The following is a 72,089-nucleotide window of genomic DNA, read 5'->3' on the forward strand; positions in this document are numbered from 1 at the left end:
TTGATTTGGGGTTGATGTCAATTCCCTTCTACTTCGCAAAGTGGCCGCTTTTAGGGACTCCCGGGGGTTGACTTTTGTATTGCTTGACAATGAGCCTGGAGGACGCTTAGCAAGAGTCTTGGTAATCTGTGCCACATGATGTTCCAAGTTTTGCAAGGATGCTTGTTGGTTCGTTAGTAATTCTTCATGTCCTGTGAAACGGGCATGATTTGCTTGGATGTACTTTGCCAAAAAGTTTCAATAGTTGGCTGGGGTGTAGGTTGGGGTTGTGGCTGCTTGAACTATCTTGGTGGGCCTTGCCCCAGTTGGCTCCAAGAGAAATTTGGGTGATTCCTCCAACCCTGATTGTAGGTGCCATTGTAGGGATTGTTTTGAAACTTGTTGTTCTGACCCACATAATCAACCTGCTCAGTGCTAGGAGGCCTTTAATGAGATGGAACAATCCATCCTGCTTGGCCTCTCCACGCTTCACAACTCATGACTGGTGCTTGTTGTTAAAATTGCATAGTATCTAACCTCTTAGTAATAGCTTCCCCTGTGCTACTAAGGTAGTCAATGCATCAACCTCATAGATTCTAGCAGCCTTTACTGGCTTGTTCCTTTCTAAGCTCCATTGATAGACATTCGATGCCATGTCATTAATAAAAGTATAGGCTTAAGCTAGTTGTTTACTGCAAAGAGAACCCCCAGCTTCTACATCTAACATTTACTTGGTAGCCAAGTTCAAACCATTGTAAAAAATCTGAATTTGTATCCACTTGACAATCCCATGTTGAGGATGCATCCTCAATAATTCCATATATTGTTCCTATGTTTTGTACAAGGTTTCGGACTCCATCTGTCGAAAATAAGATATATCATTTTTGAGCTTTGTAATCTTCGCAGGAGGAAAGTATCAAGTAAGAAACTTCTCGGCCAACTATGCCCACGTAGTGATCGACAGTTGTGGTAAGGAACATAGCAATTGCTTGGCCCTTTCTTGCACTGAGAATGGAAAGAGTCGAAGGCGAACTGCATCCTCAAACATGTTGTTCACCTTGGATGTGTCACAGATTTCCAAAAAGTTCCTAAAGTATTCATACTGGTCTTTATCCTGAAATCCATCAAACTGGCATATCCGTTGTACCATTTGTATGAAATTCGGTTTCATCTCAAAGTTATTCACCATTACAGGAGGATGAACAATGCTGGACCCTGCTCACTCCAAATTTGGCCTAGCATAATCTGAAATGCTGCTTCGCTGATTTTTGGCCATTTTTTCTTTCTAGTCAACCTTAATACCGATTTTTACTGAACCTGTATCTTTGAGATTGACTTGACTTAACCTTTTGTGCTATGTTCTCTCTAACTTCGGATCAGGACTCACAAGTAGAGAAGAGGAACATCCTCTGGTCATGAAAGAACTCCTGCAAACCAGTTCAGTGACCCACAAATCAAAAATAAAATAAAAATAAAAGAAAGCCAGATAAACTGAAATAAAGAAAAATGGATAAATTACTAGATAGTAAAACTTTCTCTAGAGTTTCCAGTCCCCGAAAATAGAGCCAAAAGCTTGATACGCACCTTGCATATCTGCAAGTGCACGGGTCGTACAAGTCATAAAGTGTACACAATAGGATTGGGTAGTCGAATCCATAGGGATTGGAATAGCTCTCGATACTCGCTCGTTTCCAATATCTAGCCAGTTTAAAGATTGGATTAAAATAATCAACATTACTAAAGAATAAAAGAATAGGAAAAGAAGAAGAAATAGGGTTTTTGGTTAAAGAGATAGTAGTGGAAAGAATAGTGCCCCAGATTTATCCCTTCAACAAATGCAATGATTAGGCAATGACTTAAGAGTTCTTCTTGGGCCGTGGAGAACACCTATAGAGGGTTTGATAATGTATGTCCTTGCCGAAGGCTTGGAGTGGATTCAACCCCTTTCCTAATGTGTGCCCTAGCTAAACGGGTAGAAATTACCCTCTAGACAATAAATCGATCTAAGGTTAAATAGCAACTTAAAATGCAATGGCAACCAACAAGGTAAATAGCAATGAAAAATCAACGCTAATGTGTCTAATCAACAAGTCCCTCATTAAGCTAGCAACATACAAGCATCAAGGCAAGAAGCACATAGAACGATAAGCTATATAAACAAAAGGAAGACCACAAGGAAGTCAAGAATCAATATCATTAAAATCAAAGCATTAGAGTCAAGGTTCATAATCCGAGGCATTGAAAGACAGTTAGCCCCTCATTGTCTTACAAAAAATCATAGGAAAACAATAAGAGAAATAGAACTTGTCCATTAAACTCCCTTCTTGCTTCACAATCTTGTCGGAGAAGGCTTGACAATGTTTGTCACCGACAATCCTCCTTTTCAACACTTGTCTCCACTCCAGATTCGGCCTTTAATAGTGCTGATGACCATAACCCATGCTGAAATCTAATTTTAGGGCTTAAATAACCTTTTCCCGATGTAAGCATGCCCGTGCTGACGTGCGTGCAAGTGACCGTGCTTGGCTCCAGATCCTATGGATTGATTTTGGTAAAAAATCATAAAATCGCATAGGGGTAAGAACACCCATGCTTACTGCCCATGCTTGGAGAGCACGCTCGTGCTAGGAGCACAATGACCATGCTAATATTTTCGTGAGATTTCCAGTAAAATGCACGGGGGTAAGCACGCCCGTGCTTACCGACTGTGCTCCCTCAGCTTGATGATGCTAGGGGTAGCGAAACCTTGCTTCTCATTTCTGTGCAGAATCTAGTAAAATGCATGGGGGTTCAACATGCCCGTGTTTCTGACAGTGATTCCAAGCATGGGTGCTCTTTGGACCCTACTTGTCCTGAAACTTGTATTCCAATGCTGTTTTGCATGAGAATTGGTCTCTTTTCAATACTTTTGGTCCGAACCCCAATTATCTGTAACTCTTGACAAACATACCTCAAGTAACATTGGTTTATCATAAAAATGTGCTAAAACGACAAGTAAACTACACAATAGGGTATATAAAATATCTATTAAAATGCACTCTTCAACCTTCAAGTCTTGATTGATCAAATAATGTCCAAATCTCAACATAATGCCATGTTTGCTGCTCCATTAGGTAAAAAGATGGTTATTTGATACTGCATGTGGAAATCATATAACTTTTGGTCCTTTGTTATTTAAGAACACATTGCCCATACCAAATATTTCCAATATTACAACTACTAATGGTTCCACCTTGACAGCCACCCATATTGGTAATATAGATACTTCTACTCTTTGTCTACCTAACGCTCATATTGTTCCTAACCTCACTTCAATTTGATTTCTATTTTCCAACTTTGTGATCTTGGTCTTGATTTACATTTTTCTAACCGTTATGGATGTATTGTACATGATCCTCTGAGGGGTCATAAAGTTGTGACAAGGCGTAAGATTGGAACATTGTTTGAACTTGAAAGTCTAAAAATTCCACACCGCTTCATTACTGCTGCTACACCTAACTCCAATTCCTATTCCACTTCCTTAGATCTATGGCATTCTAGATTAGGTCATGCATCTTTTTCTCATGTTAAATTGTTAGCTTCTACTGGTGTTTTAGGACACATCACAAATAACACTATTGAATGTTTGTCTTGTCAACTTGGGATACAACATGCATTACCATTCAATAATAGTGAATCCTCTTCTACTGCACCATTTGATTTAGTTCATTCTGTTATTTGGGGTCATGCTCCAATATCTACTATGGGAGGATCATGGAATTTTGTCATTTTTATTGATGATGTTTTGTGATATACTTGGTTATATTTGTTTAAACAATGATATGAACTCTTGTCAATTTTTCATGAATTTACTAATATGATCAAGACTCAGTTTTCTAGCACAATCAAAATTTTTTGATCTAATAATGCTGCTGAATATACTTCAGCTGAATTTTGTAATATATTAAAGAATCATGGCACTATCTCTCATAGGTCATGTCCTCATACTTCCAAATAAAATGGTCGAGCTGAAAGAAAACATCGGCCCATTCTCGACACTGTTTTACTCTCCTATTTTCTTCTGTACTTCATGAACAATTTTGGGGAGAAGCTACTCTTACTGCAGTATATACCATTAATCGAGTTCCCACACCAGTTTTAGGTGCACGATTCCCTTACGAATGCTTATATAATATAGTTTCTGATTATCATTTTCTTAAGTTTTTTGGGTGTATTTGTTTTGTTCTACTACTAGATTATGACAAAACTAAACTTGATCCTCGTGGTTGATTATGTTGTTTCTTAGGTTATGATATAGAACACAAAGGATATAGGTGTTATGATCCAATCTCTAAGTGCCTTTGTTTTCCCGCCATGTGATTTTTTGTGAGCATAAACAATATGCTAGTATATCGCCTTTTACTTTACAATCTTCGCCTTCACATATTTTCACTGATATATCTTTTGATCTATCACCCAATAATAAAGCCTATGCAGGATCTTCTCATTCAAAAAGTGATCCATTTTCCTCACCTTCTCTAACTTCAAATTCTAATGAGGTTTCTAATGATACATCTGTGACTTCCCCACATACATCTCTTCCTCTTCACTGATCCACTCGAGTCAGGGAACCTAACAAACAACTTCATGATTTTCATTATTACTATGCTCTTGCCACACTACATGAACCACATACTTTCCCAGAGGCCTATTCTAATCCCATTTGGTAGCAGACAATGTCAGAGGAATTATAGGTACATGACAAAACTCATACTTGGGACATTGTTGATTGACCACTAGACTCATCGTTCATTGATTGTAAGTAGATTTACAAGATCAAGACTTGGTCAGATGGCTCAGTGAAGTATTAGTCTTATTGCTTGAGGCTTTACTCAAGAATATGGTATTGATTATGAAGAGACTTTTGCTCCAATCACTCATCTTACATCTATTTGTGTTATTTTGGTTGTTGTTGCTGCTAAGGTATGGCTAACATATCAAATGGATGTTAAGAATGCTTTTCTAAATGGTGACTTCACAAAGGAAGTCTATATGAAGCCATCACTTGGTTCCTCTATGCCATCTAATAAAGTTTGTCATCTTTATTGGGCACTATATTTTCTCAAGCAAGCTCTTCGAGCTTGATTTTCCAAATTCAGCTCCACTATTTCACAATTAGGCTTCACATTGAGTGATCATGATCCTACACTTTTCACTCGCAAAACAAACCTGCCATCACACTTCTTTTCCTTTATGTGGATGGCTTGATTATTACAGGTGATGATGTGGATGGTATCCCAGCCCTAAAGACTTTTCTCCATTCTTAGTTTGAGATGAAAGATCTGGGTTCCTTAAGCTACTTCTTGGGTATTAAAGTTAATAGTGACTCTATAGGTGTATATTTATCCCAAAAAAAGTATGCTTATGATCTTATTGCTAAAGCTGGTCTAACAGATAGTAAGATAGCCCCTTTACCACTCGAGTAGAATGTCCATCTTTCCCTTTCTGCTGGTATACTTTTGGTGGATCCTACACTCTATAAAACCTTATTAAAGAGTCTTGTTTATCTAATAGTTACTTGTTGAGATATTGCTTATACCGTCTATTTAGTTAGTTAGTTTCTCTCTTCTCCTCGATCTATTCATTTTGCTGCATTTTCTTTGTATTCTTAGATATGTAAAGGGTACCAAGTTTCATGGGCTACATTTTTCTTTTGGCTCATCTTTGGATTTGCAATGTTATTATGACGCAGATTAGGCAGGGGGTCATACTGATTATCATTCTACTACTGGTTATTGTTTGCTTCTTGGGTCTCCACTCATCTCTTAGTGAAGTAAGAAGCAAATAATTGTCTCTCGCTCTAGCACTAAGGCTGAATATCGTGCTCTTGCAGATGCAACATCCGAATTAGTACGGTTATGATGGCTTTTTCAGGATATGGGTGTTTCTCATCATTCCAACATTCCTATTCATTGTGATAATCAAAGTGCTATTCAGATAGCTCATAACAATGTATTTTATAAGCGTACTAAGCATATCGAGATTGACTGTCATTTTTTCATCATCATTTGCTTCAACAGACACTTTGTCTTGGTTCTATTACCACTCAAGCTCAGAAAGTTGTTATCTTTATCAAGTCATTTTCTCTTGGTCAATTTCTTACACATGTTTCTAAACTCAAGTTGCCTTCTATGTTACCACCTTCATTTGGAGGGAGAGAGGAAAAGAGAGAGAGGAAAGGGGGTGTTAAGGAAATATTCAATCATTGTGTTGATTATGTTAAGAAGATAATCGAGATCATCAATCACGGTGCTGATTATGTTAAGAAAATAATCAGGGATCATGGTGCTATTTATGGAAATGAGATAATCATGGTATTGATTGAAGATTGTTATAGGATTAATTATGAAGATAATTGGGAGTAACTTGAGGAGAAAGTTATGGTGATTTTTCATTTGTAACCTCTAGATAAAGGTTCAAACCTTCTTGTAATGATACACATCTCTACACATATACAATTCAGTTTTCTTCTCATCAATTCAATTTGCTTTCATGGAGAACAATGCGTCTCTGTATATTCTCATTATTGTAGACTATTGTTACAAAAAAATTTACTAATAAAAACTTTCAATATCATGTAACTCCCTTTCAAGTGTATAAATCAAGGATGAGTTTGTTGGTAAATTGGACAACTAAATGTACAAAATTAGGCTCATCATCATCATCATCATCATCATCATCATCATCATATAAATTCTAACCTTAGAAAGCATTTGGATTATAAGTAGACTTAAGACTCATATAATTTTATCATAACAACATATTTTTCTTATGTTATCCATAATATTTATAGTAAAAAAAATAATTATCATTTAATAAAACTCGATAATTATTAAAGAAATAATTCCATGTCATTTTTAGAAATAGAAAAACATCTTATCCTAAATGCTTTTTAGCCTAATGTGTGTACCTTCTTAAGCAAATCCTGAGAACCCCACGTCCTCACCATCTTGCTATTGTTACTTGCTCGCTTCCCCACTGATCACTGACATGCATATCCTCACTGAGCCACCAACTCCAAACCTGATCCATCACAATTCGATAACTAGTTCAACTGCAACTACAATGTCAGTATTCACCTTGTTGTCATAAGGGAAGGGGGGATTAAGAATCCAGTAAATAACATATGAAAATAAATAAATCATCGAAGACTAAAGTAAAAAAACAAACACACAGATATCACACCTTTGAAATCAATCCCGGAAAAGCAACTAGAGGAAAAGCCACCATAACTGGAGTCGTCCATAGAGCTCTATTCATAAATTCTATTCTACTTCCTCTCTCCTTTGATGCATCTCTTATGTGATATGGTCAATGATTGGTATAACATTGGAAGCCTACTCAATTAAGAGTTAACAAATTACACTCCAAAATGAAAATTCATGAGGAAAGATTTTTAGGAGATAGAATTTAGAGTAATTATATATTTTATAAACTATTCATATGTATGTAATCATTGATAAGCCAAAGGTATTTTGATAAGTGTATACTTGCACATGATTTTATACACTTATTTGGCATGTATTTTGGTGTTTATTCGGAAGATGATATTAAACATGGTGTAATTTGTGATATCAACTAACATGCAGTGCATAATCAGGAGAAAGAGCTAAAAAAGTAATGTAGAGCAAGAATGAAGAAGATAGAGCTCTTTGATGTTAACAATGGAGGAACAGGCCAGACAAAACACCTTATGGTCAGCTTACGGCCAGATTTACAATCGTAAACCTTATCCAAAGAACCTTGCAGGTATGCTTACGCTTGTAAGACTGACTATAAGGGTTTTCCAGAGGAGCTTACAGGGAGCATTATACACCCGTAAGTTGGACCATAACACCAAGACAGAAGACCTTACAGGAAAAGTTACAGCCATAAGTCTGTTCGTAAAGCACGCGACCCATCATCCCAAACTCCTTATAGCCTTGATCTTATGCCTATAAGGAGCCCATAAGTGGCTAGGCATAAAAGATTCTAATATGGGTTTTTGGGCAATCTTTTGATGGCCATGCAAAAAGAGAAAAAGGGAGAATTTTTGGAGATCTTCTATAGCAATCCAGTGAGGAGAAGAAGATCACCTACCATCTAGGACACCCTTGGAGCCTTCCAGGAGCATCTTTGGCGTTGTTTGTGGAAGATAGGAGGAGAGTTCGTCAGTATCCTAAGGGGCAAAGATAGAAAGGGGGATTTTATGTTTTCATTCATTTCTCTTATCTCTTTTGGATTGTATGAGTGTTCTCCTTTAATGGAGAAGTTACTTGTTGGTGTTTGGGCTTAGATGGAACTTAGAGTTTACATTTTGATAAACATTGGTTGTGGATTTTGAATACTTTCATGTTAATTGATTAATTCCAGTCTATTTCCATTGGATTCAATTGCGTGTTCATATTATCTTGAATACTTGAGTGATGAATTGAGAGATCTAACTAGTATAGACAAGACACAATTTAAGGGGATCACTATTTGACCTAGAGATAAGGTGCTTTAGAGTTAAGATTTCTCCTCCCATGATCCTTCTGAAGGAGTTAGCATAGGATTTTATTCATAATGCAATCATAGGATGTAGCTTCAGGAAGAGATTCCGATTCCATTTCGTATGGAAATAGGGATAATTGCTTTGAGAGAAGGGTTGTCTATCTTTTGTTAGTTTATATGAGCGCCGTATAGAATTAGTTGATATTCACCTTGAGAAAGGGTGTACTATGTTTTAGGAATTATTTGTTCAACAAGATTGTAAGACTTTATACAACTATTGTCCAAAACCTAACAAACCCTAGGGGAAGTTTATGCCATGGAACCCCTTGGTCATACTTATTTAGCCATATTTCTCTATTTGTGCTTTGATTCACAATCTTTACTTTTCATTTACATTCCACTATTTTGATTAGGTTAATTTTTAGATTTATAATTAATACTACTATTCTCTAGTTCCCTGTGGACTGATAACTTTGCTTTTTTAGCACTCTATATTACTTGACAGACACCTACACTTGCGTACAGTAGGTGACTACAGTTTACCTATCATATTTGAACAATTGATACTTTGTTAATTTGGCTAATATGTTACAATTATAAACCAAGTGTCAATAAAGATGTTATAATAATCATATAATAGAAAATAATATCTTGATTTTGATTTGGCCATAGATGTATTACCCTTCCATTGACCATCTCATGAATTCATGGACAATGAAACTAAGGTCACTCTATTGTGGAGACCATATACTATAGTTGTGTGTGTCAAAAGGTTTCCATTTAGTCATATTTTATAGAAATAGATGCTTCTGATGTGGGGAACTTAGTCATAATGATATTATCTTTGGGAGATATGCCTCAAGTGCAATTGGTCTACATGGATGGGTCAAGGGTAATGCCACTAAAACAGTGACTAGCATGGAGTTTGGATTCAAAAGTATAAGGGAAAGTAGGGGACAGGAAAAGAGAGAAAGGAAGGATAGGGGAAAGAAAGGAAAGGTAGGGTTATTTGATAAACTTTAACCCTTCTTAACCTTCTCTTTACTTTACTTTCCCTCTTGATTTCTGAATCCAAACACATAAATCTCTCAATATTAAAGGGATCATCATGAATTTTAAAGCTGTAAATTTTTTTAAAACTTCATCGTTAAAACTATAATAATTATATATCATAATAAATTAAGGTGTTAAATTTATTAATTTAGTTCTTAATCAATTTTATATAATCTCAACTAACTATTTTAATATTAAGAATAATAAATTAAGATTTTAAGTATTTTAATTTGATGCTTAATTAATTGTGTATCTTCTTCAACTAATTTTTTAAAACTTCTATTTTCCCCTCTAACTTCTTTGATAGCTTATTTCAAAAGTAGTGTATATTTTCCTTGCTTAATTTATAGTTCATTTTGTTATTATAAATTAAGACCTTTTAATTTATTTTTATTGTTATTATTCTTGACTTCTTAATTTTAGAGTTATGATATACCTATTTATCATAATTGATGATAAGACTTGTTAATCTCTAAAGGGCTCACAAACATTCATATAAAGATATGTCATAACAACTTAAGTAAAATTTAGTTTGTATTAAATAAATTAGAGCCCTAATTTAATATGTGGCATCAGGCCTGTAATTAGCTCAAGTCATCCATGTTGGTTGAGTCATCTTTCCTTCAACTATTAGAGCACTAAAAAAAGTTATCAAGGTTCCTTCTTATGTCACTAACCATTGTTAGTATTGTAAATGTAGTGCCTTTGTGGGCAAGTTTTTGATGTTTGACTTGGCATTTAAGGAAGAGCTAAATGAGTTGTTGGTGGTAGAGCTTATTAACTATGTTGCTTTTATGTTAAATGCTAAAATTGGTTCCTCTAAAATTTTAAATCAACCCTTAGTCCCTTTAATTATTTAAATTTGGAAATGTCAGTCCTGGGCTCAACGGCTGTTAGTTTTGCCGTCAAGTTTTACTGACATTCCTTTTATTGTATGACAATATTATTAAAAAAATATGAAAAAGTAATAAAGAAAACATTCAATTTGAAATCCGAATGTGGATCCAAATTAATGGATATGCATCCACTCGTCACCCCAAAATTAGATCCCTACCTTTCTAATCCCTAATTTACTCCATCCTTACCATAAAATCTCTAGCCTTTATTAATTCCTCTGCTATCTTTCACCTCTCAATGCTAGCGATGCCTTCTAATGGTGAACGAGGAGATCCATCATGCTTAAGGTGCTCATCTTACGAAGTGAAACCTGCTTCAACCTATCTACAACCTTTATCGCCCTGTTAGATGCTCTCCTTTTCCAATTTGTTTCTTTGGAGGAATTATCATCCAAATTATTACCTTGTTCTTCATGTTCTTTATGTTTGATTTGGACTTTATTGAAGTTTTATGTGTTGGGACAATGCTTTGAGTGGTTGAATGCAATGAGGGTTTTGTGATAGTTGTGTTGTACATTAATAATGACAATTTTAGTTTTTTTTTTGTTTTTCTTTATGCTAAGAAAGTTCATTGTACCACTCTAATTATCTAGATTGATATGCTATGGTGCTCAACCTTTATGTATTACAGTTTATGACATTTCTTAAATTGGAACCATAACCTATTATTTCTCTTTTTTGTATTGTTTTGAGCCTTCTCAACCGTCTTATTCTATCATTAGTGGTTTCTTTCTATATATTAATTTTGTCCCTAGACAAAAACATTGGGTTTACGGAGGGAGGACCATTATATATATGATTTGTGTGTCTATTTGGTTTGGAGAGGCAAGAGATTATATATATATATATATATATTGTATAGTTAAGCACTTATAGAGAAAATTAATTCAGTGTCTGATGCCCCCACATACTTTATGGCCTTAGGTAAACTTTTTTACCTTGTCACTACCTTGTCACCTGGGGTGATCTGATGGTCCACTCCATTCCATGGTCCTAGTCGAAGCACATGAAATTCTTTTTTGTTCCTTACCCTCCTAACTTTTGCATTCCTTGTAATGAATTTTTTATATACTATGACTAATTACACTAGATTTCCATGTATTTATTAATTGTTTTGCATTCCTCTGTTGTGGATAAAAGCATCTTAAAGTCCTTTACATGTTTTGCTCATTTTGAATATGTTGCTTATCTTTGCACTTGGACAATTAAGTTGTGTTTGTTTATTGCGGATGATAGCATGACCCTGCTCTGGCTTTTGCATTCATTATGTAAAATTCTTTGTATGCCATGAACAATTACATAAATTTTTGTGCATTTGATTAATTGTTTTGCATTTCTATGTTTGGGTGAAAGCATCTCAAATTCCTTTATTTTCTTGAAGCGTGATATGCTCATTTGGATGTACTTAGATAATTGATTTGCATTTATTTGTGATAGATGATAGTATGGCTAGTTCTGATGAGTGCATTATTAAGTACCATCATGAAGGGAAGATGAAATATGTTGATGGATTAGTTGTTGAGTTTACTATTGATCCAGACAACATTTGTTATTGGGACTTGTTAGGAAACCTCAAGGAGTTAGGATATAATCTTAAAAAGTCTTTGACCCTATTTTTTATGGATGATGGGTAAATATTAGAACTTATTTGTGATGACGATGATATTATAGGTTTAGCTGATTTTGTAAGAAAATATTGGGTAGCAAATATTTATGTAGAATTGAAAAGAGTTGAGTAGGACATGCACATAGCAGATGTCTTATTACTTGATTTATAAATTGATGTGGGTTGGATGTAGGGAAGGACAATGATAGTGGCACTAAATGCTACATTTGATATATATAGCTCAAATGTCGATGAAGAAATGAAAGAGACACTACAACAAATTGTATTTTTAGTGATAACAAAAGTTATCACTAAAAGTAGTAATATTAGTCACAATTAGTAATGGTAGCAAATTTTATAAGTCATCACCTCCCATCACAATTACCTTCGACACTAACAAATTTAATATTTGTGACAAAGCAATGTGGCCACAATACTCTTATTTATTTCTATCGATTTTATTGACACAAAAAAAAATTTAATAGTGACGAATAAAATACTCACAATAAGTTGTTTTATTATGTCAATTTTATTGACAAAAAAAATAACAAGTAGGGGTGAATACGTGATTGCAATTATCCATTTTATTGTAACAACTTTGTTGACACAAGAAAAATGTTAAATAGTGACGAATAAGCCACCACAATTATCAATTTCATTGTGACAATAGTGTTAACAAAAAAAAAATACACAATAGTGATGAATAAGCGGTTATAATAGTTTTTTTTATTGTAATAACATTGTTAACAGTAAAATGAATGAAAATAGTGACAATTTTTTTTGGTCATTAGTAATATTTTTATTGGTGACCAATACTTCGTCCTTAATGTTGTTTAGAGATATTATCATGTGTTTATTAATGTCACAAGTAAAATTATTAATTTAATAATAATGTTGTCACTAAATAAAAATTATATATTACGCTAATTTTGACACTAATATAATAAATTATTTGTAATAAATATAAAGTTATATTTTAGATACTTTGATAACAAAATTCAAATTTTTAGTAGCAAAAATATTATCACATAAACAAATAAAAATATTTAATATTATATAAAAATCAATAAATAAATATCACCAAAATAGGCAAAATTCTAATTTCGAATATATAAAATTGGAAATTTGAATATCCAAAATACAATTATGAAAATATCCTTTAAAAAAAAATATTATAAAATTATCCTAAATTTAGAGATGTACTCTGCTATGCATTTAAATCTTCGTTTTAGCATTTTAGCCTTAACTTCTGATAGAATTTGACTCATTCGTTAGGACTTCAATATTATTCCCTCTTCTTGATACTTATTCTGCATATTTAAAAAAAAATAAGAATATATGAAATGATTTTATAAAATTTAAAAATCTAATTTAATTATGACTTTTATACCATTATTTCTTCTTAATTGAGAAGAGACAAGTTTCATGTCGCATTTGACTTTTGTTGTTTTCAATTGAAGAAAAATCATCAAAAAGAGAAAATCACATAATCAAAATCTATATTGTGAACTTAAGACTAAAATTGTCCAAAAAGAAAACACTAACCAACAACCATCATTGAAAAAAATTCAATAAACCTATTGTGAACTTAGGACTAAAATTGTCCAAAAAGAAAACACTAACCAACAACCATCATTGAAAAAAATTCAATAACCCTAACTTTGAAGATTCAAAAGGATAAAACAAAACAACAATTATCACTTATTGTGGTACCTTGTCCCGATTTTTGACCTCCAGCCTCTTTTTCGATTTTTGTTCATGTATTAGGGGTAAAATGGTCATTTTTCACTAGTGGCATCCTTTGCATAATTGCACAAAAGGTTGTGTGTGAAAACCAGCCGAAAACTAGGGGCAAAATGGTCATTTGGACTTATTTCTTTTTATTTTCTATTATAAGGGCATTTTGGTAATTTTCTTTTTTTAAAAAAAGGAATTTGAAAATCTAAAAATGAGAGGATAAGAAGCTAAAGTGGCTTCCTTATCCTTTCTCTCATTCTTTCTTCTTCTTCTTATTTTCTTTCTTCCATTCCACCGAACACCCAATCTTGTAAAAAAAAATTTCGACAAGCTTTTTCGGCGAATCAACACCTCTACTTTTTCCTCTTATTCTCTTGAGCTTGGTAAGGCTTCTATCTAAGGTTTTCTCTTTGTATTTTCTTCGCATTTAATCGTTTTTGATAATCTTTGAAATTCTAGAAATAAACCTTGGTTTGAGTTGTTTTTTAGTTCAAATCGAAGCCAGTGTTGTTGTTATTTATTTGTGTGTATGTTTGTAAAGAAATTTCGGGATTTGGTGTTGTAAATCTGTGAGAAACCATTGTTTTAAGGGCCGGTTTTACTGTAGCAGTACCGTAGAAAATCGACATTATTGTAGCACCAGAAAACCTTGGCCTTTTCTTATATTTCTTTGGTCCAAATCGAAGCCCTTCTTACTTGGAATTCATTGGAACTAGTTTTACTTCGATTTGAGGTCGTTTGGGTCCAAAATGACATCGTTTTCTCCTAAACCCCTAGAGTTACATGTTCGACATGTAACCTTGCATGCGCATGCATTCTAGTTTCCATTCTTGTGTTCATTGGTTCTTGGATTCCTTGATTGACTCTAGGTGGCGAAGCGTAATCCCAAGGGAAGGAAATTGCCGACCTGTAAGAGCGTCTCAAGGCGAGACGACGGGTTCAGTGAGTGGTTCAATTCATAATGGCATAGATTTAATAAGAGTATTATAGTATTTCTTTATGTGTTTTATAATGTAAATTTGATGATGGATCAGATTTCATTCGATATATATGTATATATAAAGATATTTTGAGCAATGAGGTATTTGGCAAAACGATTCTAGTATATTTATATGTATTTATCTTGGAAGAAGCATGTTTACATGTATATGTATTTACATGCAATTGAAATATGGTTTGATGTGCATTTCTGTATTCAAGAATCGTCTGTTGGATTCTTGAGCTGGAATCAGAAAGAATTGCATTGTCCCATTTGGATTTTGATGGTGACAGCCGACTTTAGTCCGACACTGCAGTGTGGGGTTCCACGGTTTGGCCTAATGGGAGGCGGCGTGGTCAACTCTGAGTTTACTTTGGTCAAGAGGTGCGCAGAACTATTGACAGGGGGGGTTCTTATATGTGAGAAACCCAGGGTCACCATACAGGGATCTCATGTAGCCAACATCATAGTTATGAATACCTTGATGGCTCTCAACCTAGTTGCTACGGTGGCTAATTCCGGGAGTGTTTTTGGGCCAATAATTAAAGATTGGTTTTACCGTTCAGTTGTGCAGAATATGTTATTTTGGATTGTGATGAGGGGGCGAAGCCCAACTGTTATTCTCAGGAGGGCAATCTCTCACAATAATTTATATTTCTTGATAATCTGTTACTTACCTGTACTATTTAGAAATTATTATGTTAATTCTTAATCTGTTGAATACCTGGAGCTACTTTTATATGTTATTATTATTGTGGTAATTACTATTTGGAATGCTTTAGTACTCTGTTATATCTATGCTTTCACCACTCACTAGTTAACATCTATTACTCAGTACTCTCCGTTCTTCTTTCTCAGGCTATGACGTTGGACTGGGTTATGCTTGCCAGGCAGTAGACTGACCTATCTTTTCTTCTTATCTAGGTTAGTTGCATTGTGTATGTAAATTTTATGGACCCACTAGACTTGATTTTTGTGTATTATTCTTATATTTATATTTGTACTTTCTGGTTGTATTTGGAACCCTGGCTGGTTCTGTTGTTGTTATTGGCTTCTTCTTTAGTCAGTTGTGTTATTGGCTTCTACTCTGTTAAGCATGCTTGAAGACATCAAGAAGTATGTGATGAACAGGGTTGTTGTAAAAAGAGAGTATGCAGTGAAGTGGTCCTTAAATATAATTGCCAACCTTGAAAAGTAAAGGAGCAAGTGTATAAAATGGCATGTTGAGTGAAATAGGGCTATAAGATATGGAGTTTCTTAGAATGATCAGTTATTGCAAGTTAGAGAAAGTTATGTTTTTAGGTTGCCAGACAAAAGTTGTTCTTATGGTAAATGGGACAAAAATGATATACCTTGTCAGCATGCATTGCCTGCTATTTTATTCCAAGGGGAAATCCACTTACTTATGTGGCTAGATGGTTCACAAAGGAATACCATTTAAAGGCATATAGACTATCAGTCCCTTGAGAGGTAGAATGTTTTAGGAAACAAGTTGAGAAGTTCCGTTGCTTCCACCAATACCAAAAAGGATGACTAGTTGACTAGTGAAGAAGAGGAAATGGGAACCACTACAAGGCAAACACAAAAGCAAGATAAGGCTCTCCAGATCAGGTAAGGTCTTCAAGTGTGAAATTTGCCATGGGGAAGATCACAATAGAGTTGCTGTATGAGAAGAGCTAGTTATGTAAGTTTTTTAGTGCTCATGATAATATGATTATTTCCTTTATTCATCCATGTTAGTTTGGTTTTCAAAGACAAAGTACCATGTCATATATGTGACATCTGATGCTATTGGATTAAGTGGCTGGGAAACATCACAGGTAAAGAATAGAAAAAGGAAAAAGATTAGAGCTAATAGTGTAAGTTTTTGAGTGCTCATATTAATATGATTTTTATTTATCTAATTCAATGTTAATTTAGTGGTCATAAGCAAATATCCTATCTATGTAGGTCACAATTGATGATGTTAGTTCAAGTGCTCAAGAAACACAATAGGGTAAAAAAGAGAAAGAGGAAAGATAAGAGAACTGATAGTGTAAGTATTTTACTAATCAGATTAATATGATTATTTTGTGGATTTTTTTATTAAAACTATCCTAACTATGTAGGTCATAGCTGCTAATATTAATCCAAGTGGCTAGAAATCATAATATGGCAATAAGAGAAAGAGGAAAGAAAGGGGAACTGACAGTGTAAGTTTGCTACTACTCATAAGATTTTTCTTTTTATTCCTAAATCCAATGTTAATTTAGTGGTTGTAAAGACATTTATTCTCTATATGAAGGCCATAATTGATAACACTACTCCAACTAGCCAGAGAACACAACGAGGAAGGAGAACAAAGGGACAAAACACACAGATGATGCATATGAACTAAAACAAAGAGAGCTTCATTTAGAGTTTTGAAAGTAAGAAATAATTGTGATAATTCTTGCCTATTGGTGAAACAATTATCAATACTGAATGCACTTTGATAACTATCTGTGTATAAGAGTTACCAAGTTGCTGCAAGCATTTTAAAATAGTTACGAACAAATAAAACAACTATGTTGCTTGTTGCAAGGTGCTCACACCGGGGAAGTAATTGTAGGTAGGGAAGTAGCACATCATTCATTATTCTTAACTAAAAGTGAATTACTGGTTAGTATAATATTTTTTACATAGTTCATTGGTGTGCCTTGTAGTTCTTTTGGTTATAATATATACTCTTTGTTGTTTTATGGTCAGAATCTGAGACGCAAAAGGTTTGCAGCAAGGGGAAACAAGAATAAAGAAGCTAATCACCAGATCCTCACAACATTTGAAGTTCTAGACATCTCAGCTACGCAACAAGACGCTATTGACATCTCAACTACACCTAATAGCAGAGAATGTCATTAGTTGAAGTTGTTGTGTTTAGGGATTTTTTGTTAAGAAGTCTTTGTATTTTTGGTTCAAACTCCACAAATGTTAGTCACATGTGAATACTAGTGACTTATAGGATTGTAAACATTTCTAATGATTATATGTCATTTTAGTTTATTGAGTTTGTTAACCAAATGTTATGTTCAAAACATCTACCTTGTATGTAGAAAATATTGTATTCATGACTATGATTGTATTTTATTTTTTCCCATTGAGTTTACATTTGGTTAATATGTTTACTTTGTGACGTATAGGTTGCATGTATCATTGATGTTGATCAAGGGCATTACTTAACATATGCAGTATAAAGCAAGAAGGTACTAAACCCAAAAATCCACTAAAAATTTTTATTATAAGAAAACTTCAAATATATGTAGGCATTCTTCTACAAAATAAAATCAGCACAAGGGATACTCTTTCATCTAAAAGATTAACTACAAAATGACAACACTGCACTTCTTTTGTTTCCAAGACCACGCTGATATTTTTTAAGTGCAACAAAAATGATAATTGATAGCATCTTAATTTAAGGAAAACATGCAAAGTAAAGAAGAAGAAAAGAAGAAAAATCAAGTCATCACCCTCTCATAACCCCTCCCCTCCCCCTTCTCTTTTTCCCCCTTTCTCTCTCTCTCTCTCTCTCTGAGCCCCCCTTTTCCCTCTCTCTCTGAGTCAATGAGTTCAAATGAGATCTCTATTGGGTTTTGTTCTCTAGATGGGGACCTCAAGCATGATGGACAATAGGGACTCAAATGTACTTGCCGATCAAGTAGTAAAGTGTGCGTGAAAACAGGGTATCGATCCACATGGAAGATTGAGATTACTAGTACTAACCCTAATCCTGAAAAATTATCCTAATCTAAGTTATGATGTTGTGCAAAAGAACTAGAAAACAAAATAAGGAAATACAAAATAAAGGAGTAGAGAAATTAGGAGAATAGGCAATGTCCAGGCATAGCACCCTCTAGGGTTTTAAGTGCATGACAAGGTTGTATAAACATGCAATTCTATTTGAACAGAGAGATTTTCTAAATTATACTAAACTCCTCTTGCAAGGGTGAATAGTAACTAAATCGGTGCAGTGTTGATATAGTTACCACACAATCACTTTACACCCTATGAAATCTCAATGTGAATTGACAAGAATTTCTTGAATAGATAATCATTCTTGTAAAGAGATTACCCATAATCTGAATATAGAATAGAGATATGATTTCTCCTAAAATCTATTCCACATGATTGCAAAGAGAACAGAAATAACTTGTCAAACACTCGGGAGGATTAAGGGAGAAGAATTCTCCAAAGTACCCCATTGCTAGGCTTACTCATAATCCTCACTAATCACAGTATGTCTATGCTAGGTGGGTATTTCTATTCATCACAAAGTACATCAAATATAATAACTAGGGCTTTTACCACGATAGAAATCAATCAATACAAACAAGTAATTAGATTCAAATAATATGAATTACAATTAGAAAACAAATAAATCATAATAATCCACAACCAAGGTTAAATGATAAAACCATAGAGTTTAACTATGCCCAAACATCTGCAAAATTAGCACTCCATTAATGGAGGGCAAGCATTCAAATTACAAGACATGAAGAGACTAAAACAAAGCATTGAAAACCCCCTTCTCAGTCGTGCCGAAGGTTGATCAACATTGAACGCCCAAAGACCTTCCGCAAATGCCGCTAAGGTAAGCTTGATGGCAACGATCTTCCTCTGCTCAATGATGGATTCGAATCTCCTTCAAAAATCCCACTTCAAACCCTGGAGATTCACCTCCCTTTTCCCCTAGCCTCACCTCCAAAAATAGAATTAAAGATTGCCCTAAAAATCCTCATCATATCTATTTATACTGCGTTGCTTATGGACATAAGGATGTGGTCGTAAGGAGTTGAAGATGATGGGTTACGAGCTTTATGGATTACTTACGACTGTAAGTCCCATCCGAAAGGTCTTCTGGCTTGTGTTATGGTCCAGCTTATGACCACAAGTGCTGGATCGTAAGCTACTCAGTGTGTCCTTGCGATAATCCTGACGGGTATAAGTTGTGCTTGTAAACTTCTCTTGATGGTCCTTACAGTCACAATTACGGGCATAAGTCCTACCCGTAAGATCCTATAATTTAGCTTTATACTCCTTCTTACGGGCATAAGCATACCCGCAAGGTTCTCTAGAAGAGGCTTACGGTCGTAAGTCAGGGCGTAAGCTGCCCGTAAGTAATCATGTTTTTCTTGTTCTTAAAATCGATGCCGAGAGAGCTCCATCTTCTTCATTTTAAGTCTAGAACACTGCTTTTGGCTTTCTCTCATCTTTAAGTGCTGTCCGAAGCCTGAGATTGAAAAACACACTATGTTTAACTTTGAATTCCACAATATAATTCTAATACATGCTTAATGAGTGTACAAAATGATATAAAATAATGGAACATTGTACACTCATCAATGGATATCTTCGTTTATGGTTGGAGGGCTTTGCTGGTGTCCAGTGGCAGATGATAATAGGGGAGTTAGAAAAGGTTTGAGATTTAAGGATGAGGGCTAAAGTAAATTAGGGACTAGAAAGGCAGGGATATGATTTGGGGTGACGAGTGGATGTGGATTAATTAGTTTATATGCATTTGAATTTCAAGTTTAAGGATTTTTTTTTTTTTACTTCTAATATTTTTTTAATAATATTTTACTATAGTAAAAGCCACGTCAGCAAAACTTGGCAACAAAACTAACCTCTATCAAGGCTGGGAGTAACATTGTCAAATTTAAACAATTAAAGGAACCAAATAAACCGAAATTTGAATAGAGAGACTAAAAAGACAAATCTCAAATTTTAGAGGTACCAATTTGAGTATTTAACTTGTTTATACCTTGTCAATTTTAGATATGAGAGCGTGCTTATAGGAAACATATAAATACTTGGAAATGAGACATGGTTGGAGCCATGCAAGGCATTTTCATGTTATTAAGTCTTACAAGTGCATGGACTGAAGGCAATATTTAAGTTGTTTTTCCATATGATTTTTTAAGTCCAGGGCAAGGTTGTCAGACCCGGCCCGGGCATTGACCCGGTTAAAGCCAGGGGTCAATGGGTTCAACCGGGTCGAACCGGGGTTGAACCGGGATCAATAATAAAATATAAAAAAAATATTATAATAATTAATAATAAACAAATATAATATTAAAACTATAATTATAATATAAAAAATTACTTAAATTTGATATTTAAATTGATAAATGACCTTATATGCACTGGTGTTTTCTAATTATGTCATTTATTTTTAAATTTTTTTAAACATTTACAAATTTAATATATTAATATATAATTATTGAACTTCTCTCGGTGTTTTTTATTTATTTGTTTGTTTATTGGTTGATTTTGTCAGAATAGATAAGAAATTTAATTTACTAATTCTTATCTTTTATATGGATGATGCATTTTATCAATAAATTGTGTAACTTACCCAATTTCAATTGAGATTTTATTTTGTTTTAAATTTTCTTATATTTTTATTTAGTTAGAATATTTTATTTTTATATTTTATAATAAAATTACACTCATTGACATAACATATTTTTATTTAGTTAGAATATTTTATTTTTATATTTTCTTATATTTTTATTTAGTTAGAACATATTAGTTTTATTTTTTTAATAAATTAAATTTTAGAAAGTATTTAGTATTTACATAACATATTAATAAATTTTATTTTTAAATGTTAATCTTTTTGTTGGTATATTTATGATATATATATATATTTTGTAATTCCATTTATTGATTATAAATTAAAAAATAATATTAATAAATATACATGATTTTGTAGTTTCTGATGAGAAAATAATAATAAATTATTAAAATTGTAAAAAAAAACTCTAATATTGTGACCCGATTGACCCGGCCGGGTCAACCGGTTCCCGGTTGAACCGCCCGAGTCACCGGGTTAACACCGGGTTTTTCCATACCCGGTTCAATGGGGTATACTCGGGCCGACCACATGGCCGGTTCCCGGGTTTTCCGGTTGAACCGGCTGGGCCGGTCCGGGTCTGACAACATTGGTCAAGGGTTTTTTTTTTCCACTCTTTAGGCTTTGCAAATCAATCTTTTATAGATGGAAGTAGAAAAGTGCCTATCAACCATCAAATTTGTAAATATACTTCCACTAGTATAATGCAATGATGATGAGTGTATTACACATTTTAATACCAACGAAAGTAACAAAGGATTAACACTTTTATAGCACCAAATGTTTTGAAAATTGTCTATATTGTCTCGAAGAGGGAGATATTAAAGTTGCAATAAGATGGTAGTTGATGGTAAGACTTCTTTTTGAGCGTTGAGGAATTACTAGAAAACATTTCATAGAGTAGAATCTTGAAAACATCAGCCAACATTTAAGGTGCTTCAGGTGGGAAATATGGCACTCAATAGTTGGATGAGCTTCAAGGTGTTTATTAGCTTCACTGATGATTTAATAGATTCTGATTGAATAAGACATTGGTGATACCTCAATAACGACAAGCTTATGAATTACGCCTACAAGCCATGAGATCGTAAGTCGTGTTTGTGTAGAGCCTATAGCTAGTATGCTTAATATAATATGAGTAGTTGATTGCCATCAACTTCATGAATAAAACAATATTAATCAGTTATTATAACCCTCTTTTTTAATCTCTCATTATAGGAATAACATGTTTGATAATTAGTTATCCTAATTCCTTGATGAAACATGAGATTACATAGAAGGATTTTGAAAAATTTTGAGGTGCCGTCTTATTTCATGGTTAATGGGGTGGATATTTATCTTAATCAGGAGAGTATTCAAAAGTATCCTCTGTGAACTTCAAGACATGCATCATTTTATTCTAGAGTTAAACTCGGGCACATACACCATGGTATTATGGATGCTTCATAGTTGAGAGTGATTCATATGTGTAGGGTTAGGGTTGATCCTTGAGACCTCAATTACTAATACTTAAGCATTCCCTATCCATTAGTGGAACCATTTCTCAGTTAGGTGCTTCTAATGAGGATAAAACAATAGTAATTAGGTGATGATGAAGCTTCTAATTGATATACTTTACATGAGTATTATGAGATTTGGCGTCATTTCACATGGTGAGTGCCAAGGAGAGTTTGACATTTATGAAATTGGATTGATGTCTCATTTTCAAGTATTTGGAAAGCTCTTTTCCCTTCATGGGTGGAGATTTTTTTGAAACTAACGGTGCATTTGGTTAGCGGGATAGAAATGAGAATGAAGGGATGAGAATGGTAACCATAACATTGTTTAAATAAAAAAATAATTTATTAGAAATGGGGAAAATGAGTATGTGGTAAAAATACTTATATGCTCTAAATATAAAAAAAAGATCTTAGTTTATACAAAATTAAATATTATTACTCTATTTAATCATTATAGTTATATTTTTAAAATTAAATAAATTATTATAATTAAAGTTTAATTAAATAAATTTATTTATTTATGCCATATTCCAAATGTCATTACTCACTTCAATTAAATATCTCAATTTAATCATTTTCCAATTTAATTATTATAATTAACTATTTAAACTAAATAAATATATATGCATTTATAAAATATTATAAATATCATTATTTCTTTTAATTACTATATTAAAGTGTCATTTAACTTAATTTTTGTAAGCAACTATTTGAATTAATGACTTGTATATGAAGTAAATATCTATTTAATATATTTATTTAATCTTTACTGGGAGTAAAATGGGCATTTCATGCCCATTCCCCCATTTCTCCCCCATTGAATCTTTATTACCATGGTATCTTATAGTCATTTTCCGTTTATTACTTGAGTTTTTTTTTTTTCTTTTCGATGGATCTCACTTGCCTTCTTGGATGACTCCTTAATATCATCTATAGATTAATTAAAATGACGTGTATGTAGTTTGAAGATGACACATCAAGGTGATTCATCACTCTTAAGCTTAGTTGAAGAAGAAAGTGATTTAATTAAGGTCTCCTAAAAACATAGACCAACATAACACCTATTTGTTTTTTTGCATTTGAAATGGTCTTTAAAATAAATTAACTTGTTAGTCCTCGACTTGGGTTTTTTTAACTTTTCAATTCCCATTTGATTGTTTTTTTTTTTCCAAAAAAATCCTCACTAGTGTTTAAAATACAAAATCTCATTCTCATTTTTTTTTTTCTTTTTATCTTAACTAGTTTCAATTCAATAGTGCATCTTCTCACATGAGTTCATGTATTTGTTAGCCAATGCATATGTGCAATGGTATCGTAAGACAATCATGGTAAATTAAAAATTATAAATAAAATCTTGAATTATAATTATTTTGATCATAAAAGTTTTGAAAAACAAAATCGCCTGAAAATTAAAGTTTCAAAAATATACAAATGTTTTGAGTGTTTGAAAATTCACCAAAACAATAAGTCGCTTCTCCCAATTTTTTTTTTTTTTTAAAAAAATAGATAAATCACTTCTACTAAAATAAAAGGGAACACAAAGGGAAACCTTCCCTTAACAGTAAGTAACAAGGGGGGCAACATAACACTAGATGTGGTACAACTACTCAAACAAAAGGAACAAAAAACAAAGATTCATAAGGAACAGGCTTCCTCAAGCCCTCGGCAGAAAGCAGCTACTCAATAGGCGTGAGCTGAGTCTCCTTGGCCGACGTAACGTCCAGCCCACCAACAGACCGAGTACCAAGGAAATCCAGACTACGACTGATACTCTTCATGGGTTCCTCAAGCCTTCCTTTGGTATTATCTGCGTAATTCGAGAACCAAGACAAGAGCATACGATCAACCTTTAGAATAATGGCTTGGATAGGAGCAACATTGGCATTAAAAATAGTATCATTTCTAGCAAGCCAGACATTCCAAACAAGCTTTCACAAGTAAATCACAAAAGTCTCTAACTGTAGGCTGCACAGACATCCTCCAAGAATCCCAAAGGCTGCTCATCAACCCGGGTGGTTCAGGTAGCTGAAAAAGATAGATAAAGTGTTCCCAAACTCGCCTAGTATAATTATAGTTGAGGAACAAGTGGTTAACTGTTTCAATCTCCGAATGACAAAGAACACAAGTTGCAGTTGGAAGCCTGTTACATCTCCTTAGGACAAGATTTTCCAAGGAGAGAACCTTATTCTTCCATGAGAGCAAGTTGAAGAGGTTGAGTTTCCTAGGACACGTACGTCTCCAGAAGAACTTAGCCACAGGGCATCTAAACCCTCCATCAATAAGAAAGCTATAGAAAGATTTTACCGAGAAAATACCATTTCCTAACATCAACCAACGTTTCGAATCCTCCACACCCATGTCAGGTGATCTCAGACGATCCTTAAAATGCACAGATTCCAATTTCACATCAAAAGGGGCACTCTCCGAAAGGAAGGCCAGATCTTGCACCGTTCCGTTGGGCCATGAATTGTTTCTGAATGCCTTTGGCCACAAGTTCATAGGAGCTAAGCCATTGAACCAACGATCCTTCCAAAAAAGGGTCGTCGCTCCTGAGTTGATGCCATTCAAAATGCAACTTCTAAAAGCCGGGAGACTACTAGAAACACCTCTCCAGAAATAGGAGATCCTTCCCGGCAGCCTAGGAGAAAAATTACATTACGTTAATCCATTGTTGAATTGTACAACCTTCGGACCACCCCAATCTGGATGCATCACAAATTTTCACCACCATTTACCAAGTAACACCAGATTAAAACTATTTAGTTAGGTCCAGAATACCCCAACCCCCTGGTCTCTGGGCCGACAAAGACATTTTTACCGGACTAAATGACATTTTGGATTATCAATATCGGGTTCGAACCATAAGAAGCCACGCCGGATGCCATCCAGCTCCTTGATAACCCAGTAAGGCAATCTAAAAATGGACATCTAAAACGTTGGCAGAGCGGACAAAACAGAATTATCCAGAGTTAGACGGTCCCCCTAAAGTTAAGTGTTGCGCTTTCCAAGAAGAAAGCCTCCTTCTCATTTTCTGGATAAACCCATCCCAATCTTGTCATGGGGGCCTTCTTCCCGTGATAGGGACACCGAGGTAAGTAACCAGGAGGAGATCCACTTGACAATTTAACATTGCAGCAACTTCCTCCTGAGGAATCGCCCCCATCTCCGACGAATAAAGACACGTTTTAGCAAAATTAGTTTCTAGACCCGACAAACCCTAAAAAATATAAAGAATAAGCTTAATAATCATGAGGTCCTCAAGCCTGCCCGTAGTCAAGACAAGAAGGTTATCAACATAATGAAGGTTGTATCTACTACTAAACTCTCCCAAGGGCACCCCCACTAAAACCTTGGAACTGAGTGCGTGCGTGAACATCGCACTTAGCGCATTCTAACTAAGACAAACAGTAGGGGTGATAAAGGATCCCCTTGACGCAAACCCCTGTGGTAACGAATGTACCCATTTGGGGATCCATTCACAAGAATATTAGCCTTAGACAAGACTAAAATAGTATGGATCCAGGCCACCCATTTTGGCCCAAAAGCCCTTGGCTCGCAGCAGATCTAGAAGAAAATCCCAATCAACCAAATTGAAAGCTTTTGTAAAGTCAACTTTGTAGATAAAATCCGGAAGCCTACGTTTGTGAATGCTGAAAATTAGTTCTTCCGTTGTAGCAATATTATCCAAGATGCATCTTCCTTTCATAAAAGCTGATTGATCAGAGTCCACCAGCGAATTCAATACCTTACTCAGACAGGTCGCCAGGATTTTTGAAAGAATTTTCAGAGAATAATTAATGAGACTAATGAGACGATAGTCCGACGTAATCTCCGGAGTACCCATCTTAGGTATCAGAGCAATGCTGGCCCAATTAATTCGTTCTAAGTTGGCTCGCCCATTGTAAAAGTCCTCACATAGAAGCTGTAAGTCCGACTTTATCAAATCCTAGAATTGTTTAAAAAATTGGATTGGGAAACCATCCGGCCCTGGGGCCTTATTTCCTCATAAGTCGAAGACCGAGTTCTTGATCTCCTCAAGTGAGAACAATCGCTCCAGGTGAGACAGATCAATATGAACCTTATGATTCAAGAGCTTCTGAAAGTCCACATGTAATCTCGAAACCCGTCTCTGTCCAAATTATTGTTGGAACCTTTCCCGGAAAATGTTCCTGATACCGCACGAGTCCTCGATAAGAATTCTGTTGAGACGGATGTTAGATATAAAGTTCCGATTTTTCCTCACATTCGCAATCGCGTGGAAGAACTTCGTGTTTTCATCACCCTTCTTCAACCATTGTAACCTGGATCTTTGTTTCTAATAGATTTCTTCCTGCTTCCAAATCTTGTTCATCTTATCAAGAAGCTCACATTCCTTACGCACTTCAAACAATGAGAGGCGCCTAGATTCTTTAGGGATGTCTAACTCCTCGAGTCCCTGCAGCAATGCCAGCTTCTTTAGCTTAATACAACCAAAGCTAGATTTCTCCCAGATCCGTAGGTTATCGCGCAGATGTGCCGATTTTTTGCCCAAAATAAATGCCCCACAACCAACCAGCGAAGGTTCTAGCCATCACTGACTCAAAAACTCCTGGAACCCCTCCGCTGTCGTCCATACCAGTTCAAAATGAAAGGTCCGCGGTCTGGAGTAGTGAATCCCCACTTCCAGCCGAATAGGTACATAGTCCGACCCAAGTCTCGGGAGGCTATTTTGAATTTTCCTAGGGAAATGAGCAACCCATGCTTGATTAACCACAAAACGATCAAGCTTAATCCAAATCGGATCTTCTTGGCCATTAAACCAAGTAAACCTTCTACTGGTCGATGGAGGTTCCAAGAGACCGAGATCATTTAAAAATGTGTTTGCACATCAAAGGTCATTGAGGTTATGAATGCCCGAGATTTTATCCTCCATCAAAATGATTGCATTAAAGTCCCCACATACAACCAAAGGTATGTCCATTGGACCTCCACATTCCTGGAGTTCCTCCAAGAAAGCACGCTTAATTGATCTCACAATTGGCCCATAAACCGTGGTGCAACGCCATTTAAAGTTGTCCTTTTCGGAATGGAACTCCACAGTTAGACTGAAAACCTCCACCCTTTCCAACTTGCCCGACAGAACCCCACTGTTCCAACCAATAATAATACCTCGCGCAGTTCCTTTCGCAGGCAAAAAAGCAAATTGATCTAGCTGAACCCACCAATTTCGAGCCACATGGCCAAAGGAATTATTTCAAGTTTAGATTCTTGCAAACAACAAACCCTGCAAAATGCAGATTCAAAAAGTCTTTGACTAGGAACCGCTTAGCCGGTCTCCCTAGACCCCTAACATTCCAAGTCATGATATTCATAAAAACCATATATAACTCGCGGACCTCAGACGAGGTCTCCGCTGAATTCAAGATAGGTGCAGAACGAGTCTTCTCTAACAAGAGAATATAATAGAGACAATCAGACACGGGAGTAGCAAAGGAAATGCCACAAGCATCACAATAATTCAACAATTGAGCATCAGTCCAATCCGAAATACGGAGAGGTTTAGAAGTACCTGCCGTAGTAACACCTTGGTCCAGTTTCTTTTATGCTGACTTCGACGGCTTAGCAAGGAACCCAGCTTCTTCATTAAACCTAGACGACGGCTTTTTAGGTCTCTCACTCTTCTAGTTCCCTTCATTTGTTCTGCATGAGTCCTGTCAGCATTCCCAACTAGACCTGGTAGTAGCTCCCTGAGATTCTTTTCAAAAATAGATACCGAATCATCAGAGACAGCAATACTACAGGATGTGCCTCTCACATCAGAATGGGTACCAGAGTCCTCCACTAACTTCAGAAGACAAGAGGTTCCGACATCCCTCAGCGTGGTAATATCTGTACCCGAGACCAAGCCCAAACCCCACCAAAAAATTGCCAAATAAAACCAGGGGGAGGTACCAAGGTTGGAATAGTAGAACCATCCCCAAAATCCACACTGGAAATGCCTGGCCCCAAAGGCCCCTTTTGATGGCCCAACCTAAGCTCCATAGCAGGCCCAGAGATTGGATTAGAGAGTGGCCCAAGTTCAATCCTTCCTCTGGCACAGTTCTTAAAACATGATCCAGCCTAGCAACAAGATCGAGGTTTGGCCCAACAGTAGAACTGGGATTGGGGTCATCAGCTGGAGGCAAAGAAGAAGGGCCTCGGGCCGAGTTGAAGCCCACTTCACAAATCAAAACCGGGTGTCCCTGGAACACATCATTGGTGCCAAGCACATTCTCCTGGCTTAACCGTGGATTCAGCCCAACAGTAGAGAGTAAGGGGTCCTCACCAACGTGGCTTCTCTTCAACTCACTGCCTTCAGCGGATCAAAAGGCTGTAAAGGCTCCACATGGGTCGCCACAGCGCCTCCACCCTTCGCCACATCAGCAGGCCTATCCTCGGATGCTCTGAACATGGCAAACCTATGCAGATTATCAGTCTTCCTTGAAACCCGAGAATCCTTCGATTGCCGAACAGTCCAACGTTCGACACGTCGAGGTCTTGAGATCCTCAAACCAGCCTCATCACGTCGCCCTTCTATGACATTCACGAAGGACCGAGCCAAAATCGGACTGTCAAACCGACGTCCAAGCTCATTGAGACCATTGGTTCGATGCACTGACGTCTGCGGCTGTGAAACCAACTCTACATCACCGTCGTGGGAGCTGAGCTTAACCACTGCCGGTAACGGCACCACGGTGCCATCTGTCCTGGTGTTGCCCAGCAAATCAACACTGACCCCATGACCAGAGCTCTCCGTAATCCTCAACAGACAAGAAACCTTGCCACTGGGGCAGGAGCAATACTCAACTACCCCACCCTTAGACTGACTAGAGGAATGGCCAACCTGCAGTTGCTTCCCCTTCACCTGCGAAGGGACCTCATGGGTAGAGCACCTCTCCGTCAGAAGAACGTCAGCCACATCGACCCTCTTCTCAGATAACACGTACCGATAAAGATCACGCTGAAAAATAAAAAAGGCATCTCGGTCACCGATGAAGATCACAGAATATTTCCTTATCCTTAGGCTAAGGTTGAGCTCCAAAGGGAGGGCAACCCTAATGCGCCGACGAACCAGTGCAGTGATAAAACGTTTATGCGGCAAGGGAGCTTGAGACAACGCCACAAGCTCATGCACCGGCCGAAGAACCTCCACAATAACGTTCCAGGACCATGCATAGAGAGGTAGATTCCAAATAGTAATCCAATGGCCCTCCCCCGACGCTCTCCCCTTTGCACCCAATTTCGCTGACCAGGGAGCAAGTTTCAACGAGCAGGGGCCGTCCTTAGTAGTGGCATTGAAAGTACTGAGCTTGTAGACCTCTTCACCTCCAACCGGTTAGCAAGAGGCACTAGGGAAGAACATTTATTCAAAGGAGTAGTGGGTCCGGCGAGCGATCTGTTGATGAGGAAGGGGGACCGCTTCATTGATGAAACTGGAGGCCAATAATAAAACCGCCACCTTCGCCAGCTCCTCCGGCGTTACAGATATATCCGGAGACAGAGGAAGGGAGATTGCAACTCGGCGTTGCCTCTCCAACCTTTGGAGGAGCCATCATTGTATCCTGAGGGTTAGACGTCCCACCCGGAGGAGCCTTGGGAGCCTTATGCTCCTGCGATCCTTTCTGAGAGCCCAAAAGTTTGGAACAAACATGGCATTTACGGCAAGGGCTCCGTTGTAGCTCCACAAAGCACCTTGCCGCCAAGTGACCAACGCCAAAACACCGCAAACACACCACCTGATGCCTACATTCGGCCGTTTTGTGAGAAGATCGAAAACAACTACCACTTCTCCCATTTTCAATTGCCCATTTGATCTTATGATTTAAAACTTAATTTTTAGTTATCAAAAACCTAACCAAACCTTTTTTAACACCAACAACAATAGGCTCAAATCTCCACATCAATAAATATAATGAAAAATGCAAAATATAAACAAAAAATGGAAACAACTAGTTTTCTCAAATTTTTATCTTAACATTTACAATGGAAGATTACAGTTAACTCCATTTGATTTTTTTTAGATACATTAAAACATTAATTATAATTTTTTTTCACTGGTTATATTATTTGTCCCTCTCTTTCCACATCATAAATGGGGTAGTCCCCTAGCATAGAGAGCCAATAGATCATTGGCCATATATCCCCACATCAAACAAGCCAAAATAACAATAGTACACCGATGGACAGTAGACAAATCCATGACATCGATAAATAATGAAGAGACACAAAAACAAGAGCGACCTGCCAATAGAGACAAAGAAGGTTGCACCCTTTGGAGTGCTAGGCTTTACCACTCACTTGTTTCATTCAAAATCAAAACTCACATTATTTTTCTCAAGGTCTTTGTGGGGAAGGTTGGTGTCAGGGTTGGTCTTCAATCATGATCCATACAACTCTTCATCTCATGTCCTTTTTTTATATGAATTTTATTTTATTTTCAATTTATATTTATGGACCAAAAAGCTTCGTATCTGAGTTATGCTTTAGTTTTGTTCACTCATGCTCTCTCATGTGTGTTAATTGATGATGGTACACATCTTATTATTTTTTTATTAATTTAAAAATAAAAAATAAATAAATAAACCTAAATTGTGGGTCAATTGGAACAAATAAAATGTTTAGAAATGCCAAAACAAAAATCATGCATTTCAAAGTGACATCATAAATTTTATTTGGATTGAATTTTAATTGATGTGAAAATCTCTGCATCATGATTGTCGATATCGTATCACAGTTAAACAGATAAGTTTTGCATCTTATATGCCATTTCATATATTTTAAGTGATATATATATATCAATAGATGAAGTTTTCGTGATGTGATTGTTACATTTTAGATAGGAAGAAATCCCATCTTTCTTGACATTCTTGAGAAAAAAACAGAAGACCAAAAAATGAATAATCAATGATGCAATGAAAGTGCTCAACATACCTTGAAAATATTGGAGATAAGTAGTTTTGGGAGGTTTAGGGCAGGACAATGCGGGGGAGGGTTCAACCAAGGAAGGTGAGCGTTAGTAAAGATGCGTGGAATGTGGACATTCTAATGCATTAGCCTCAATCCTTAAAAGTGGACAAGTAGTCTTTCATCATAATGTGATGAGCGGTTATACTAACTGATGAGGTGGAAATTTTTTTATTTAAAGTTCTTAAAAATTATGTTTTATGTATAATGAATTAGAAAAATAGAAATATTATGACAACGAGCGTGATTTACTAATTTGGTTTCGTATAAAATGGAAAAAGAATCTATAACATGTTTTTTTTTAATAATAGATGACAAGCACATTTTTTATATGAATATAAGAGAATAGTATAAGAATCCCGAGTGAACAGTGTATGAACAGTACGGTGAACAGTACTGTCAGGGGAGGGATTTGAACCCATGACCTCCTTTTTATATTTTGATGTCATACCATTAGACTATCCGATGGTTGACATCTATAACATGTTTTAAAAAGAGAATTCTTTCAATAAAAATTGATGGATTATTATATTTTGTAAATATGAATAGGTAGTAAAGAAAATTATCATTTATCTTACCATAAAAGTATTGGTGTAAAAATTTTATTGTCCGAGTTTGAAACACGCTGGACACAATAGCAATAACGAATCCTCGGTTATATGTACGAGCTTGCCACCCAAATTTAATGTTGATAGCTGAGAACGCACAAATGAATATTTAATTTTCAACTTTACACATACTTATGATATATGTGAATTTGTTGTGTTTGTAAAAAAAATTAAAAAAATAAATAAATACAAAAGAAGTGACACAATGTTGAAGTGACAAGAGAATAAGAAAATGAAGTTTTTGAAATATAAGGCTTTAGTTTTCCAAAAATAATGGGACATAATCATCATAAATTTGAATTTAGTAAAAATAGAAAGGTCGAGAGACAACATTGTAATAATGATAATAACAACAGCAACATTTATGATTAGGGAAATTTTCAATTCCAGTAGTAAATAATCCCAAAAGTTGTTGAGGCAACAGTAATGAAAAGAAAAGCAGTGATAGCAACCAATAATAACTATGAATAAAAAATATCATTAAGCATGAACAGACAAACATATAATAAAATGACATATATAGATATCAACATCATGAATTTCTAAAGAATGTATCTCTTCCTCAGCACGGTATTGAAATTATAATTCAGAGTTAGGAATATCCTTTTCTTTTGATGAAATATAAAACATAATTCTTTTATTTATGAAATATTTCAGTTTGTTCATGAAAATATCAAAAACAAAAAGATAAAAGATCATTTAATCAAAAATTAAACAACAGTGCACCAGCCGGGAATCGAACCCGGGTCTGTACCGTGGCAGGGTACTATTCTACCACTAGACCACTGGTGCTGAATTGAGATTGATTTAAAACAATATTTATATAAAGGAAAATATTAACTCATCATCTCTTTATAATTTTCCTTTATTTCTAAGATGCTCGTATACGATTTATATAAATATTTTTAATTTAAACAGTGGTTTGAGAATTATCATTTATTTAATATTTTTATATTGCTAAAAAAAGGTACGATAGAGTGGTTGTGATGGTGTATATTCTATTTTTAATAAATGTATAATTTTTTTTGCAAAGGATTATTATGAGAAAACCTAAAACCAAAAAAGAATGGTTTATAATATAAAAATAACAAATAAAAGAACCACCAATTGAGCTTAATTAATTTGAATAGTTTAAATTTATTTTTTATTGTTTTGATATACAATAAAATTTAAATGTCATTTTTCATACACTGAGATAAATGTCATAGTTTTGGCTTAAATCATGGAGAAGCTTATAATTTGTGGTCAATTTTTATGGTTATCTCTATGTCCAATTAGCATGTTGTTTCTATTTCCAGTATAATTGCAAAATGCTTTTATACATATTTATTTATTTATTTATTTATTTATTTTTTTTATACATTTAAAAATTTTACTTTTCGAATGAAAAAAATAAACTATCCCACTGGTCATTTAAATCGATGTATTTTTAAAATATTTAATATAATTATTATATTTTCATTTCATCTTTGTAAGCCTTAACAACTCAAGGGGATGATAAGCATCTAACAAATTATTTAAAAATATAAAAATATAAAAATAATTTTTGAATGTCATGTGTGGGTAGTCATGGAAATTACCATTGAAGTGAAAGTAAAAGAAATAAAATAAGATTTGATTGTGCTTCCTAAGAACTAGGTTTCAACTTCTTTCAACCCAATGGTTGAGAATTGAATCTCTGTGGCGTGCGAGAGATGTACATGAGTGTGCATTTGTATTACCATAATTAGAATAAGGGGAAATGAGATAATAAAAAGGGGAAAGGAATGGGTATGGTGATGGAAAAAATATTTAGTTGGAGAGATAATTCATTGGGAATGAGAAAAGTAGAAAGGTAATTTATTGGGCATTGAAAAAGTAATGAAAATATATGATTAAAAATTATTTTTATACCCTTATGTTGAAAAAAACCCTTAACGTAAACAAATAAATTTTGTTGTTTATAAAATATTTTAAATAAATTTTAATTACTATAATTAATTATTTTATGACTTATTTTGAAATAAATAAATATTTAATATAAATATTATATGATTATTATTATAATTAAAAATGAATTATTTTAACATTAATATATTTATATATTATTATATATATACCCATATATATATATATATATTAGTGACGTGTAAAATGGGTAATTTACACCCATTTCCCCCCAATATATTAATATATTATTATATATATACCCAAAGGTGATGATTACCTCCCTAAAAAATCATCCAAACATGGAAATTGGTAGTGACTTCCCCCAATGTTTCTCTATTTGGGTTAAGAAATTTTTTTATCTAATTCAAAAATATTATATATTTCATTTGTTTTAATAATTATATATGCTTTAAAATTTAAAAGAAAAACTCACCGCGCAGATATACCAATGAGCTAGTTCATATGTATATATTGTTAGTCTATATCGCAAAATTATATAACACCATCAGAGGCATGCGGAAGCATTAATAAAATTGCGATATGATCAATTGTTTTAATGAACACTCTATTTTAATTAAAATGTTTAGAAAATTACCTCGAGATGTTCAAAAACCTTTCTATTTGATGTGTTAATTTTGTCCACAGATTGTCGTAGATCACTTTTTAAATATTGCACCAAAATATGCATTTTCTAGATTATTAACCAAAATGCACATTTTGGGGAAAACTGAAAAAAGTTTTTCTTTTTCCTTTTTTTTTTAAAAAAATCGAAAACAGGAGATGCTCTTCAGTTTTCCATTTTAAAAAAATATATGAAAAGGTGAAAATAGGAGATTCTCTCCGGTTTTCACTTTTTTATTTTTTTTAAAAAAAGGAAAATGGGAGAGATGCTCCGGTTTTCACCTTTTGTTATATATATATATATATCCGTATATATATCCGTTAGTCAATAGTTAGTGGGAAAAGTGAATTATTGACCAGTGCAAGTTTGATCGTCCTTTTTTGTGCTAAGTACTGGCCGATGTAGGTTTGACCTTCTTACTTTATACTAATTACTAACCAGTGCAGGTTTAACTGTCTTACTTTGTACTAATTATTGACTAATACAGGTTTGATTGTTCTAATTTTTAACCGGTATAGTTTTAAGGGCCTATTCTGTACTAAGTACTGACTGGTATAGGTTTAACCGTTCTATTTTGTACTAATTACCAACAGGTACGGGTTTGACAGTCCTAATTTCTAAACGGTGCAGTTTTAAGGGCCTACTTTGTACTAAGTATTGACAGGTGCAGTTTTGACAATTCTATTTTGTACTAATTACCGGTGCAGGTTTGACCGTCCTACTTTGTACTAAGTACTTTATAATAATTTTTTACTAGTGCAGGTTTGACCGTCCTATTTTCTAATATTTTGAGATTTGTATTTTTTTTAGAAAATAAAATGTAAAAAAATTATAACTTAACTATTACTTTTTAATATTAAATTTAAAAATTTTTAAAACTCCTTAACGGCAGCCATGATTGGCCGTTGAGAATTTTTTTTTAAAAAAAAGAAAGCGAGAGAGAATTTTCCACTTTCTAATTTTTTTATTAAAAAAAAAAAGAAACGGGAGAAACTTCCAGTTTTCACTTTTTTTTAAATAAAAAAAATAGAAGACGGGAAAGCTTCTCCAGTTTTCTATATTATTTTGAAAAAAATAAAAAGATTGAAAATGGGAAAACTTTTCCCTTTTCCCACAAAACCAGCATTCTGGTAAATAATCCAAAACATGCATATTTTGGTTTTTTTTTTTTGCAATATTTTAAAAGAAAATCCTTGTAGATATTCTATTGCTGAACGAAAGTCTCACGCCTCTAAATCACACGCCGAAATAGAGAAACAGACTCCTCTACTTCTATAGCGGCTAGAGCTAGAGAGGAAGAGAGAGATTGGGTATTTTCTCAGTAGAGAATTAATTGATCCTTTCTAGGGTTTGAGAGAAGTCATATTTATAACCACTTCATAAAACATAATAAACATTATTCAATTATGAAATATGAAACTTCATAGCGTGATAAATATTATCATATGAATTCTATTAGAAATATGAGTACTAATGTGATTAAAATCACTTTTGTCTTTAAGTCATTATAATTTTGATTAATCATTCAACTCCACCAAATTCTAATCAAAATTTAAATTTAAGACAAAAACCCTAAACCAATTTATAATTTCACTCATCTCATGAAATAAAATTATAAATTGACAATTTTACTCAACACTCAAAACAAGACTAATTCTTAATCCTTTTAAACATGACTCCTTAGTTTCATTTCAATTAGCAATGGGAGGATACCAAAGGACGTGAGTGATACCTAGCCAGCCCTGTGGCTCCACGTCATAGCCCAATTGAATACGAATAAGTAGATCATTATGAACCTTTCCGATTATGATTACCATATGTGTATAAACGCTTCATTCTTGTATTCCAACCAAATGAGAGCCATGGTAATTGTCAAACTCACTAAATTCGATCGTATGCAAATAACCATAGTATAGTAAGATTATCAAACCACCCTTCATGTCACACACAGTTAGTTTGACTGTCTTGACCAAGGTCTTCTAATCTCACATACTTATAATTTCATAAGATACTAACTCATTTACTTCTGAGAAAAAGAATTTTTTCCTGGTGATCACTCGCAACTGCTACTTGTCCGACATAGCCGCACTTTGAGGTTGACCCTACCAAAAAGTAAACTAAGTCTAACGATTCTGATAACAAACTAGACGTCATAAGCACATTATGATCATGATACTCTAGGTCTAAGGTCTACTCATATGATCATAATCAACAATCTTAATCATTGATTATCAAAGAATAAAACCCATGTGATTAGATTGTTGAGAGTCATGTTTGAATACACCAATCCTAGTGATGCATTTATGACATATGCTTCTACTATTCTATAGTGTTCAACTAGCAGTCTTTGTCAAAGTATATGCCATATAAATGAAATCCTTATGAAACTTTGACGCCCAATTAAAGATTCTCCAATTTGTGAACTATTTAAGTGTATAAGTAATAAACCCTTCTAGTACCTTCCTCTTTATCGTACAAATAGAAAAAGGTTTAACTTAATACACATGGACTATGATGTTCAAAACTAATTGAAAATGTCATCACAAGATTTATATGAACATCAAAATAAATGGCTATTATTAATAATAAGAATATATAATACAAATGAAATGTTCTAATACAAGTATCCTATTTGGCATTCGAGGGCATAATCCTAACATATATATGCCAATATTTTATTAAAGACTTGTTTGGCTACTTATAAGTAGCTGTAATATATATGGTTTTATATGTAATTAGCTATTTGGTTTATGTAAAAGCTCTGCTTATATATAAATGGACTTAAATCTCACCCACTTTTATAGTATTTCAACTTACAATAAATTTTTCTTGTAAGTTGAAATGCAATAAAATAAATATATTCGCTCACTATCATATTTAATTATAAAAACATATAATAAATTTCATTTTCTTTAAATATAATCATAAAAACATTTTTAAGTCATAAAATTAAAAAAATATTAAATATTTTTATAATCAAGTTGAAATATAGTATTTTCACTCACAATATAATTTTATTTATTGGTGACCAAACAACCCTTAAGAACAAGTTACATACATGGGATAAAAATGGGAGAAAACAAAAGATTAACAACAAAAATAGAATTACTAGAAATATAATTTTTAAACCAGAATATATGCAATTTCTGTTTAATTGACAAATAGTGATGTTGTTGGAGTGTAACATTAACATGGTTGGTTAACTAAATATCTTATATTATCAATTGCCCTTTTATGAAAATGACTTTATCTAATTGATGTCAAATATATCAAAATTCATACCATTTTGATTCAAATAGCAAAGTTGTTATTTATATATTTATATATATCTACATACCTACATTCAAAGATAGTTGTATATTATTTTCCTAAGCAAGGGTTGGAAAGATAAGCACATGAAAATATTTTATTTTTGAAATTTTTAAGAAGTTGATATTTTTGAAAATTTAATAAATTCGAGGGTCATTTTAGTCCAAAAGAGTATAATAACAATGGTACAGTTTGAAAAAAATTCAAAGTTCGCTCTGAATGTTAGATTACCATATATGAGTTAGTAATCACCAATAAATTTACCAAAGTAATTAAATTTTGAGGATGCAGCATTCTCATCATAACCAACCAAATGAGATAATCTTACAATATTTGGTCCAAATTTTGGAGATAATATGGTATTACCCCTAACTAAATATCACTTAAGAGTGAAGAAAATGTTGAAATAGAGACAAATTATCAGTAGACAAAGATACTACTAGACAGGAGCGGAGCCAGAAATTATATAGGGGGCGAACTACAAGTTTTAAAATAATTAATTAACAAAATTTTTAAATAATAAAATACATTTAAATTTTTTTATAACAATAACTAAAATTTAAAACAAATAATTAAAATTAATTAATATATCAAAATAAATATTTTTATCAAATTTAGATTTTTTTGTATGATTCTACTATGGGCGGCTTAAGATAACTAGATGTCTATAACAAAATTTTAGAATTATTTAGATTTTATTTTATTAAATACCTATTTAAGATGTTTGTTTATTTTTCACATACTACTAAGCTCATGATAAAAGGATATATTTAAAATTTGTGTATTAAACTCAACAAAGTAAAACTCTAATAAAAAAATTGTAACAGTATAAAAACTACAAAAGCTATTATTTATAATTAAAAGAAATAAATATTATATTAATTTTGGATAAATAAATGCATAAATAGAATTTTGAAAAGTTAGTTAAGTAAAATATGACTAATTAAACATTAAAATAAAATATTTAATATTTAAAAATTTAAAAATTAACTAAGATTAAATTACATTCATTAAATATTAAATTAAAATGTTTTGTATTATGATAATTATTGGTAGTCTTTCAAAATTTAAGTTTTTACATTATTATTTAAAAAAATCTAACGATGAGGATTTTAAAAAAAAAACTAAGGCGGTGTTTGATTGCCCTTTTTTTCACTGGAAAAATTTTCTACGGGTCATTTTTCAGTTAAATACGTTGTTTGTTTGCCAAAATTTCCAGTGAAAAATCTTTTCACAAACTTATCACATGACCCTATTTTCCCTCAAATCAGTGGAAAATTTTTCCCGAAAAGTTTTCTAGGGAAAACGTAAGGGCTATGTGAAAAAATAACGTGCGATTAAAATGTTTAAAATAACTTTTCTTTTAAAAATTTTTAAATTTTTTTTCCTTTTCTTTTAAATTGTTTTAAAAAAAGATAAATTATATAACATGATAATATTTTAAATAAATTTATCCAGAACAAATACCGCGGCATTTTGTTGATAAGATTCAACCCCTATTTATAATTTTAAAATAATTTTTCTTTTAAAAATTTAAAAGAAAAGTTTTTCCTTTTCTTTTAATTTTTTTTTTAAAAAAGATAAATTATATACCTTATAATATTTTAAATAAATTTATCCAGATCAGCATTTTGATAGTAAGATTCACGTAACGCTATTTATAATTTTCATAATTTTTTAAAAAAATTTCCATGGAAAATATGACTTTTTACAGGGAAAATTGATACAATCAAACAAATGAGGTTTTTTACATGGAAAATATTTCATTTTCCGTGGAAAATAAGAGCAATCAAATTTTTTAGCTAGAAAATAATGCCATCAAACACTGCCTAAATTCATTGCTTGGCTTTATCTTTGAGTTGATGTTGTTATAATTTATGATAGTAAAACTATAGATAATATTTTAAATTAAAAAAATTCTCATTTACAAGCATATGTAATTTAATAATTTATCTGAATTCATTTAAATATTTTTTAAAATTAATTTTTATAAATTATTGACATTTAAGATCTTATTAATTGCAAAATAACTGATATTTAAATATCTTTGAAAAATAATAATTTTCATTTAAACTTCTATTTAAATTAATCATAATTTAAAAATTTATTTATGTGTATTTATGCATACATGTATAATTGATTTCATATTAGATATAGTCTTCCTCCGTAGCCTCGTCTGAACAGTGTTCCCGACCATGAGATTCCTCTACAATTCTCGTGAGAACTACTCTGACTCGCATGCAGAACCAAGCAACGCTTGGCCTCCACGTGGCGGATCTCGCGGGGGTTTCTCCGGCAAACACCGCAGGAACTCTCGCCCCCAGACCTCACACCCCTTCCCCCCCTACAGAAACCTCTCCTCTCGGCACAATCTAGCTCCGCAGAACCCTCAATTCCCCAAGAACTCTCCGGTGAGAGAGGGCACCACCTATGCTGATGCTACTCGATCCCCGCCGTTGGAACCTTTAGCCACCTCTCACCTCGCTCCCCTGAAGAGAAGACGTTTACCAGACTCTGTAGAGCGTTGCTCTAAATGCTTGAGAACTGGTCATAGGGCTGATGAATGTCGACACCAACTCACCTGCAAACGTTGCTCCGGCGCCGGTCACCTCGCCATCCGCTGCCCACTCCGTTCTCCTCTTCATCGTCCTGACTCCAAGAAGGCTAGAATCCGCTCTAAAAATTTCTCTCTAGAAACCTCCCACTTGAACCCCAAACCTCGGAGTTCCACCTCTGAGCTCAAACCTCTCCTTCATATTCCTGCGAGACCCAACAAGACCTCTCTCCGAGTCTCACTACCTATCACTGAAGCAATTCTAAAGTCGAAGGAAGAACTGAAGAAGATGGTGATCATCAGGGTATTATCCGGTAATGCTAGCGTCCGCTCTCTTCATGACTCTCTCCCTCAGTGCTTGAACACCGACCTCTGTGAGCACATCACTCCCTTCAACAACGATTTTATCCTCACTTTATCTTCCTCCAAAGATGCAAAGAACGGCCGTAAGAGAAGCCCCTATAACTCTTATCACTACCCATGGTCCTTGCTCGCATTTCTCCACATCGACTGGACTGACTCGGCTCCCACGCGGTGGCCGCCGGTAACTACAACTGGATCAGGATCACGAACCTCCCCCTTCACTGCTGGAACTGGGATTCCATCGTCGACATTCTCAAACCGATTGGAGACTTAATTTATGTCCAGAAGAAGGAGCACGTTACCTTGGAGCATCTCCGAACTCTCGTGAGACTTAAATCCTCGATCTCCTTCCCGTTGGAGATCACGGTGGACGTCGGAGTTAGGAGTTTCATCGTAAAATTTGAAGACGACGGAGTTCATACTCTCCGTTCCAAGCTTGTGCAAGGCCCGACGTCTCACCCTCCGGCTCATCTCCGACCAGCTCAGCCCTCCAGCAACCCCATCTATGTGCCCAAATCCGATAAGGGCAAAGCACCTTTGGTGCAACCTCCCGTAGATATTCCTCCTGGCAAGGCCGTTGAGCACTGCTCCAGCCTCGGCCTCTCTACTGGGAGCACCGTTAGCGGATCTCAGGGAGGTTCTTTGCCTCCTTCTTGTGACCGGCTGATTGCCGGAACCCCTGAGCTCCCATCGGCATCTCGCGAGTGCGCAGGGGGACAGTTTTCACTGTCGCCATGCAGTGGAGACGTGATGGAGGAGCCTCCTACGGCCGTCCATCTGCCTCGTGATGATCTCCCATTCATCCGATTTGGAACCTTGCCCTTGTCCTCTCTGCCTCGAGATCAGGCCCCCCGTGATTCCTGCACTCCACGTGATTGTGTCTCTGATTCTCTTGAGAAGCTCCGAGATGATAACTCCTCCGATCGGCCAGCTCATCGTAATCAGCACTCTGATCAAAATCCCACTCTCCATTTTGATGAGATGCCTCGAGATTCATCTAGCCTTGATCACAGCACACTCACCTCTTTAAAGCTCTCTTTGCCTCGTGATAAGAGCACACCGGATATTCTCTTTGACACAGATTTATCTTATCAAAATAAGCAACATTCTAAATCACTTAACAATTTATCTGATAAGGCACCACTACCAAGTGATTTTCACACTTCACAACCTAACCCTGATTATGGTCAGGGTCCCTCTCTTGAATCTGCTATACAAGGAATTACCCCTTCTCACCTGCAAGATAATCCTCCAATTATACCTATCCCTGAGGGTTATAAATGGATTTTCTTTTATGGAGGATGGACCCTGGTGCCAAGCATCAACTCTGAGAAATTCTATGATCTTGATCCCATTCCACAGATTTCCCCAGAAGATAACCCTTCTGATGAAGAACTTCTCGACTGGGGGGAAGACGAGACCTTTCTTGACCAGGACATGGTTGATCCTGAACTCCTCCCTGAAGACAACTGCATCGATCAGGAGGATCATATCTCCCCACATATTGACACTGCACCAGTAATTCCTGAGTCCCCAAAAGATTTTTCAAATCATCTCCATACCAGTTCCAAACAGCTTAGAAGAAGCGAGAGACCCAAGAAACCATCAGGACGATGGAGTGAAGACGCTGGGTTCGTTCCCCATCCCCCTCGATCTTCTAAGAAGAAAACCTCTGAAGATCCACGAGAAGGTACGCCCTCAATCATTAATTCTGTTTTTTCATCCTGGTCAGATGCTCAAATTATTAATTACAGTAATTCCTGTGGCATTAATTTTCTTGGTTCCCCTAATCACAAAAAAAAATGCATAGACAAAATCAGGTCTTCCGAAGCTGATAGGAACTCCAAATGCCCTACAGCCCTTGGGTCTCCTTCGAGACCTAATTAGACATCCCCTGTTTTCATGATAATTTTATGCTGGAATGTCAGAGGTCTTGGCAGACCTTCTAAACGCCATTTAGTGAAAGATGTTATCTCTAACTCCAAAGCAGACATCATCTGCTTCCAAGAATCCAAACTCCAAAACATCCATTGCTCTCTTTGGAGAACAATCGGAGGCTCCAGCATTGATTCTTTTGATTTCTTACCAGCCCAAGGCTCCGCTGGTGGAATTATTATCGCCTGGAATAGCTCGCTTCTCGTCGGTAATCTCTTTCATAAAGGATCCTTTTCCATCTCCATCAACTTCACTAATCGCTCCGATAACTCCTCCTGGATCTGTTCTAGCGTCTACGGACCTAATACTAGATCCTTAAGACCCAACTTCTGGAATGAACTCCGAACTTTAAGAAACCTCATTACTTCACCTTGGATTATCTGCGGTGATTTTAATACTATCTTTTCCTTTGAAGATAAAAACCTTGGTATTTCTAATCCTAGAAATATCACCTCCTCCCAGAACCTCCTTTGTGATCTTGACCTAATCGATCCCCCTATAAATGGGAGAAAATTCACTTGGACCAATGGACAAGCTAACCCTATCTGGGTCCGACTTGACAGATTTCTCTACTCGCATGATTGGACTTCCTTATTTCCTAGAACTAATCAATTTGACCTTCCTAGATTCGGCTCAGATCACTCTCCTATCTGTCTCGAATTTGGAAACCACTTTAAGCGTCCCCGGTTGTTCAAATTCGACAGTTCTGGTACACCAATCACCACCTCACGAGCCTCATTCATGATTGGTGGCTAGAACTAAACCCGGTTGGCTGCGGAGCGTTTGTCATATCCAAAAAATTGACTCTACTTAAATCCAAACTCCGTATTTGTTCCAGAAACACTTTTTAAGCTCCTAAGATCCTTAAATGCAATCTTCTGGCTGAACTTCACTCCATTGATATCATTGGTGAATCTAGACCTCTTTCTGAGGAAGAGTCTAACCGTCTTTCCCAAATTCGTTCTGAATTATATAACATATTAAATCAAGAAGAGATTTACTGGAAACAACGATCCAGAATTACCTGGCTTAAGGAAGGAGACTCCAATACCAAATTCTTCCACTAGTTTGCTAATGGCAGGAGAAATAAAAATCTTATCCCTCGTATTCTTCAGGATAGCCGTTGGATCTCTGGTAACGAACAAATTGGAAGATTCTTTTCTAATCACTACCGCTCGGTTTTTGGTACTGCTTTGTCAAACAGATTTCTCCTTGACTGGCACTACCTCTTCGGCTACAAGGAAAGAATTGATCTTTCCCATCTTGAATTACCTTTCTCCTCTGAAGAGATCAAACTTGCCGTCTTTGGTCTTCATCCCGACAAATCCCCTAGTCCGGACGGCTTCCCTATATTTTTCTTTCAAAAACATTGGACCATCCTTCAACCCTCAATTGTCAAACTTTGCGAGGACTTTTATGAGGGAACCATTAACCTCGAGCATATTAACTGGATTCACATTGCCCTCAACGCTAAAAACAACTCGCCCTGCACTGTATCGGACTTTCGTCCCATCAGTCTTATCAACTCCACATGTAAAATCATCTCCAAAATCCTTGCCAACCGTTTAAGTTCGGTAATCAGTTTGCTAATTGATGACTCATAATCTGGATTCATCAAGGGCAGGTGTATCGCTGAGAACATTGTTGGCGCTCAAGAAGTCATTTTTAACCTTCAAAAAAGAAAACGTCTGGGTCACATTTTCAAAGTGGACTTTGCAAAAGCCTTTGACTCCCTTGATTGGAACTTTCTGCTTGAAATCCTTGCCGCGAGAGGCTTTGGCCCTAAATGGCTCTCCTGGGTCAACTCCATCCTCTGTTCCGCTAAGGTGCAGTTCCTTATCAATGGAACTCCCCAGGGTTACATTCGTTGCAAAAGGGGTCTGAGACAAGGTGATCCTCTTTCTCCCCTGCTCTTCGCCCTTGCCACTGATGTCTTAAGCGCTATGTTCTTTCACGCTCTAAACTCTAAAGTTTTAATCGGCGTTCCCCTTAATTCTTCCGATAGCATCTGTCACTTCCAATACGCAGACGACCTCCTAATCTTTTCCACTAGAGGACATGAAGACCTTCAAATAATCAAACTAATTTTGTATCTCTATGAGGGGTCTTCTGGCTTATCTATAAATTTTTCCAAGAGCTGCCTATATTCTTCCAACTATGGCTTCCAACCTCATCACTCCTCTGCTAGAATCCTTAACTGCTCTCGTAGCAGTCTCCCTATCACTTACTTAGGAGTCCCTCTCTCTGGTCGTCGTCCCAGAAGACTTAACTGGGAAAAACTCATTGGTATGGTTCGTTCCAGGCTCACTTCTTGGAAAGCTAGTTATTTATCTCTTGGCGGTCGCTTGACCCTTGTCAACTCTGTCCTCTCCTCCATGCCCGTTTACTGGATGTTGGTTTTCAAGCTTCCTGCTTGGGTGATCAAGGAAATTGATATAATCCGGAGAGACTTCCTTTGGCGAGGCCCTGGTCTGGGCCCTAAGGGTATCAGACTAATTGCCTGGAACAGGATCACTAGACCTAAAGACATGGGTGGTTGGGGTATACTTAACCTCCAAACCTTCAACATTGCTTTACTAAGTAAGTGGTGGTGGAAATTATCTGGCAATCCAACTGGTGGTTGGGCCAAATCCATTCATGCTAACTACACTCTCAAAGATACAAACGGAATCTTATTTCACATTCCTCCTAGGAACAAATCTTTCTTCTGGGCAGGTGTGACTCCTATCCTCCACTCCTTCCGTTCTTGTATCTCGAAATTGATCAAAAGTGGCTCCAACACCTCTCTTTGGTTTGACCGCTGGCATGATGGAATCCTACTTAAAGATCGCTGGCCTGACCTCTTCAATGACTGCACTGATCCTTGGATTACCATTCGGCAATTCTCCCAGCTCCTTACCAACAATGAGCAAATTTTCCGCACTGTCACGCCTGACATGTTATCTCCTATCATAGATATTATTCCTGACTGTTCTCTTGAGCAAAGCGATGTCTACACTTGGAACCTGGAAAATTGTGGCACTTTCACTGTTAAATCCTTTTATAAATTCCTCATAGATGGAGGAACCCGCATCCCTTTGTACCCACTCTTCTGAAAGATCCGTTGCCCCAGCAAAATCACTCTCTTCTCCTGGCTGGCTGGCGAGGACAAAATCCTCACTTTATCCAACATCTTCAAGAAGGGCTACAATTTTCAATACTCCACTGATACTTGTGTCCTCTGTCACAATTCCTCAGAGATGCTTCATCACCTCTTCCTTGACTGTGAATTTTCTAAACGTATTTGGGCGTTCTTCTCTCACTCCTTAGGCTCGCCTTCTCTTCCACAATCCATTCCCTACTTATGGACTTCCTGGATCTCGTCCCTCGCTCCTCAATCTCAACCTCTTTGGGACCTTATCTCCCGTGCAATTTTGTGGAACATTTGGCTTGAAAGGAATTCTCGTATCTTTCAATTACTTGCGTTGTCACATTTAAATATCATTTTTAAAACTGCTAATATGCTTCTATTTTGGTTCCCAACAGCAGCAGATAGACATCAACAACCTCTTACTGAAGCTTCTCAAAAAATCAAGCGCTCTCTTGATTTCTTCAGCGCTAGGGCCTCCAACTCTGCAGGGCGAGCTGGATCGCATAGCGTCCCCGGGATTAGTCGACCCACTGTTCTTCTAGTCGGGGCTCGAGGCGCTAACTGGTGCCTTCACCTGATTAGATCCTTTTCTTCTCTCTTTCTTTTCCCTTTTCTCTCTTGCACTTGTACCCCCTCACTTCTGGTGAGGGTCTTATCTTCCTTGTACTGTTTTTTCACTTTTAATAAATCAGTGGTTTATCCACTCTTAATCAAAAACTAAATCAAAGCCTTGATTTTTTTCTCAAATCCCTAAAAATAATACACATTAATCAATCATAGAAATTTTTTTACAAATTTTTCTCAAAAATTTTTTTGAAAATAGGAAACTCAGCAAAAATTATATAATAAATGAGAAATAAATAAATCAGTCAACTAAAAAATAAAATAAAAATAAAGTAAAAACTTAAATATTTAAAAATATATTAAAAAAAAAACTCTGAAAGGGCGGGTCAAAGGGAGGGCCGGAGGGGGAGGGGGACGGGGGACGGGGATGGGCGGAAGGGTGGGCGCGTCCCCCCCTTAAAAATTATTTAATAAATAAAATTAATTATTTTTGGAATTTTTTTAACAAACCCGATATAAGATATGTGTTACTTATTTTACATACTAACATGATAGGGGTTTTAGTTTATAAAAAAAAAATATATAATTGATTAAGTATTAAATTATTATATTAAAATAATAAGGTTTTAAAAAATTTTAAATTTTAAATATAATATAAGACCTCCAATGGATATTAAATTAAAAATTTTATATATCAATTTATTATACCAAATAATTATTATAATTCTATTGATAATGTTTTAAAAAATTTAAGGTTTAACAGTACTATAAGGCCTCTAATAGCTTTTAAATTAAAAATTTTAAATAATAATTTTTTATAACAAATTGTTTATTATAATTACCATGATAAGTTTTAAAAAATCTTGTAAGTCTTAAATATAAAAGTTAGTATGAGAGCATCCAAAAGGATTTGTAGATAAGTTCAAAAAAATCAACACTGTTTTTGATATTTGTGAGGGAGGCCTTCAAATGGAGTGTATTTGCATACTAAAATTCACATAATTTTGATCCTTATTATTTTATGTTCGTGTTTGCCAAGATGCACTCGTTTGCCGGATCTAACAGTCCACATTAATTTGAGCCAATCCTAACACAAAGTCAGCTAGTTTACATACCTAAATGTCCCACACGCGCACGGACGTCATTATCATCATGCAAATGATAATGACACTGACGTTAATACTGGATGCATGAACCACGGCAAAGATCAAGCCAACCGCCACTCAAGTCTTCAACAAATTTATCAAACTTAGTCATCAAAGCTGATTTTTATAACTGAAAAAATTACTTTTCTCAACCACCAATTTAAATTATAATATATAAATTAAATGATACAACTTTCATTCAAGTTTAATATATAAATTGGAATTTCCTCCAATTTGTGGTTTTAAACCTTTATTTAATTAGCTCACATGCGAATTATACAGATGTTAGAAACAACCCACAATACAAGTTAATTTACAAATAATGTTACAAAAAGAGGAGAAGAAAAAAAGAAACACTCAGAGATGGAAGAAGTCTTCAATCTGCACAATTCCAAGATACTCACTAATTCTTAAACAAAGAAAACAAGCATAGATGGCAAGGAGACCAACACCCAACACTCTGTCAAGCTTCATCTCCCTGCTTGGCACTATCACCATAGCCCAAAGAATTCCAGCAATCAAGAAAACCAAGGTCTCAAACAATGGCTTCTCCTTTGGGATCTCAAAAGATGAAGGGTATACCCTCCAAGATGAGAAAACAAGGGACAATCCCAGCCCCACAAGTGTATTAAATATAGGCCCTGCATAACATCCAGAGATTGCAACTTGAACTCCATCTTGACCTCCATTAACAGCCATGGCTACATTAGCCATAAGATCACCAACAGAGTTGCCCCAAGCCAACACAGTCAGTCCTAAAATTGAAGGACTTATCCCAAGTATAACCCCAATTGAGACCAGAAGAGAAACAAGCTCCCTTGCAATGATGTAAGCCCAAACTACACTCATTAAAAACCCTCCAGCAAGCCATGGAAACAAGCACTTTGTTGGAGGACCTGAACTTTCAGTGCTCTCAAATGCAGTGATTCCTAACACCAACCCTGCCACACCACCCAACAAGAACACTGTGATGCTGTTGTCTGATCCAATCTCGGCTAATCCTGTTTGAGAATTCCAAAGAGTTGCCAACAGCAATGGGGATAAAACCACTGAGGCAACTGCAAATGGTTTTGACCATCTTTCTTCAGATACATCTGGTATTGTTATTCTTCTTGGAAGATAAAGTGGTAGCTCTATGAGCTGAAACACCAGCTTCAAGTATCCATGACATTCCTGAACTGTTGTTATGCTTGTCCTCTCATTGCAAACCTGTTCTTCTACTTTGATTCCTTCAAGAAGTGGAACTCCCATTTCAACTTGTATCTTGCTACAAAGATGGCATGTGGAGACAACAAAAACATAGACAATGTAGAGACAGAAAAAGCACAAAGACCCCCACAAATTGATGCTTCCAATGAGCAACATCACAACAAGAGAAGATAAGACCAGAATGAAAAAACCAGTGTCTCTTAAGAAACTAGACTTATCAATTGTAACAATAGAGGAGGAAGAAGTAGAAAGGGTGAAGGAGATGAACAAAGTCATAACTCCAACAACCACTGTGGTGACAAAGAATGCACCTCCAAGGACACTGCTGATCCCAACCTCCCCTGCACCAGAGCCAGCAAAAGATACAAGACTTGAAAACACATCAGGGGCACCATTCCCTAAGGACAGCAAGGTGACACCAGCTATGGAAGGGGAAAGTCTCAAAACTCTAGATAGCTTCTCCAAAGAGGAGCAGAAGTATTGGGAAGCAGTGTTGCCAAGAAGGTAGAACAAGACTAGAAGCCAGAGGAAAAGAAAGGTGTATCCTAAGATTGGGTAGCTCTTACAAGAGCAGTAGTAGATGTAGAGGTAGTCTACGTAGCCTTCAGGAACATATTGTTGGTTGGATTTGCAGACTTCTTGTGGGGTGGTGGTGGTGAGAGAACGAGGATAAGCAGTGAGGAAGAAGGTGAGAAGAATTAGGAAAGAAAGGTTGAATAGGAAATGAATGAAGGAGTAGCCATTGATGACCATAGTTTGTTGATTGGTTTGAAGAGAAAGAGAGGGGGGAGAGAGCATTAGGTTTTAGAGTCAGGGATAAGACATGTTGGTTAGAGGAACTGTGGGAGAAGGTGGGTCGGTGGCAAGAAAGGAGAGGTTTGAGGAGAGGTTTGAATGGATGCTTTTTGATGGAGTTAATAAGAGTTCCATTTCTTTAGGGGTCATTATATAATGAGGTTTATGCCTTTCGGGGTTCACTGACACATGGCATTTTGTGGGTGCATGTGTCTAGCAATTATGTTTAGTGAGTGGAAGATTTGAAACTTTATCTAAAGTCAAAAGTGTGATTTTAATTTTTCTTTTAGACACGCAAAAGGGTGATTTTATTATCACATTTTGATGATAATTTTAAGATTGTCGGTAATTACTAATGACACAGATTTTTAAATGAATTCTTTTTAGATTGTATAAATTTGCTGAGAAATTATTTATATATTTTTCTAATTAAAAATTAACTAAAAATATATATATATATGTATATTTTACAATAACTACGAGGTGTAGTTACGGTGGTTTAAATAATTTTCTAGAGATAAATCCCTAGTCTATCATTGTTGTTTTATATAAAAGCTAAATTATTATTTACACTCAAATTTTCATTAATTTTGGAAAAAAAATTATAAATTGATTTTTAATTATAAAATATTTTATAAAAAATATATGGAGTGTGGAACCGGGGGAGCATAAGATTTTAATATTTGTATTGGCTATGTTTATATTAATGTTGAATAATAATAATTTGCTTATGTTTTACAAAGACATAATGCCGGTGTGCAATAGTGTTTTGGGGGAAGTTACATGATTTGAGCCCACGCAGGCTTGAATCTTATGTTTTGCATAGTTTTTATGCTATGTTTGGATTGAGGGCCGGTGAGGAAAAGTAAAGTAAAGTGAGGGTTTTGGAGGTCAGAGTCGGCCCTTCCCTCGTTTGGATTGATATTTTTAATTTAACGAAGGGAAAGAAAAGATTAACTCTGACCATCCTAAACCCTCCGAAACCCCCCTTTTCTTGGCCCACCGATTTGGGGTGCCGAAGAGGAGAACCTCGATTTTAAAATTTTTTAAAAGATTTTATTACCTTTATTTTTTTTAAATTAATTACATAACACCACTTCATAAGTTTTTTCTTTCACTTTTTTCAATCTAATTTTAGGACCCGTTTGGATGGGGGTAATGGAGCCCTAGGTATGGGAAACATTACCCCCATCCATCTATACCCATGTTTGGGTACCTTTAGACATGTTCAGAATTCTAAGGAGGGAGGCATGGGATGGCTTTCAACTGGCTCTTGTCATTACCCCTCAAATTGGGGGTAATGCTTGGATTGAGATGACAAATGACATTTTTGGCCTTCTTGGTTTAACCTCCAACCTCTTGTCTGGCTTCATCTCTTCTGAAGCCGCCACCCTTTGTGCTTAGATCGACGTCGTCAAGCTCTAGTCTGAACTCCTCACCGGCCTCTTCCCCGAACAACTGGTCTCCTCGTCCGCCGCTCCGCCTTCGACATCGTTGACCTCACTAGCCCAACTCCTCACCGACCCCAGCCTCGACCAAGTCTATCTCCTTGTCCGCCTCTCCGCTGCCGGCGTTATCGAGACCAGTCTAGCCTCCTTATCGGCCCCATCCCCCGACCAAGTCGGTATCCTGGTCCGCCTCTCCACCTTCAACGTGGTTGACCTCCACTCCGACCTCCTCATTAGCCCCATCCCTAACCAACTCCATCTCCTCATCCGTTTCCCCGCCTAACCGGCTCCATATCAGAACTGAAGACCAACAACACCGGGAGAGGAACCACCATATCGAGAGAAACAGATCTGGTCGGTAGATCTTCTTCGCCATTTTTTCTTCCTGATTTTGCAAACTAATTTACATTGTCTCACTTCCTCTATTAGAAGCCAACCTAAGAAACGATCATCAGAGAAAAAACGACACCGGGAAAAAATCAGACCTGGTTGAAAAACTTCAGGTATGTGCTCTTCATTCATTTCATCTCATGGTCTCATCTATTCTCTGTTTTTCCCTTGTCTATTTATCTGTTGTTAGGATTTTGCTTTGAATTTATTATTAATAAGAAATGCAAAATATTGGTTCAAGTTCACAAACTAATCATTGGAGATTGTTTTAAAACTATTTTTCTGAAAACATTTTTCTCATTTTTTTCCTTGTTTTTAGAGAATGCTAGTATCACATTAGATAAAATGTACCCCATTTCTTAAAAAACTTATTAAATCTGTATTTTAAAGCTTCATGGTAATATGCTTATATATATATATATATATATAAACTAATAGGATTTTATTTTTATAAATCTTATCAATGGGCTGTATATTTAAATTATATGTTTGTTGGGATTAAAAATCTTATCTTGTGGTTTAAGTATTTGGACCGGAGGCCTTTTTTTTTTTTAGATTCTCTATTAAATAGATTCTATGTTATTTATAAATTATATAATATGATATAAAAACAATATTTACATATTTTTCTAACTGACATATATATATATAGTTTTAAAATTTATTTAAATGTCACTATTAAGATGTATGAATATATAACAATGTTATGAAAAGAATATGTGTGTAGTTCTCCAAACAAGAATGTCTTTGTTCTTTCATAGAGGACTATACTAGGCATTGATTCCGAGCTTAAGTACTAAGAAACATAGTATGGTTTGTTAGGATATATTTGGCTAACAAAATTTTAATTAGCAGCATTGGTAAAATTTGTTGGAATATTAACTATTGTATAGGATGAAATTTTTTTCCTCAATTATAATTGCATCTATTTTTACTTGTAAAGCTGTTGGAAGCATGCAAAACTTCATAATTTCCTAACATAAGCAATATGCAGCTTAGCCTGGTTTAGTTTGACTGATTTCTGTATTTTTATGCATTCTTGAATTGGATCTAATTTTGAATTTGTTAACTTTTCCATACAATCTTAAATTTCTTCTTGCTCTGGAGATAGATTATATGCTCATGTTTTTGTTAGTGAGTCATGTTTGAATGACCACACCTATTTATTTTAAGTATACATTGATTCACTCTGAGATGTAAGATGAGCTTTTTAAACTCTTAATATATATTCTATTTGTTTTCTCTATGCATATCATCTAATAACCTATATTTTGAGGGGGTTTTGGGGATTGGGACGTGATCTTATGTTCTTAAAATGTGGGAATTAGACGATCAGCTCGGAAATTTTAATGATATTTTTAAAAAGTATATAATCATATATTTTATTTGAAAATGCCATTATAAATTTATAATTAATAATTAATGATATATTTTAATTTTAATAAATTTATTTAGTTATCTGGATCATTTTGTGAACTTGTTATCTCACATTATATATTATTTTTTTATGTTCAACAAATTGTATAATTTATTACTTACATGATAATAATTCTCCATCTTGGGCTGGAATTACTTATAAGTTTATATTTAGTTAATATTTTTTTTTTTAATGTGAAGAGGTTTAGACTCCAACCATGGAAAAGATAGTGCGTTGGTATTCTGTGTTATTTGGTGAACCTTTGAATTAAATATAAGTTGTGTATCAATTTATTAAATATCAGTCTCCATGGTTGTTGAATTTGACGTGTGGCTAATAATAATAATAAGATAATTAAGAAGTTTTTTTTGGAAGTACATGATAAAATTGATAGTAAAATTGTAATTCTTAATTACTTTACAATGTAACTTAAAAAATTATCGTTTGTAAAAATGTAATTCTTAATTTCTTTTGCCATAGATTTGTTCTTTTTGGCATCTCTATAAACAAGATAGGATAGTGACAATTGACTGTATTTCATGTCTTTGCACATCAGTACTACTGAGTGTGTTTCATGTCTTCATACATTTCAAACATAATCTTATTGTGTGTTTTTTTTTTTTTGAATATATGCTCACAGCTTAGATGGACAATATGGAAGGACTCCAACTATATTATTTAATGTCCATATGTTATATATTCCTACTGAACGTCATGATTGCTTCATATGCAATAAAACGGAGCAATATACGAAATAGTATATATGGTCCAACATGAGATTGAGACAACCTCTGTTAGGCGACGTAAACAATATGAATACTTTCGTCGTGTGGTATACGAAAGCGATATTCAGTGTATTGATAAGCTACGCATGGATCGCCATTGTTTCCATAGTTTATGCCAATTGCTAACCATTACTGGTAGTTTACGTGGTACAAGAAATGTCTTGGTTGAGGAGATGATCGCAATGTTCTTGAATATCGTGGCACACCATGTCAAGAATAGAGTAATTAAGTTTGATTTCGTCCGATCTGCTGAAATAGTTAGTCGTCATTTCCACGCGGTTTTAAAGGCAATCACACTTTGTCATAAAGTGTTATTAAAGAAACCCGAACCTGTCCTCGATAATTCAATTGATTTTCGGTGGAAGTGGTTCAAGGTAATAATGCTATGTCCACATGTTTCTTTTAAATGGAGCAAGCATAGCAATGGATTATAAGAAATAACTTTTTCTTTTTGCAACATAGAATTGCCTTGGAGCACTAGATGGAACACATATCAGAGTAAATGTGCCTAAAGCTGATCGACCAAGATATAGAACCAGAAAATCAGAAATCACCACTAATGTACTTGGCGTTTGTAGCCAAGATATGAAATTCATATACGTGTTATCTGGATGGGAGGGCTCGGCTCATGATGGTCGAGTTCTTAGAGATGTAGTTATAAAGCCTAATGGATTAAATGTTCCAACTGGTAAATAAAATTTGCTCTCATTGCTTTTCTAATCTATAATAACCAAATGGATCCCGAAACTATTAGCTAATGACATATATTCTATTGAATGTTAGGTTTTTACTATTTGGTTGACTCTGGCTATTCAAATTGCCCTAGATTTCTTGCACCATTTCGAGGGCAACGTTATCATTTGAGTTCTTGAGCCGATGGACGCCAACCTCACATGGCTCAAGAGTTTTTTAATATGAAACATGATAGTGCGAGAAATGTAATAGAGAGAACCTTTGGTCTTCTCAAAATTCGATGGAAAATTCTTGCGAGTCCAAGCTTTTACAATATAGCAACTTAAAGGCGCATAATTAATGCATGTTGCTTATTACACAACTTCATTCAGAGAGAGGTGGTAGAAGACCCTGCAGAATCTGAAGTCGATAATTTAATGTTAGGAGAAAATACAGACAATGATGTTGAAAACATCACAGTAGTTGACCCAACAGATGAATGGACCCAATTTAGGAACGATATGGTGGTGGACATGTTTAACACATGGCGATCAAGTTGATTTCTTTATTTAATATCTATGTAGCCCAAAACTAAACTTGGTGATGTGGTAATCTTTCTTGTAATTGATTTTGATGATTATTATCTATGTTGTCAAAATTCACAGCTTTTGTACGTAGTGCTTGTGGTTTTTGTAATGATAATTTGAATGTACCCTCTAATTTGAGTGTAGTTTGGATTTGATTGGTATGTGTATTCTAGGCCCCCTTGTTTAAGTGTAGTTATTATATTTTTATTTCATAAAATGTTTGGTAGAAATATCATTGGCATACTTTGTTTTCATTCATGCATGCATGCATATGAACTTTCCTGCCTGATTATGGCTTTGGCTTAGTTTTTGTTTACTTCACATTGTAAAAATGATTAATTGGGTGGTTAGTTGAGAGTTCAATGGTTTGTTTTGGTGTTTGAAGTTTATATATTTGGTTTCATTAGTTGTTATTTGTGGTTTACGATTTCAATGTAATACATATTCTACTTCATTTGCACCACCTTTGCTAATTGGTTCATATTATCATTCATGTCATGAATTTTTTATTTTTCCTTAAATGGTGTAGAATTGCATAAGTGATTGTTATTGTTTATATGTTAATTTGATTGAAGTAATTGGTGAACTACATTAATGGTCTGCTAACTTTTTTGAGTCTTAGGTATAATGTAAATATGATGTTATCTATGAGAGCTAACTTTGCATTGTTTAGTTTTTTTATTATTGATGATTTAGAATATTCATGTTCTAGTAATATTCATGTTTATTATTAATCAAAGCTATTATCATACTTTATTGTTTCCAGGCTTTTCAAAGATGGAAATTGGAGAATCTCAGCATAGGAGAAGGGGGCAAAACAAACATTATTGGACTACAGAAGAAGATAAAGCCCTAATTGAAGCCTTAGTTGAGCTATCCATAGATGCTTTATGGTGGAGTGAGAATGGATTTTGAAATGGATACTTATTTCAGTTGGAGAGAATGATTAAGGCAAAAATTCCACAGACTACACTGAAGGCCATGCCAAACATTCAGTCTTGAGTAAAACTATTAAGGAGACAGACTGCAGCTATTGCCGATCTTCTATGCATTAGTGGCTTCGTTTGGAACCACGAAAATAGCACAATTGCGTGTGAGAAAAGCTCATATGACGAATATGTCAAGGTAATTATAATTAAATTTCATTAACTAATAAGTGCCTTTATTTGTTACTTTTGATGTTAACTTTCTTTATTATTGTAATGTAGAATCACGAAGAAGCTGCCGGCCTTTATGGGAAATCTTTTCCCTTTTTTAATGAACTTGCCCCTGTCTTCACAAAAGATCGAGCCCATGGTAATGCAAGGGGTGACTTGGGGGATGATGCAACTCAGTATATGCATGAAAACACTAGTTTTGAGGAGAATACAGGGCCCTCTCAAATTCCAAGTGATGATTGTTTTGCATTTGCGCAAGAACCTGTTGACCCATCATCACCCATGACTTCAGAAAATAATGCCTCGACGACATCTAAACGCCGAAAAAGAAAAGGTGTTGCCAATGACCCAACTCTCGAGGTAATTTCTGAAAAAATAGCAAAATTTGTGGAGGTAGTTGGGCCTGGACTAAAGGCGATAGCAGATTGCGCGCTTCGGAATACCGAGACTGTTACTCTCATGGAAGCACCCCGCAAAGAGGTTGATGAAAAGAAGAAAGAATTTGAAGAAAGGAAAAAATCACTTAATGAAGTGGTTTTCAACATTGATGGGTTATCGGAGGATGAAGCACTAGTTGTAATACAGTTTTTGCGAAGAGATGAAAATGAACTTGACATGTTTTGGGACTTGTCGGATGATAGGAAGCTACGTTTTTGTCGTTTGATTTTAGCGAGGATGTCATTTCAGCCACCTAACATGTAAGCGTCATATGCATACATGTTTTAGGTTTGGTGATTGTGTGGTTGTGGATTTTTGATTATGGACTTTGCTAGTACTTGACTTATGTGGAACTTATGTTTATTGTTTGTAATCTAGTTGTATTATGACTATTTGGTGATGTATTGTTTTATGACTACTAGGTAATGGAGTTGAATTATGTTATTTTGGACCATGGTAAGTTGTTATTGTGATAATTGTTATTTCATATGTTTATTTTGTTTCTCCATTCACAGATGTACTAGTAAATGAGAAAATATTCACATTTGTAAATGAGAAAATATCCATCATGTCTATTACATATGTATTATTTAATTATAATAATAATTTCATATGAGCAATAGTTGTGAAAATAAACTTGGTTAAAATGAAATATTAATTTTATCTATTGATAAACAATATTAAACATAATTTCAACAATAATAAATTTGTAAAATAATTAATTCTAATAATTATTTATTCAAAAATTATAAAAAGAAATTATTTAATATTTATTTTAATGATAAAAAGAAATTATTTAATGATTAACAGAAATTAATTATTTTAAATAATTAATTATAAAAATTATGAATTATAAATATTTATTTATATGTACTTATTATATAAAAAGTATTCATTACTTATATTGAGGGCATTAAAGTCATTTACATACAATTCTCTATCCTACTTTTCCCATTCCCAATATTTTATTCTTTCAAACCAAACAACTTTTTCATTCCCATTACCATTCCCACTACCATTACCATTCATATTCCGTGATCCAAACGGATCTTTATTTTAATCAAGTATTAACATGACACCCATCACAAATCTTTATTTTTATATATTTCTTTTTTTTATTTTATTTTTTTTATCTGTTTGTTTATGTTGTGTTTTTTTATTTCTCAATTCATCTTTAGAATAATTTATCTTAATAGAATTCTATTTTTTTAATATTTATTAAAAAAATCTACTTAAAGTGTGAATTTATTTGAGATATTTATAATACATGTGTTTAAATAGAAATGTAATACCCTGAACCTTTGGATAATTACTGGAAAAATATATTTAGGGTATTACTACAGTTGCAGTAAGATTTTTCTACAGAGTAATCTTGTTGAGAAACCCCAAGTGGAAAGAATAAGGACCCTAAGTGTAAAAACTTTTTAAAAGATTTTTGGGTTAAAGAATAAATGAAAAAGGGTGGACATGAAATGTTTATGGAAACCGAGGACTGAAAGGTAAGATGGAAGGGATCTTTTTAAAATATTGTGTTATAACCTGGGGACCGTTGGGTAATTTGAAAGGAGCTTTTTGAGAATACTATTTCATAATTCAAGGACCATTTGGGAGTTTTTTTCAGGGACTGTTTTTGTAAGAAATTATCTTTTCAGGGACTAAAAGTAAATTTCGGCTGAAGAGTTAATTGAGAAAAAAATCTAGAGCACGTGTTGTTCATCTTCTTCTCCACCGTTTTGCTACGATGAACTCGAGAGTTAAAAATGAAGAAATGGGAGAAATTAGAGGTTTTTAAAGAGAAAGATTTGGAGATCGCTTTAGGGAGGGAGTTCATAGGAGTAGTTACTTGCTTGGTAAGGATTTCTTTGGTGTAGTTTTTTTGTTTAATGTTTGTGTATGTTTGGATGTATATATATATATTGTGGATTTGATGAATAAAATGATGGATTTGAGTAGAAATAATCATGGTTTTGTTGTTGATTGATGATGAATCTTGAAGTTATTTGGAAAAAAACCTCAGTATTTGTGATGAAATTCCTGAAAATGGAGATGAGATTCAGGAATTCTTGATAGCAATCACTGTAGCACCGAGATTAGGGTTTGGTTTGATTAATTAAATTGATGATGATGATGATTAATGTGTTAATGATAATGGTTAGATTGAAATGGGTTGAGTTAGCTAAGTTGATTTGGTTGGATCAAACCAAGTTGGAATTGAATTGGTTGAATTGAATTGATTTGGTTGAGTTGGGCTTGATCAAATCAAGTTGAGATGGTTTGGGTTTGGTTCAGTTGATTTGGGTTAAGGGTTTTGGACTGAACCAAGTTGGTTCAATGGATTTTGAATAAGAATTGAGTTGGTTCAAGCTGGTTCAGTTTGATTGAGTTTGGTTCAGTGCAATTAAGCTTGGTTCAGTGCAATTGAGCTTGGTTCAATGGAATTGAGATTGGTTCAGATTGGTTTAACTGTGTTTAGTCTAAATTGAGTTGGTTTAAGTACAATTGAGGGCCGGTTGGATTATGCAAGGTCGTGTTTTAACCGATTGGAGTGAGTGGGCCCAATAGAGAGTTGATTATTATTATTTTTTTGTATTTTCTTTTGAGTTTAAATGTGGTATTTATTTTTTATTATATTATTCTGTTAGGTGTTGTTCAGGCTTGGGAGGGAGTTCCAGGTCTGGGAATTAACCCAAGGACACCAGGTGAGTTGGTAGTGGCTATTATTTTAAATAAATAAATTATTATCATTATTTTTGAAATAATTGTTTAATGGCTAGTATTTTTGGAAATAAATGTTTAAGTATTTCATTTTTATCATGTTTAATTAGCTGATAAGGTCGAAATATACTTATATTTATTTTCCCTACGATGTGCCATGATAACCCGTATTGATACATCGGTTTTGTATAATTATACGTATTTGTGAATAGTAGAAATACATGTATACGTGATTTAATTATTCAATTCATGTATTTATTTTTGGATGGGTACATATGCTGCTTTGATTTGGAATGATTTGGGAAATCATGTGCGCGTATTAAAAATGTTTTTTACCGACAATATTTGTGGAACCGGTTTTCATTCCCCGGTATAGGAATGGTATTATGGATCTTTACTCGGTATTATGCATTGTTATACTTTTTGGCATTGGCTTTGTGGAAAATAATGTTTATTTCCGTGATGTGAATACTTGTCCTGGAAAAGGATCCTGTGTTATGATTTATACATATGGTATTATTGTCAGTATTTACTTGATGGTTTTGATGGTGACGGGCTGAGGCCCCGACTCATGCGATAGTGGGTCCCCACGGGCCGCCCTTTTAGAGGTGGCGTGGTGGACCTGTGTGTTGATTTCTACGAGGGCCAGTTCAGTGGGAGCGTAGAGCCCTGACTGGATATTCATCGGGTAGCCGGGGGTCACCGACCGGTGAACCGATGGGTCAACGTTAGGGACATGAGTTCCTCGACGGCTCGAACCTAGCCGCGCCACTGCGAGGTTTAGAGAGTTTTCTAGACCATGTTATCTTTGGGTGAGTGTTGGGTATTGCTTTATTTTGAATTTGAAATTTATGTTATTTTTGAATTGTGATGAGGGCAGTCTCTCACAAAATTTGTGTTTTTTGAGAAAATCAAATTGATGTTGATTTATGTTGAATTTATGTTTCAAAAGTTCTCTAAAGATTGTATTTTGCTAAAATTCTGGTATTTTGGAAAAGTTGGAAAATTATTTGAGAAGTTGGTATTTATATACTATATATATACTGTATTTAAGTATTTGAAATTATTAAGCCACTACCGACCAACTGAATGTGCTGTAGCTGCAGGAGCAGGACCCTAGATTGCCTGATCGACTATAGAGCTAGTCAGGTTGAGTCCAGGATTGCAGTGGGTCCCATATCTTTCTTTCTATTTATTGTTGTTGTGATCTTGTAGCGGTTGTACCCGCAAATTTGAGTTATTGTATTCATGGTATTTATGTATTTGAACCTGTAGTTGGTGTAAAGTTGTAAATTGTGATTTGTAGGTCTGATTTTGTTTAAAACAGGGTGTCAGTTTCCAGTTAAAAGGGAATTTTAACTGATGGGTGCCACATTTACCTCAGTAGAAGGGGTGGGTGTGACAAGAAATAAGTAATTTTTTATATAATAATAAGGGTATAATTGGTAAATCATATTATTATATATCCTTTCCTTTCCTTTCTCTTCCGAAACCAAACAAGGTTTATTAAAGAACTCTCCTTTCCTTTCCCTCTATAAAATTTGTCTATGCAAACGAGGGTTGAACCTGTCCTTTCCTTTCCCTCACTGTCCCTCCCCTTCCCTCCCCTTACTTTCCCTTCAACTTTTGAATCCAAACACTATGTTAGATTTTTTAAATTTAAAAAAAAATAATACTAGAATTTTACAATTTTAATAAAAAATTATAAAAAAATAAAATATTTATCAAATTTATAAAAAATTTTAGAAATTGGAAAAGCAATTCTCTTACTTTAAAAATGACAGAAATTTTAAATTAAAAAAAAAATGAACAAAAGTCTCTCCAAATTTAAAGAATTCACATATGGTATCCTGAAGTTCCAGTATTCCCAAAAAATGCTTCTTTTTTTTTAATTTATTTTTAATCCTTTTATCTACTAGCAATGTTAGTTTTGATAGAAATTGGCAATAGTAATGCTCTATTTTTGAGAAAAAGCAAACCCTTTTCATTCTAAATCTTAGGCCCACAATAACATGATCCCACTTAAAAAGTAATTAAGTAAAAAAAAGTGGTTTATGACGGAGGAGATTTCTTGATACATGTAGTCATCTTTTCCATGTAACCATATTCTTCATTATTTTTTGTTTTACCAAAGAGACCACCATCTCTCAATCTGCCGGAATTTCACCTTTGAAGACATTCTCTCTTTTTAATTTATTTTATTTCTCAGATCTTCAACTCTGATCTTCTCCATTTCTTAGATCTTTCTTTTCCCATAGGAGGTTTTAGCTCGTTATTGGTTGTCGTTTGATAGTGAACTATCCATAGTGAGAGAGAACTAGCCTTGAAGATTCTACAAATGAATTGTCCAAAGAAAAAAAAAAAGGGTATTAAGGCCATGTGGATAAAGGAAGACAAACTGGGTTTTTTTATTTTCTTTTTGTGTTGGTATATTCCACTGAAACACTATTCCTAAAATATTTAGGGTTTATGTGCTTAATATTATGTAGAGTTGATTTTTTTTTTTTGTGTAAAAATCATTTAGTGAACAAAAAGGAAATTTATGTTCTAGTTGATTCTTTATTCATTTATGAGTTCAGCTATTCATGTGTATGTATATTATGTATTTGTAATTTGTAAATAAAACCTAAAGAATAAAGATTAAAAGAGTATGGATGTAAATTAATTTTTAAAACTTTATATCTAAATAAAATAGAATCGTAGTTTATCTTTGGAGAAGGAGTGGACTTTTTTTTGAAATCATAAAATTTTAAAAAATTAGTTGAAGAAAGATATAGAATTGATTAAAACTTAAACTTAAATATTTAAATATTTGTATTATTTTTAATTTTAAAAATTAGTTGAGAATATTTTTGGTGTTGAAGAAGACTCACTAAGAACCACAAAGAGGGTATAGATAGGCGAGGAGAGTGAAAAAGAACCAATAAAGAATCACAATATGTGAAGACATATTTCATTCAAAAAAACATCATGTAGGTTTCATATAGGTGGGTGCGGTGACTAGAACTAAGAAAGTACATTTTAATAGAACAACTTCAAAAAGCAAGTGTCTATCGGTCTTCTTATGTTATCTCTCACGTATAAAGAAGTAAGCCTTGTTATTCAAGTTTGTAATATATTTGTTATTCAACTATTTCTATTTATTATTAAGTGTTTCCATTTATTATTATATGTTCCCTTTATTATTGAGGCATTCTATTTATTATTAAAACTTTTTGCTTATTATGATATGTTTCTATTTTCAGCAAAGGTTAGATATAAAAGTTAGAAAAATTACCCAGGGATTACACAGGAAAATAACTAGGGAATTAGCAACGATAAAACTTTCCCAAACTATTCCAGTGGTAAACCACAAGGGAACTACGCGCTTAATATTTAGCAATGAATTACCAATAAATATTATTCGTTGGCATCTATGCCCTAGCTAATCCATGTGTAAAATGGAATAGCTTTAAAATTACCCAGGGATTAATTGGGTAAAAAAGTCGTCGTTATTTGTCCGTAGCTAATCTTTGGGTATTTTTATTTCTTAGGATTTTTATTTATCCAGGGATTAGTTTCTGTAGGTAAAATTGTTGATCTTAAACATTATCTAAGGATTAGCTAAGGACAATAGCCATCATGTTTAGTTCATAGCTAATCCCTGGGTAAATATAAATTAACTTGATTTTTTTAGAAGAGTATAAATTTTTTTTTAGATTTGTTATTGAGTTTAAAAATCTTATTATTAATTGTATTAACTTCATTATGACATATATATGTATATATATAATTTTATAGTTTGATTTTTTTAAAAAAATTGCATCAAAAGAAAATAAAATAAATAAATAAATGCACCTTTTTTTAATTAGCATTTTAAAAAAATAACCCCAACCATTGCTAGGAGCAATGCATTTTTTCCTTGTATTCTTGTTAACTTGGGACTAGTCTTAAAATCATTACGGTTTCACTGAAGAATATGAATATTAAAATACCACCACTAACGTCCAGGTCCTTGGTCTGAGTTAGTATCATTTGAAGTTAATAAAATGTTTCAAGATGATAAGATATATTTGTTTTTTTTTATTTTGTTTACATGCCCTTTACATCTACTCATACCTCAGCTAGTTAAAATAAGTTTTTAAAAATCATATGATGTAGTTGCTATAGTATTAATATATATATATATATATACGATTTATATAATTGAAATAGCATATCAACTAAAATTACATACTTCCGTCTATAATAATTAAATGTATTCAATTTATTAGAAATTTTATTTTAACTAATTATTAAATAATCATTTTTCAATATTACAAACTCAATAATCATTGTAAATAATAGTTTTATTTTTAAAATAATTTAATATAAAATGTTGTATAAATTGTATCATTTATTTTATTTTTTTTAAAAACAAGAAGATTAAATTGGATTGTGGCCGGGTCAGGTGATGAAGAATGTTCAAATGTAATTGTTACATGTGTATTTTTTTAATTATATAAATTTATTTTAAATTTGATTGTCATTTGAACCAACTTAACATGAACTTAGGCAATCTAGTCTTGGGTGCGCTCAAAACAGCGACTGATCCTAACTCAATTCAACCCAACACTGCGTACCTTACCTATATTCACAAGCTAGCCAATCTCTTCCAAACCCAAGCATCCCCAATCTCTCTCGCCAACCCTAACTTTTCTCCAATCTCTCTCACTGCTCCGGCCTCGGCACGCTTGTTTTACTCATAGATCCCGGTGAAGTTGGCCGTCATGCACTATTTCTGAGGTACATCCAACAACGAGGAGCTCTTAGATAACTGAACCCTGGCTAGATTGTCACCGGGTGTTATTGTTATCGCTGGTGAGCTTTCTATGGTCTCTTTCTCTTGATCTTTGTATCTCTATCTCAATCTCTTTATCTCTGTATCTTACATGAGCATTCACTCCAACCCTAACTTTTCTCCAATCTCTCTCGTTGTTGTGGCCTCGACGCTCTTGTTTTGCTTATAGATCCCTATGAAGTTGGCCATCATGCACTGTTTCTTAGGTAGATCCAATGGCGAAGAGCAATCTGACGACTGAACGCTGCCGAGATCGTCACTGGGTGTTATTGTTATTGCTGGTGAGCTCTCTCCGATCTTTCAATTTTTCGCTCATTCATTTTTCCTTTGTTTCGATCTCTCTCTGATAAATAGTTTCAAGTCATGCTTCAATGGTGGTGCGCAATCAATTAGGTTTTTTTATCAAGGATTTGAATGCTGATGGTTTTACTTTTTCAGTGAATGTTCAATTTGGTTTCTTAATTCTATTTATCACAATTCCTAGGGCTAATTTTTGGATCAATAATTTATGAACCATTTTTGGTCTACTCAATTGCAAGATTAATTTCGTTCTACAAAATTTCTCTAGGAAACTCTGAATTTGATGATTTTTTTAAGAGTTTAATTGGAAGCTGAATTATTTCTTCAATCATAATTGCAACAGATGCATGCATTTAATTTATCTTCAATTGACATAATCTTGATTTCTGGATGTGTTTTCCCTTTTTGAATCATTCATTAACCATTGATATTTAATTTCAAGTTTGCATAAATGGCAATTCTAGAAGTTATAAGAGACCATGGAGTATCACATTATCATACATAATTTGTTCAATGTTTATTTTGCAAGATTAGGGTACCTTGACAATGCTGGTATTGCCCAAAGGTAAGTCCCATGCGGGAAGTTGGCTATGAATAGTAGCTTGTGTAGTTTATCAACAAAAGAAAAAAAAAGGGCTTTGTGTGTTTATGATTGAATGATCTCAAATTCAGAACAAGTGATTCATGACGGTGCTCATTAACTATAAAATAGAACGTTGAAAAAGCATTTATTATTCAAATAGAAATGTGTAAGCCTTACTCTGAAAGATTTATTAATGTAGATATTAGTTGATATTTTTTTATTTTTATTTTTTGTTGAAAGATTTAAGGTAAATATTGGTTGTTATGTTATCTTTTAAGAAAAGGATGTTATAGAATTTTGTTTTAATCACTAGAAGGATTTACAAGAAGTAAAGAGAGTGAAAGAGTTAAAAATGTTCTAAAGAAATGCTTCTTGTTATTATCATGTAAAGAAATGTATTTATTATTTTTTACTTGTTTATTTATTTTGTTTCTGATAGTTATTATGACTGGTAGGATTTATTTTGGGTATAGATGAGAGAATGATTGAGCTAATTTCTTGCTAATCAAAATGTTTGGTTATCCTTTTAATTAGTTTATATGGGTTAACTTGTTGCTATTGATTACAATGCTCCTATGAAGAATTGTAATGAAAAGCATCAGAGTGAGTGGTTGCATTGTTTGTTTGGTTTAACTATCATTGATGATTGAAATTGAGTGAGTTAGTACACAATTTGTCGGGGTCATATCCCCATTGAAGTTACAATGTTTTGAACATTCAAGTAATATTTGTTAGATGGATCATATTGATAGTATCGGTTGAGTGATATATTGGAAATTTATTGTGAATTAGCTTGAAGATGTATAATTTTTAATGATGATTTCGATGTCTTTTTTCCTTTTCTCTCTTTTTTTTTCCTTTCTCTTTTTCTTTCTCTTGTTCTTTCTCTTGTTCTTTCTTTCTTTCCGTTGTCTTTTTCTTTTTCTGGCCTTAGTTGAAGAAGATAAGAAAAGTACCTCGTAATGATGATGGAGGAGAGGTTGAAACATCTGAAGGTCTTTTTTTCAATATTCAGTTTTCCTGGTCGACCATACGGGCAAGAAAAATCAAGACGTTTGACTGATAAAGAGTACCATCAAGCTCAAACTTACGTCTTAATGAATTGTGATGAGGTTGAACAATATGTCAAGTATGCTTCTATACTTCAAAATTTAAGGAAAAGGCTGACTTTGAAGGATACATATGGAAGACAGTGACACAAAATCAAGCACATTCTCATATAAATCAAGGAGGTCATGATGAAGATGTTGATCCTACTCCACCAACTTAGTAGTTATTGTTCTTACGTTGTGACTTATTTCTTGTATTTGTTGCTTGCTTGTGATACTTTTGAATTTTAATACTTGCCACTTATGTTAGCTATGTGTGCATGCACTTATTTTGAATATGAGTTGTGTTCTTTTTTAATGCCTCTAACAAGGTTGAATATAATCTTTCGTACTTGGTTACGATAGATTGCAATTGTTATTTTTAGCATACTGTATTAAAATTTATTGATTATTTTAAATGAATGATTATATTTAATACAGATTTTTGTATTATAATTTATATTATAATTTTAAAATAAATAATTAAAACTTGCCCAGGGAATAATTCTATTTTCAAATTTTATTACCCAAGGATTACCTAGGAAATAATCCCGAAGTATATTTAGCAAGGGATTACCAAGGCTACGATTCATTGCTACTCCATCCAAATACTAATGAATTACCTAGAATTTAATCCGTAGGATATATTACTCAAGGATTACCAGGGAATTAACATTTCAATTTTTGAAAATTTAGCAATGGATTGCCTATGAAAAATACCTTGCTAAAATTACCCAAAGATTTCCCAGAAAATGTTCCGAAGCAAATTCTTTGTCTTTGAGAAATTGATAAACATAAATTACCTAGAGATTGCCTAGGAAATATTCTGAAGTAAATTCCTTATCTTTGATGAATTGATTAACATAAATTAACCAGTGAATTTATTATTTACCCACTGAATAATTCATTGCTATTTAGCAAGGGATTATAAAATCACAGGGTAAATTATTGCCCATGAGGCTATTACCCAGGGATGTCAATTCCTGGGAAAGCTCTCGCTAATGAATATTACCAGGGATTTTAGCATTTTAGCTAGGGAATTGTCCCAAGCTAATTACTATTTTTCTTGTAGTGTAGTTTCTTGAGTTCTCATTTAACATATGAACACTTGTACCACCTTAGTTTTTCGAGCTAGTCTCCATCAATCAAGAAGAAGTTGACCTTGTAAAATCTATACGGAGAGAAAGTCAATCATTGGATGGTGAAGAATAAGAAATTAACACTTATTATATAATAGATTAAAGCTTATTATATCCTCGTTGTATTTATTATACAATGTTACCATTTATTATTTTATGATCCCACTTATTATTGTTATCCCATGTTTGCGCGTATAATTATATAGTGTGATTGCTTGTTATCTTATGTTTTCTGCTAAAATGTTTTCTTGTTCTTTTGCTTTGGATTATTCTGTTTACTACTTATTCAATATTATTTCCCATTAATGTTTATATTTTCCCATAGAACAATAGTCTAGAAAAACAAGTAGCAACGCATTAGCCGAACCTATCTTTAAACAATACTGGAGGGGAAGATGATGGTATTAGATGATGTGCTTGACATATGGAAAGTGTGCCATGATTAGTTGGCCACTATTTTTTTGATGTCCAAACGGGTCACATGGCAAAAGTTAATCTCCGCTTGTCATTCTTTATGAAGATAATGTTAAAATTCCATTTGATAGCAATACCGTGTATTGGGTCTTTAAAGTGTCCATCAACCAGAAACCATTCACTGACTCTCATCACTCACTTTCATTATGTTCTGATGAAGTAAGGTTGGTTAGGATGGCTATAGTTCTTTATTGGAATGGGAATGTGTCTTGATTGAAGGATATACTTTCCAAAAATGAATCGCTTGTGGTGTAGCACAAATGAGGATGGAAGAAAAGAAACCAAGCAAGAAAAGACAATAGTAATCAAAAACACTAAATTATAAGCAGAAACCTATCGTTCTACATGGAAATGTTGTATACTAAATGAAAGGCTAAAATTTCTATCTTACTACACTATGTTATACTTCTCAAATCTTAAGTGTTGTGTTGGCTCCATGAATTATATGTTCTTGAACCCAATAGTGCAATTTTAATAACTTTTGATCTTAATGAGTAATATCAGGTGTTAAAATTTTGTTATTGTTGCCTCAGGGTACAACTCATATTGAGTGGGTGGTTTTGTGGGTCTTATTTAGTATTTTAGATTAGTTTAGGGTTAGAGTTAATACTCAAAGTTGAGGCTAATTTTGTGCTTATATTATGAGTTTTCTGGATTTAGTAACTTTTAAAGATTTTAAGCTGCCACCATATGTTTATAGGCTCGTCCAAGGAGTTTTGATCATCATAATGTTCGGGTGGAGTTTGGGACTTTGAGATTTAAGGCACACACACACACACACATATATATATATATATATAAATTTCTTATTTCCAACCCTTCTGAATTTAATTCTTTTTAATTACTCTTATATTGATAATATTTGTTAATATATTTAAATATATTAATTCCTTCATATGTTTGGATATACTCATTAATTATTGGAATGTTAAGTTATTTGTTTTTATTATAATTGGGTTATATTCTCTGAAATATGGGATCATATACTTGCTAATAATTTTGCACAATGCTGATTCTACAAACCTTTGAACTATGAACTAACCATGTTATTGAGGGTTAAACACTAACCATGTTGACATAAAACTTTGTTAAGAGACTATAGTTTTACAACATTCCATCGGTGAAAGAATAACGACCTTTGATATTCTAGCTCAAGTCACCGAGGGTTAACAAATGAAATCTGATATTTTGTTTTAGCTATAGTGAATTGGGAGACATATAATTTGTTTGTTTGATAAGATCTTTTATGTTGAATCACTCTCATTTTTCTCATTTATATCATGAGAAATATTATACTTTGGTATTAATTTGTTTATACTTGATTCTACAATTTAAAATTCTATATGATCTCAAATGTTTTTAATGGTTTCTTACTGGACTCTCAAGCTCATAAATGTATGTGCAACCCTTTCAAATAAAGAGTAGGGTTGATTCGCGGATAGCTTAGTGGGGGTCATTAAGTGACAACATCCACTAGTCAGCAAGTTAATAATGTTCTTCATTTATCGTAGACCTTGAACTTTCATTTAAAATAACTGTATTCCAAACCTTATTATTCTGGATTCTTATCATCTGAAACTTAAGTACTTTTGCTTCTGGAGTTTATATTTTCATTAGGTTTATAGTCTACTCTAAGACAGGTTCTAAGGCTTGGCACGCTTACTTGGTTTTGTCCTTAATGGTATAGGGCTGTTTGTTAGATTACGGAGTAGAGAAGTATTGTGGGGTTTTCTTACACAACACAAGGGAAAAAATAACAAATCATAAAACTGAACTGACAGTGTAAAACGGAACGAATAAAAAGTAAATAAATTGAAAAGGCAAGAATTGTCTGGAATATTCAAATGTTAGAGAGTTTGTGTGGAAAGAGTTGAAACTTCTAGAGACCTATAATTGATTTTACCAAAAATTTATAAAAAAGAAAAAATGCTATAAAATTAATAAAGAATTTAGTAAATTGAAAATAAAAAGTTGTAAAAAAAATACAAAAGTTTTAAATTTATAAATATTTTCAGTAATTTAAAAAGTTTTCTTATTAAAAAAAATTACTAAAATTTCAAAATTTTAATAAAAATGTATAAAACGAAATATATATATATATATATATTATAATTTTTTTAATTTTTTTGGCAATTTGGAAAAAGAAATTTAAGTCGATGATGTGGCATGGTAAATATAATGTCATAATATAATAATATGTATGTTTGAGTGGATGCACGATAGTTTGGTTTATTGGTTATGTAGGTGAATGCAATTATTTTTTCTTAGTCACATATGTAGTATGCTTAGCATTGTTTAACGGTGGTAGTTCAAATTATAGTTTATTTCTTTTTCCAGTATTTGTATTCAAATTATGGCTTATTCTTTTTATGTCATTATTTGTATTCGAATTGTGGTTATATTATTGCATTATTTTTTACTAGAGATAATATTTTATTAAAAGATTTTTTATTTTTAAGTTTAGCCCCTTTACAAGTGAGTCATGGTTCCACCACTGTTAATGTAAGGAAATATAATTTTTGCAAAAGTATGTTAGTAGTTACTTATTTTTTATAGAGTGTGTAAGCAATTTTATATCTTCTTTTATGATTAATTTTTTTTTATAGTGAGTATATTAATTTTTTAAGATTAGATGGATTTTTTTTAAAATTTTGGCATATATATATATATATATATATTAAATAAACTTATTTTTTAAATAATTATAAATTAGCAAAAATACACTTATTGCCCTTTATTACGTTTTCCTCTTGCTCTCTCCACATCCTCCATATGAAGTTACAGACATCTAAACACTTCTTAATTGTTGGAATAAATTAAGCTCAACAACTTAAGGTTATGAAAAATATAAATGAGAAGAAGTGTTTTCCATTGTTCTTCATTGAAGATGTTTGAATGGGAGTTATTTCATTACACAGTCACGTGTACAGCATGTGTTCATCAGTTACATTGTGCCACACTGAATAAGTTAGTTATAACAGACTATGACAGCTCAGCAAGGTTGGTTATAACAACTAGTCCTTTTTTGTACAACTGAGAGTATAAATAGCTCTCTTTGATTGTAATTCATTTTTTCAATTGAAAAATGATCATTTCCTCTTCTTCTCTAAACTTTCTCTTCTTTTCTTCTTCTCTTCATCTTCTTCTTCATTTGTTTTTCCTGAATATGGATTGCTTCCTTGTTTGCAAAGTGTTCTCTGAATTGTAGATCAAGATGCAGAGCTGATCCTATTCCATTTGATCTAGTTGAAGTTCTGATAATAGTCTCTGAGTTTCTGTTCGAAATTTGTGAGTGTCTTCAGCTTTTCCTCAATTATTTAACATGGTTTTAGAGCTGTAGATCTATTTTGATTAGATCTGAGATAGTTTTCCACCGAATTTTTTGATTTGAGGTTTTCCTTCACTGTTCTTGAAGAAATTGGATTCAAGTTTCTTTCCTGTTGTTTCTGGGAACTTAGTCCCAGTTTCTTTGAAATTCTTTAAAGTTTATTCAAGATCTTGATTAGATCTAGTGTTTGTTCATGGATGGGAATATTTTCAATGCTGGGAGAGCATCTATGGAATCTCAGATGTGTTGTTCTTGCATTCATCAGACAGTCCAGGGATGCAATTGGTTTCTAAGCCTTTTCGTGGCATGGATTTTGGATCTTAGAGAAGGGCAATGGAGATTGCATTAATTACCAAAAATAAATTTGGTTTTGTGGATGGTACCTGCAAGAAGACAGACCTTGATTTTGCTGATTTACATAACTGGGAAAGATGTAACAGTATGGTTATTTCATGGTTGCTTAATGGCCTTTCTACTGAAATATCTGAAAGTGTTGTATACATGAAGACATTTGCAGAGATCTAGCAATTGCTTAAAGGAAGGTTTGGTCAGTTGAATGGACCACAACTTTTTCAACTACAAAAAAAACTAAGTCAAGTCAGTCAAGGCTCGAGTTCAATTACTTCTTATTTCACTAGAATCAGAAAACTCTAGGATGAGATTCAATGTTTAACCAAGATGCCTCCATGCACATGTGGCTTAGCTCAGGAACAATAGAAATATGAGGAAAATAAAAAAATTAATGCAGTTGTTAATGGGTCTAAGTGAGAGTTATACTGTAGTGAGAGGCAATATCTTAATGATGAAACCATTACCTTCTATCAGAGAGGCATATTCTTTACTGGTTCAGAAAAGCGAAGGGAGGTTTCCTCAGGAGTACAATTTTCTGCTGATGTTGTTTCTATGAATGTAGGTTTTTCTGGTAATAATTCTGCTAAGACTATATCTCAGATGAATTTAATTTAAGGAATAAG

The 72,089-nt window shown here is 34.2% G+C and overlaps 1 protein-coding gene, 1 long non-coding RNA gene and 2 other non-coding genes across 5 annotated transcripts; 2 read left to right on the top strand and 2 right to left on the bottom strand.

Annotated features, from left to right (window-relative positions):
• Positions 1–764: 764 nt before the first annotated feature.
• Positions 765–871, top strand: LOC120250885. The gene has a single exon (XR_005533217.1). It is a non-coding gene; the product is annotated as a small nucleolar RNA R71 (small nucleolar RNA).
• Positions 872–14,064: 13,193 nt separating this feature from the next.
• LOC120283903 lies at positions 14,065–17,840 on the top strand. Of its 2 annotated transcripts, XR_005543402.1 has the most exons (7): positions 14,065–14,165; positions 14,652–14,724; positions 15,620–15,685; positions 16,712–16,796; positions 16,870–16,953; positions 17,046–17,169; positions 17,489–17,840. It is a non-coding gene; the product is annotated as an uncharacterized LOC120283903 (long non-coding RNA). The 2 variants fall into 2 exon arrangements; XR_005543401.1 differs by having other exon boundaries at positions 15,620–16,796.
• Positions 17,841–32,941: 15,101 nt separating this feature from the next.
• TRNAG-GCC lies at positions 32,942–33,012 on the bottom strand. Its single transcript has one exon. It is a non-coding gene; the product is annotated as a tRNA-Gly (tRNA).
• A 14,968-nt stretch (positions 33,013–47,980) lies between these two features.
• LOC120250612 (cation/calcium exchanger 3-like) lies at positions 47,981–49,882 on the bottom strand. Its single transcript, XM_039259435.1, has one exon. It carries the CDS (start codon positions 49,776–49,778, stop codon positions 48,129–48,131), a length of 1,650 nt encoding a protein of 549 aa, XP_039115369.1. The 5' UTR covers positions 49,779–49,882; the 3' UTR covers positions 47,981–48,128.
• Between the last annotated feature and the right edge of the window lie 22,207 nt (positions 49,883–72,089).

The sequence above is a fragment of the Dioscorea cayenensis genome, chromosome 19 (assembly GCF_009730915.1).
Source record: "Dioscorea cayenensis subsp. rotundata cultivar TDr96_F1 chromosome 19, TDr96_F1_v2_PseudoChromosome.rev07_lg8_w22 25.fasta, whole genome shotgun sequence".
Lineage (NCBI taxonomy): Eukaryota > Viridiplantae > Streptophyta > Magnoliopsida > Dioscoreales > Dioscoreaceae > Dioscorea > Dioscorea cayenensis.

Excerpts from the sequence above, each read along its gene's own strand:
- LOC120250612 (XM_039259435.1), bottom strand. The coding sequence starts at position 49,778 with ATGCTCTCTCCCCCCTCTCTTTCTCTTCAAACCAATCAACAAACTATG.